Below are 72089 nucleotides of genomic sequence, written 5' to 3'. Positions count from 1 at the left end.
GCAGACATTTCATAGAAATGGGATATAATATGAAAGGATTTTCATGTTTGAATTTTCTAACATTGTTGTATTGTTGTATCGTCAGTTTGTCCACAATCTGTCGGCATATAGTTCATTATAAATAAGGTCTTTGATACATGTGATTTTCCTAACAATCTGAAGAAGAGAATTTTTTTTCTAGAAACATGTACTTGTGTTTGTACCTAAGTGTGTATATAAGTAAATGATAGTTTAAATAATAATACATTCTGAATAGTATTGACTGGGCCGAATCTGGACACAATTAACTGTTATTCTCCAAGTTGTTATGCCAAATGTTAGTGATATGTCTCGGAATTATACTGTTCTTTAGGGAACCGTTTTACACGATATCCATACACAGGCCAATTATCCCATATACATTCCAATAATAAAACAATAATGAAAACTCCACAGCCTGTTTACAGTCATTCGACCGGGTTAGGAATGTAATGAATGAAGCCCCCATCTAGCTGCGACGACAGAGATGAAATGAAATGATATTAGAGAGTGTTGATGGAATGAAATATGACAGGGTAAACCGGAGTACCCGGAGAAAAATCTGTCCCGCCTCCGCTTTGCCCAGCACAGATCTCACACGGAGTCACCGGGATTTGAACCACGGAACCCAGCTGTGAGAAGCCGGTGCGCTGCCGCTTGAGCCATGGAGGATGCTATACAGCATGAATATTAAAAATTAATACTGTTTTCTTTGAATGTGTTACTTACGCAGACACATATTAGAAACCGCTTTATATCATTGATATTGCTTTCATGCTGGTTTTCTGTCCATTGGCGGATCCTTTAAGACTTTGAGAACACCACAGAGGCAGTCTTTCTGAGGACGTAAAAAGGCAGGTTGAGAGTGACTGTCTGCCATTTTAATTAAAACTGCCAACTCGATTGTGACTGGCATTAGGCAAGGAGACCTGCCATCATAATTTAAACACCCCAACTCGATTGTGGCTGGCAGTAGGCAAGATGGTCTGCCATTATAATGAAAATTCCCTAACCCGGTCTTCACATGAGAAACGACATAAAAAGATAAAAAGAACTAACGGTAGTCTTGATGTTTTGATACAGAAGTAGGGAAAGGAACACCCTATAAATTATTACTAATATTAAACCTTTCATTCTGTACCACAGAGGAGCCCAGCCGTGAGCTCGTATCCAGGAGATAGTGAGTTCGAACCCCACTGTCGGCAGCCCTGAAGATTGCTTTCTGTGGTTTCCCATTTTCACACCTAGCAAATGCTGGGGCTGTATCTTATATTAAGGCCACAGCCGCTTCCTTCCCATTTATAGACCTTCTCTGTCCCATTGTCGCCGTAAGACCTATCTGTGTCGGTGAGACGTAAAGCAAAAAATAGCATTCTGTACCCTGATGGAGAAAGGTGGGCCACCTAGAAGGTTACGCACTTTCGCAGGCCAACGAGATTTGAAGCCGTGATTTGAGGTGCGGAGAAGGTGAGGGGTTGGCACCCGTGGCCAATGAAAAGGTACGTCCCGGCATTTACCTTAGTGAATGAGAATGTAAAAGCACGGAAAACAGTTCTCAGGACAACCAACGGATGGAACCAGACCGTCCGCCTCTCGAATGCAGAGTTGAAAGACTACTAAAACTAGCCGCTATTGAGCCAGAGGCCACTCTGCTCATTTAATATAGATTATATGAATGTTTGTCCAACCCTTGTACCTTTTTCTCTACAGCGTCGGATATGAGATGAGATGATTCTGTCGTGGCAGGTTTTTATGACCGGATGCCCTTCCTGACGTCAATCTCATCAGGGGAGTTAATGAGATGAAATGAATGACTTGATATATGACAGTAGGAAAGGAGAGGGTGAAACCCGATACCGGCACACAACCTACTCCTGTCGAATAGCACAAAGGGGTCTGCTCAAGGCTTAAGGTCCCCATCCGACGGACGAATCACCATCAACAGCGTCATATGCCCTCACTCCACATGAACACTGTGGAAAGGTTTGAAATTGAATCCAGGCTTTTGGCACGCAATCTAGTGATTAGAAATTCTATACCACTACCTCCCCTACCTGCCAGTCAACATTCAGATGGTGAAACTTTTTCGACCAACGGGACTCGAACCGGATAATCACAGTTTCAGACCGTTTAGACTTCAACGCCCTAAGGGGACCCGATAGGGTGAAATTCGGCAAAAAATGGAATTTTTACTTTTTCATTCCATAAAAATCTAGAGAATTTCTTCTTTCATTAGAGCTATCATTCATGGGCATACCTTAATTATAAGTGCTTTGTATTGCGTTTCAAAGACAACACTGCATGGGCGCGGAAACTTTATCTGCCGGGAGATCTCGTTGTTGACAAAGACAATACACGTTTCCTTGGCTCCGTCCTCATATTCCCGCCCAGTGGTGGTATATGTGTGTAGATGTAACATAATGGGTATTTCTCCTTGTGACATTTGCTAGCCTATTCATAAGACCAGTGTTTAGAGATTTAGCAGAGCCACAACTTCTTAAAAAGTGCCTTCATGAACGAACCCAGAACCCCAAGGAGAGTGTTAATAATTAGATTTGGACCCGAATTCCGAGTTTTTGTAGAGGTCAGTACCTTGAATTTTGGAGTGTACGATGCTGTGGCTACATATAATGAAGGTAACATCATAAAGTGTAAAACCTTAGAAAAATTGGGAATCTCTCCAGGGTATCACATGATAAAAAGTATGAAGAAAATCGATTGTGAACGGAAAAGGAAGGCTGAAAGTGCAGAAAAGGACTGTAAAAAAACTGTCAAGACAAACTAAGAGAGCTGTGAGAAGAAGACTAGAGGATGAGATGCAAGACAACCCACATGATCCATCATATGCGGAAGGATTACATTGAAAAACTTTGAAGGCTTGTTTCTGCAAGTTCACTTTTTTTCTGAACAAAAGGAACATTTTCTCAAAAAAAAATTAGTATACAATCTTGAAACTTTCAGATATTACATAAAGTCATAATATACACACTTTAACATAGCGTTTTTGTAGAGAAGTGTTTAGTACAGAAACAAGGGGCTAAAAAGTTAGCGATTTTTTCCAAAAAGTGTTGCACTGAATAGAAAAATTTAAAAAATGGACGAATATCTCTAATGAATAAACCCATGTGTTAAAACACGCAAGAAGGTATAAAGAAAGCATGAGAAAAAATGAAGCCTTTAGTATGAACCGTTTCTGAGATAAATGTACCTAAAAACAGTAAATTTAACATTATAGATAGAGGCCCTACCGGCTCCCCTTAACCATCATGGCCACCAGGCAGTCTCGATATAAATTATATAAATAAACTACTAAATTGCCAAGCGGATCGATACTAACTTACAGACAGAATAAGGTGAAAGATTGTTAAAGTTGTAATTAATGAAGGAAAAACGATAGCAGGATGCAGGTATAAGGGTTTTATAAGTCGTACAGCTATAGCACGCCAAAAGATACCACGAGAACTATTGTAGAACGGCAAACACATCACACATGTAGCACGAAATCTTACACTAATCTAATCTAATGCGCTGACAAAAGTCCATAAACCTGACATCTACCGGTAAGACTACAAACCTCAAGTGTCCCGCTATTCTGGCAGAAAATCACCCGTTCTTCCAGGCCTTGTATATTACGTAGGCAACGGACCGGGTGAATGAGAAGGCGTATTAGCACAGTCATAGCAGAGGGCGATGCATACACAGAGCTACGAGCACGCAGACAAGCCCACAGTTTAAATTCGTGCCGTTCGATGGCAGACATGTCCAGTACATGTTACATTACTCACAGGTAGCGGATATAAAATATACACGTTGCGTTCTGGGCGAGAACAATTCAAGTCTTTCCATCCCACAAACAACGCGGTGATATAAAGCGCATTTTTCGCCGTCGGTATATTAATAACGCTACAATAGTTAATATATATTACGTACCGGTACCTTTCACTTCTGCGGAAAGTTTGATAAATTCTCGTACATACCACTCAGAAGATCAATCAATCAATCAATCAATCAATACTGATCTGCATTTAGGGCAGTCGCCCAGGTGGCAGATTCCGTATCTGTTGTTTTCCTAGCCTTTTCCTAAATGATTTCAAAGAAATTGAATATTTGCCCCAGTTTGTCTTCTTGAATTCCAACTTTATCTTCATATTGTGATCTTTCCTACTTTTATTAACGCCACTCAGACTTATTCGTCTACTAATGTCATTCCACGCCATCTCTCCGCTGACAGCTCGGAACATACCACTTAGTCGAGCAGCTCTTCTTCTTTCTCTCAGTTCTTCCCAACCCAAACTTTGCAACATTTTTGTAATGCTACTCTTTTGTCGGAAATCGCCCAGAACAAACCGAGATAACTAGCACTACAGTATTTTACACCAAACTACACGCAATACGTACTGTTAGAGTATAAAACACCAGATATCTCAACTTAAAACTACGGTCTCAGCTTTATGCAATAGGTTTCCTGGACCCTATACACGCAGAGGGATGACATTACGCTAGCGCTTCTGTGGGAAATAGGTAAAACTACGAGGAACGTGCATAGGAAAACTGTGTTCCGAACATTGCGTGGGATAGGCAGAAGTAAGTGCAGAAATGTTCTGTCCTGCTTTGCTCTGACCTGCTTCTCAACGTGCGATGATACAATGAATTGCATGGATTACAAAAATGTCCTCTGCGCTCCGCTGCGTTAGCTGCTTCACCTACGTCCCAGTGCGTCTATGCGCCTCTCTAACGAGGTGTACAAAATAAACCCGGTATTTTTGGAAAAGTTTCGAGGTGAAAACCTTGGAACTTATAAAAAAAAAAAAAAAAAAGTGCGTCCGTCCTAACTTTTGCTATTTATGCAGAACCGACGACAGGCCTACCAATTGTAATTTCATTTTGTAAGGCCACAATGCAAGACCTGTTGCTATATAAATGGTACATTCATTACAATTCACAATCATTACCTTAATATAATGACATCACCCTAGACACTGATGCTCTCTTAATTTTTTAAATTTCAGTAGGCCTACGTTTACAAATTTTCGTTTTTTTCGTCTGGCCATTTGGAGTAGAGGGGGAAATCCACCAGTCGTCTTGAGAGATGATACAGAACTTTTTGTTTTGTTGTTCTCTCTTGTTCAGCTGTACGTTGAACATACTTGAGTAATAATTCGTAATACGAGGTATATAATAAGAGTTTTATTGCAGCCAATGACCATATAAGAAATAAATAAAATATCCTTCCACTTATTATCACTTTTAATTGTCATGTCCATTATTCATTAGCAAGCTGGGTGATCGTTTGTTGCCTACGCTTGCACTGTAAAGCACGATACTTCTCACAGTGTTGGTTACAGAGTCTGCACACGCAATCCGGGCCTGGTTCATGGTAATTCAAGGTCTGGCATACTTTATGATGAAACCCATGTATGGCAAACCTCGTAACTGTATGCCGTAAGTCATATCCTGTGCGTGTCCATTCACGGTTGATCATGGCGTCTGTCACGTAGAAATCCATCCCAATACGTACAAAATAATAATCTACTGTTTCCCTTTTCACACAGTAATTCTGCACCCAGTTAATTCTTAGAAACATGGCAGCGAGTTACACTTAATGTTGCCACCCACAGCGCTGTAACTTGGGCTTGACCGTGCTTGACCTTATCTATCTGTGAAGTTATATTTCGCTGACTCTGTGACATAGGACAGTCATACCGCGCGTAGATACTGGCGATGCAAGCGGTAACCATGGTACAAATGTTGCGTGAACACCACTGAACTTTTAATCTGTATTATAACATAGATTTCGGGGCAACGACTTGACTACCCTCATAACCTCACGATATTTAAGCACATGCGCAATATTCTGGGGTGTCATACATTTCTGCATTTCTTCTATGCTATCAACACCACGGATGAATAGGTTACGGACTTCAGTTCATATCGCATTTAGTATCACCTTTCCTAATTGTCATATTTATATTCATTGTTTTTCTATACTTACTTGTTTTGGCATAGCACCTTCTCCATTAGTTAAATTTTTTGTTAACCGCTTCACATATCTGCTTAAGACGCACAATATTTCAAGTAAAATGAATCTTACTCTAGCGTGGAATTCAACTTCACAGAACCAAATGCTAACGGTAATATTAAACAGATGAATACTTTTCCACACACTGCATAATAAGAATATGTAGTTACAAACTTATAATAAGTGACTTTAGACAGCTCAAGACTACAGGAGCTTAATCATCCCGTTCAGATATATAGCAACATGGATTGTAAAAAGTTATTACAACTTCGTAGGGATTCCAACGGAGGAAAGTGGAAGAATATTGATCACAAACGTGATAAGGTATTTCAAAAGACTTGCCATTTAATAGATTTAGTGATGCCACCAAGTGGAAAGCAATCATATTATGGGCGAAAAGGATCTTCCTGTGATTATTACTATTCTTTACAGCCTCAAAGTTTAGTGACGTCTTACTGTGATGATTACTTTTCTAAAAACTCTCCTTCTGTAGGCAAAACCTGCTGTGATAGTAATTATTATTCTATAGAACCTCCTCTTTTACGGAAAACAACATGTGATGACTGCTGTTCTCTACAATCCCCTTCTGCAGTGAAAACTTCCTACAATGATTTCTACAGTCAATACCCTCCTTGTTCATTGAACGATTCCTGTGATGATTTCTATGATCTAGAACCTCCTTGTGCGGTGAAAACTTCCTGTGATGATTGCTGTTCTCCAGAACCTCCCTGTTCAGTGGAAACGTTCTGTGATGATTCCTATTCTTTAGACTCGCCTTGCGTAGAAAAGTCAAAGAAACATTGCTGCTCAAAATCGTCATGTACTGAGGAGTCATTTGTTCCAAAGCACTGTTGCTGTAGGGACTGTAGAGATTACGAGGATGAATGCACATGTGGCTGCACATGTGATAATCTTGTTGTTGCACCTAATAAAAGAAAGCGTGATGAGACACGGCTGAAACAACCTTGTGATAAAGGCACCATGCCTTTAAAATCCTGTCTTAAAAATATAAACAAGACAATGGTAAGTTTCTCACCGGATTTTTCAGGTCCTCCGAAGGAAAACTATAAAGGAGATTGCTCACCGGATTGCCCTAATCTTCAGAAGAGACGATATAAAGAAGATTGCTCACCGGATTGTCCTAATCTTCAGAAGAGACAATATAAAGAAGATTGCTCACCGGATTGTCCTAATCTTCAGAAGAGACAATATAAAGAAGATTGCTCACCGGATTGCCCTAATCTTCAGAAGAGGCAATATAAAGAAGATTGCTCAACGGATTGTCCTAATCTTCAGAAGAGACGATATAAAGAAGATTGCTCACCGGATTGTCCTAATCTTCAGAAGAGACAATATAAAGAAGATTGCTCACCGGATTGCCCTAATCTTCAGAAGAGACAATATAAAGAAGATTGCTCACCGGATTGCCCTAATCTTCAGAAGAAACAATATCAAGAAGGTTGCTCACCGGACTGTCCTGGTCCTCAGAAGAAAAAATGTAAAGGAGATCGTATAGAAAGTTGCCCACCGGATTGTCCTGATCCTAAGAATAATATGACTGAACGGAGGAAAGGCAGTCCCAAACCACTAAAATCCTGTCTTAAAAAAAATAGAAAAGATAGTAAATCCTGTTCACCGAATTGCTCTGCTGCTGAGAAGAAAAGAACTAAACGGAAGAAATGCCGCCCGAATGTTTGTGAGTATGCTAAGCCCTGTAAATTAAGAACAGTGGCTACTATGAAAACAGATCCCGAAGAACAGCCAAAAATCATACGACCTAAGTGTCAGCCTTTCAAACCAGCGAAAGAATGTGGAAGTCGAGCTTCTATTTTAGATGAAATACAAAGAGAACGACCAGAAATTTTGACCATGGGATTGGAAGAGAGGGAAAAGTGTTGTTCAGAAAAATATCAAGAAAGGTGCGAAGAAGAGAACGAAGTAGAGGTCATAGAAGAATGTTGTGATCAACGTGCGAAACCTCTCTGTGTGGTCATACCAGTTAAACAGTGCCTTGGGTGTACGGGATATTTGATTGATGAAACGAAAGGGAAAAAGTGTAATTGCCCTGCTTGTTAGCCAATTACTCTTACATGTCACATATTTAGTCAATAGGAAAGGTAAAAGTATTCTGAATGAATAAAGCTACGTGTCAAATGTGATAACTGACGCGAGGTATAGAATATAATGTGTCACTTGAAGATACTACGCAGATTTCAGTTTTGACTTGCGATCAGAGAATTCTCTTGGTCTGTAAAAGATAAATTCCACTGAAATATGGTTTTATTGGTAAAATTTGTTGTGCCTCTGTTTAAATTCAGCAAGTCTGAGTGTTCATGAACCCTTACAGATCAATAACTATGATGAACGTTGATGACACAGCACAAATATAAAGCCCTGCAATTACATTGATAAATACGGAAATGTGCCCATGGTTGAAATTAGTGCGAGACAAATACTACAAACATATAAGCACTTTACCTCCTGCTCCATGTATGATATTTACTTCAGTTACTGTATGAAGGATCGTGTTCCATTGGATATCTGTTAACGGCGATTCAGTCTTGTCACAGAGATCTCTCTGCATTAAACTTAATCGTATACTGGAAATTGCTTTCTTAAACTGGGCAAAATGCATCCATACATCTTATTTATTTATTTATTTATTTATTTATTTATTTATTTATTTATTTATTTATTTATTTATTTATTTATTTATTTACAAGTCCAACCCTCGTCTACGTAAGAGATGGGCAACGGCTTAAAGATAAGGTAGGCGATTGCCTTTAGGGGCGAAATATAGTGGGGATTTTATGCCCTGTAAGCGTTACAGTAGTTGTGTAGGTCCTACAAGAACTCGGAAAAGTGACGGCAAAATGCCCACCCCCACCTAGTAGAATGGAATCGAATCGAAACGGACAGGATTCTCTGTCAAGAATATTTTTCGACTAGTGGAGTGGTATCGAACAGAATTATCATCATCCGTGCAACTTTGTAGACGATCGGAATCTTTTATATGGCCATTTGGCAGCAAATTTGAGAAGTTCGCTGTTTCCTGCATACGGTCTGGAACTTCCTGTTTCATGATAGTTTCTACTTTTTTTTTTACAATTTGTTTTTTACGTCACACCGACGCAGACAGGTCTTATGGCGATGACGGGACAGGAAAAAAAGGGTAGGAGCGGGAAGGAAGCGGCCGTGGCCTACTTTAAGGTACAACGCCAGTATTTGCCTGGTGTAAAAATGGGAAACCACAGGAAACCATCTTCAGTACTGCCAACAATGGGGTTTGAACCCACTATCTCCCGATAGTTTATTCACCTTACTAATAACGGACACGGGAAATCTTAGTGGTTTAGTTCAAAAATGTAATTTCCTCTACGACGACCCACATGTATCATTGTACCAACATAGTAAGAAATAATGCCTGGGAGAAAATAAGCAAGACAATGAAAATTCAAACTGGTTAGAATAATCAATTCCGTGGAGATTACTATAGCCCGTTTGCTAATTGTTGACTTCATCACAAAATCATTTGATAATATTGGAGGCTATATAGAGTATATCAGTACGATAACTGACACTTGGGATGTATCTTGAAGTTTTTATTACGTCTACAAGTGAAAAATTTCATAAGTGACATTCCCATCATTTAAGACTCTCGTGCATGTCTTCCTAACAAAAAGTACACTGCTCTGCTGTGAAAACTTCGCAGATTAAAAAAAATATATATTGAGGCTACGTCGATTAATGATTTCATCCTGCCACGGTACGCAATCTACTGCATTAAGGTAGTTTGAAATCGATCACGGATTCATCTGAAGTAGCATTTCCTCCTCTAAATTGTAAATGTTTTGTTACATTCAACTATCTGAAATAGTTGTTGAAATTTCAATTCACTAACTCTGAAGTACCGCCGAGACAGCTTCACCACGCAATAAACATTCAAATAAGCATCAGTACTCTCAGCTCTCTTGTTAAATCTCCCCCTGTGGGGGGGGGGGGAGAGAAGAAAAACACCCACGGCATACCCTGCCTGTCGTAAGAGGCGACTAACAAGGATCCCTGGGGCTCTGAGTTTGGGAGCGTGGGTTGGCTTCCACGGGACCCTTAGCTGAGTCCTGGCTTTGCTTACCACTTACTTGTGCCAGACTCCTCTACTTCATCTATCATATTCGACCTCCCTTGGTCAATTCTTGTTCTTTCCTGACCCCAACGATATTAGAGCACTCGAGGCTCAGGGAGTCTTTCATTTTCACGCCCTTCATGGCCCTTGTCTTTCTTTGTCCGAGATCTTCATTTTCTGAAGTATCGAATCCCTTCCATTTTTTCTTAGTTGCCTTAGTTGCACTTCCTCTTAAAACAATAATTACCACTACCACCTCCGTTCGTCAACTACTTTGGGATGACACATTTCCGTAAGCTTATCACGTTGTACAAAACGCACGGACTGGAAGAGCAGCATTGACTGGACCTAAAAACAAATTGTCGCCTACTGGCCACTAAAACGAAGTTCTTTCGCTCTGGTCTCCAAAGACATCCCCCTGTGATTGGGGGCGGTAGAATAACACTCACGGTATCTACTGCCTGCCGAATAGGTGGCTAAAAGGGGCTCCAGGGGCTATGAACTTGGGAGCGTGGGTTGGCGACCACAGGGCCCTTAGCTGCCCTGGAATTACTACCACTTACTTGTGCCAGGCTACTCACTTTCATTTATCCTATCCGCCCTCCCTTGGTCAACTCTTATTCTTTTCCGATCCCGACGATATTAGAGGTCTAGGGAGTCTTTCATTTTCATGCCCTTCGTGGCCCTTGCCTTTCGTTGGCCGGTACCTTCATTTTTGGAAGCGTCGGATCCCTTCCATTTTTCTCTCCGATTACTGTTATACAGAGGATGGTTGCCTAGTTGTACTTGCTCTTTAAACAATAATCACCACCACCACTTCTCTAAAGATCAGAAGGGACAAAATAAGGAACAAGAATATTCGGCAACAACTTGGATTGCACAAGAGTCTGTTGGAAACCTTGGAATTCAGCAGAGTACTACGTTTTGAACTACGGGAGGAATGGCTCCCAATAGTACCCAAGAGCATTCTATGAAATTAATATTGTTGGTAAGAAGGCCAGAAGGAGATCTCGTGATGGTTTGAAGCAGCAAATTTGCAATGATCTTGCGAAACGTGATGTAAATTGGCAGCAAAAAGTAGAACATCAGCTATGGATGGGCAGGACAAACAGGGAGAGGCTCGTAACACCCGCACCCGGCTTGATGAAGCAGATAATTGATGATGATGGTGATGATGATGCAGATGATGCTGATGATGAAGTCCGGCTCCTTGGCTGAATGGTCGGTCGGTGGAGCGATTCCCTCATGGGCCGGGAAGTTTAACCCTATCCGGTTAATTTCTCTATCTCAGGGCCACGGTGCTTTTTTGTTATCTTAATACACAACACATCACACAACCAACCACTACAGAAACACATAAACGTGATATGACAGCATTATAGGATTGACATCAGGAAAGGTATCCGGCCATAAAGCTGGCCAAAAATCTATACAAAGTTTTAATTCCAGGTAATCCGAAGGCAGTTCCCTTCACTTCTTCCTTCTGTGAGCTTTGTTTGGTCGTTTCCCTGGGATGCAGGTCTCTATGAATCTGCAAATAGCTGTAACCATTACCCTTGAACGTGACTTTGAACGTGTCCAACTCTATCTGGAGATTTGAAGGCTCACAAATTCGTCTCGCCCTCTTGGCGAGTGTCGTGAGAAAGCTTTGTTTTTGTGCTGGATGCTGGTTAGAATCTGCATGAAGATAGCGATTTGTGTGGGTAGGCTTACGATAGACAGTATGTCCTAAGGAGAAGTCCGGTTTCTTTCTTACCAGAGCATCCAAGAAAGGAAGGCATTCGTCCGACTCCATCCTCATAGTGAATTTAATTGAACGATGTTGCTGATTTATGTGGTTTAGAAATAGATGAAGTTTCTCAGGACCTTCTGTCCAGACCACAAATGCATCATCAAAATACCGCCACCATATCATAGGTTTGACGGGCGCCGAAGCAATAGCCTCCTCCTCAAAATGCCCCATAAAGAAATAAGCCACTACGGGCGAAAGTGGACATCCCATAGCCACTCCGTCCGTCTGTTCGTAAAAATTCCCACCCCACAAGAAATAGCTGAAAGTTATGCAGTGGTAAATTAGCTTAATAATGTCCTCAGGGAACAGGTGTTCAGTGAGAGACATGACCGAGTCAATCGCCACTTTAGTGAACAAGGATTCCACATCGAAACTCACCAAAAATGCATTAGGTTGAAGGGTTATGGTTGACAGCTTGTTGACGTATGATTCAGTACGTCTTATGTGTGGCTGAAGCAATTCTCTTAGGTATTTAGCCAGAGCATACGTAGAACGAATCGCACTAACGATACATCTTAGGGGACATTTCTTTATGGATCTTAGGCAGTCCATATAATCTAGAAGGCACTGCATCCCCCCGGGGAAAGATGTTTAGCCTCCTCTTTTGGAATTGAAGATTGCCTTAAGAGCTTCACGGTGGCGTTGGACACACGAGCGGTGGGATCACGTGAGCTCAGTCTGTAAACAGGCTCTGACAATATAGCCGAGATCTTGTTCTTATACTCGTCCTTTGTTTCACATTTATTTTTAACTACCACGAAAACAGCTTGTGATCACTAATACCATCTATTACTTCGGTTTCTCTAGAGAGCTCATCCAGTTTCATCAGCACCACATCCAGAATATTCTTCCCTCTAGTTGGTTCCAACACTTTGTGATACAGATGTCCTTCCCATATTAACCTATTTGCTATTTGTTGGTCATGCTTCCTGTCACTCACATTACCTTCCCAATTTACATATGGTAAATTGAGATCACTCGCTGCAATCACGTTCCTTTCCTAATCGTTTCCCACATTGCTGATTATCTTATCAAATAATTCTGAATCAGCGTCAGCGTTACCCTTTCCCGGTCTGTACACTCCAAAGATGTCCGACTCGTTGGCTGAATGGTCAGCGTACTGGCCTTCGGTTCAGAGGGTCCCGGGTTCGATTCCCGGCCGGGTCGGAGATTTTAACCTTAATTGGTTAATTCCAATGGCCCGGGGGCTGGGTGTTTGTGCTGTCCCCAACATTCCTGCAACTCACACACCACACTTAACACTATCCTCCACCACAATAACACGCAGTTACCTACACATGGCAGATGCCACCCACCCTCATCGGAGGGTCTGCCTTACAAGGGCTGCACTCGACTAGAAATAGCCACACGAAATTATTATTATTACTCCAAAGATATCAAGTTGCCCATTATCTTTACAGATGAGCCTTAAACCTAGAATTTCATGTTTGTCATCTTTAACTTTTTAGTAGCTTACAAATTCTTCTTTCGCCAGAATGAATACTTCCCGTCCCGCCATTCCTATCATATATCTACGATACACACTCCAGTTCCGTGAGAAAATTTCTCATCCATTATATCATTTCTCAGCCATGATTCAACTCCTATTACAATATCTGGTAAGTATATATCTATTAAATTACTCAATTCTATTCCTTTCTTTGCAATACTTCTACAGTTCAGCACTAACATTTTTATGTCATCCCTACTTTACTTTCAGTTACCTGTTCCCTTATCACCGCTCCCTAGGCCACCCCGTTTCCCTGAATATTATTATTATACCTGCTTGTCTTACATTGTTAGTACCATCGTGAAACACTACCACTTTCTCCTTTCCCTCTTCCTTCTACTTTCCTCAAAATTTACCTTAATCTAATTCCTGGATAACACTCTACCCTGGTTCCCTTTCCTCCACACACTTTTCCCACATGTCTAACAATGGAATCCCCATGACCAGAGCCTCCACCCTACCCAACTCATTTGATCCCCTCCCCTCCTGGTGAGTCCTATCTTTCCTGACAGCTGCAGAAGCTGCTTCCTCCTCCCTTTCCTCCATCCTATGAGCCTGTTCCACCTGTCTTTTCCCATCCACTACACCACATTTCCCTTTTCTACCTTTTCCCTTCCTCCTACTTGAGTACCTGCTTGGGTAGCAGCTGAGTATGAACATGTGTTTTTAATGGGATGCAAAGTGGCGTAGGTATATCTTTTAAATAAACTGTTGAAAACAGTACTCATTATTGTGGTCACCCCCGGAGAAATCATTACAAGCATCATTTAATACCGTGTAACTCCACCTCTGGACATGATAACCGTCTGGATTCGGTTACGAAGTGAGTCCACAAGGTAGTGCAGATACGTCGCATCCAAATTAAGCCACTCGCTGAGGATCTGATCATGCAATTCCACCTAATTGCGGGCAGCTGATGTCGGCGTTCCACCCGCTGTTCCAGCATGTCCCACAGATTTTCAATGGGGTTCAAGTCTGGTGATTTTGCATGCCAATCGAGATGTAATGGTATGGGGGAATGTTCATAAACCAGTCACATACGCGTTCAACCCAATGAACTTTGCTGTTGTCATCTTGAAAATTTGGGGTATCAATAGCATGCTCATCATGCAAATGTTGACTGAAAGACAACACCTGTTCGTCCAGATGGTTTAAATAAATATACTGTACTGGTTCCTGTTATCGGTCACCTCAGTGAGCGGGCCCATTCCATGACAAGAAAAAATACTCCCAAATCGTCAAAAACCCACCTCAGGCTTGAATCTGACCTGGCACACATCCAGCGTGGAAAGCTTCATTTTGCCTTCTGTGCACTCGACGACATGCGTTATTGGAATACAGGTAAAAACGTGATTCGTCACACGACATTACGTTCCGCCAGACAGCTACTGGCCACATTCGATCATTTCTAGTCCATTTAAGACTCTCACCTTTATGTGCTTGTTTGAGTGATGGCCTCTTGCGAGGTGACTGGCTCCAAATGTTCATTACATGATCCGTCGCAATATTCTCTTGCTAACAGGTTGCTAACAGGCTTAACTACACCAATTCCTGTCGGATTTAGAAGCAATTTTGGTTCACAAATCATAAAACGCGTCTCAGGTCCCTTTCAATCTGGATCTTTTTCCGACCACAATTCTGACGGCGTGTTTTGTGGCCACGTGTAGTACATCACTGCTTGTAGACACATTAAACAGTACGCTGCGAAACACCAACGAATGCAGCAACTTCACGGACTGTATGTCCATGGGCACGGCCAAACACGATAGTCCCTTTTCTCTACTCTGTCACATCCTCACATATACCCATATTGACGTACACTGTCCCCTTGAAACATCAATGTTTCATTGATCGCTATTGCCTTATGCCAACACCACCTAGATATAAGGCCTGTGCATGGTGTCGAGATTAAAAGGAAAATGGCGGACTGTTGAGGCAATGCCTTGTGAAAGTGATCCGTAATTTTGTCATACAAAATACAATAATGGTCTACAAATGTTGTGTGCCTAATTGTAGGGGAAACTACAGTGTCAATAGCAAAGTACAGATTTTTAGATTTCCGAAAGATGAAGATCTAAAAAAGAAATGGATATGTGCAATAAAGCGCGAGAATTTCGTTCCAAAGAAGTGTTCAGTGGTAAGTAACTAGATACTAGGTTATGCATTTTTTATTCGCAAATGTTTTGTTTCATAGTGTGTTCATATATTAATATAATCAAGAGATGGTAGTATAATATATCTGAAAAAATGGCTATTAGGTTAGACGCGATCTAACCTCTAACATGTATGGTGAAATTCGTTCAGGTTAGGTTAACTGATTGTCTGTAATTGCAGGTTTGTGAATTACATTTTAATCCGTCCGAAATAAGAAAACATACTGAGTTCCACTGTGAGGATGGACAGCTTATAACTCTACCACTGAAGGTTCCACGACTTATCCCCAGTGCTGTTCCTTCACTTTTGCCAAATTGCCCAGCGTATTTGAGTAGTTCAAAAACGTATCGAGAAGGTCCTGAAGAGAAGAGAAAAAGAAAAGAAAATGAAAATATCCAGGCAGCAATCGAGGAGAGTGAAGTAGAATATAATTTACACAAGAATAGAATAACATTTTCTAATTTCACTAACCTGAAAGACAAGTTAAATAATCTGAATGTAGGTGAATCATGGGACATACTTCACAAAGGTGTAAATATAGTAATAGTTAAAATTGTGTTGAACCCTGAACCTGAAATAATTAGTTCTATAGTTATCAATGAAACTTTGGAGTTAAGTGTATACTATAAGAACATAAAATTAGACAGTATTGGTAACTTTCATTTCCCACAGTCTGTAAAGGACTTGGATGAAATTTCAGTGCTTCTTGAAAAAGTTGACACGTTAAGTTCTGAGGTTCACAGTGCAAACAGCACTAATGACATTTTAGGTTTAGCAGGATACCTTTTGAAACAAGTCAGCATGTTAAAACCGAGACTAAAAGGACAACTTGAATTCATGATTGAACAGATTGCACTTTGGTCACACGAGAGGAGGAGTTATAGTCCGTCCTTTCTGATTTTATCTTCAATATTGCAGTCCATTTCACCCCATTGCTATACATACCTCAGACATCTCAGTTTATTGTATCTGCCTCATCCATGTACCATCAGGAGGCTTTCTTCTTCTTCTTTAAAAGTAGATCCTAGAATAGAACAGCATGATAACAATTTCCTGAAGTATATAAGGGATACATTTTCTGGCAATGATAGTGATAAGTTCATTGTGCTTATGATGGATGAAATTCATGTTAAACCATTAATGGACTATAAAGGTGGTAATGTTGTTGGCAAAGCATTCAATGATGAGCAGTTAGCAACAGGTGCTTATAGTTTTATGGTTTCAAGTTTGTTATCTGATTTTAAGGAAGTAGCTCACATATTACCTGTAAAATCAATTACTGGAGAATATTTGCATGGTGTACTAAGAAAAGTTATTGTAGGATTAGAGGAAATAGGGTTTAAAGTTGTTTGTGTTGTTAGTGATAATAGTTCTGTAAACAGAAAATGCATGCAAATATTTTCACCTGAAAATGAATTGAAATGTGTTTATCCGCATCCTGCTGATGAGAGCAGACCACTTTTCTTTGTGTTTGATAGTGTTCACTTGCTCAAATGTGTTCGCAATAACTGGTTAAATCGAAAGGATGAGAATATGTGCATGAAGTTCCCTGATTTTGAAGATAACAGTGCAGTGCAGTGTGCTTCTTTTCTTACAATTAAGAAATTGTATGATCTTGAGCATGAAAAGTTCATAAAATATGGTTATGGTCTGTCTCTCAAAGCATTAAGTCCTTCATCATTTGAAAGGCAGAATGTAAAATTATCTCTGCAAGTTTTCAATGACAATGTTATAGAAGGGCTGAAAGTGTTAGGTGAAAAGTGTAAGCTACCATATTATAAATAAACAGCCTCATATATCAAAATAATAATAGATTGGTGGGCTGTTGTCAATGTCAAAACACCAGGTAAAGGGGTAAGGCTCAACAACAGCTTAATGTGTCCAGTCTCTTCGAATTCAGGGGAAGGGCTTCAATATTTGAAGAAATTCCTACAATGGCTAGTAAAGTGGAGAGATCTAGGTGTAAAAGGTTCATTATCATCTGAAACAATGGCTGCTTTGATATTGACAACTGAAGGATTGTTGATGTTGATAGAATATTGTTTGTCAAAACTTAATTTTGCATATGTCCTATTAGGAAAATTTCAAACAGACATATTAGAAGACAGATTTGGGAAATATAGGCAGCTTGCAGAAGGGCAGTACAATATTTCTGTGAGGCAGTTGTTTGAAGTTGAAAAGAGGTTAAGGCTACTGTCATCACTGACTCTAAAGATAAGATCAAACGCATTTGGGGAGATTGAAGTAGATGAGTTCTCTGACCCGCCTCCTGAATCCTCTGCCTTTTTGGATTTTGATAATTCATTGTGTAAGAGCATAGATGTACATATAAGTTTACACGATATTGAAAACTGTAACAATGACATGCCAATTTTATTCTATTTAGCAGGTTATTGTTGCTATAGTGTCTCAAAATATTTGAAATGTGAACACTGTAAAGGAATTCTTGTTACTGAGGACTTCATTGATGCTGATGATGAGGCATATAATCTAATTAGAAATAAGAGTAGGGGTAGGCTTTTGTTCCCTGAAATGTTTGTTATCAATGTAATAATACATAATTATCTGGTAGTAACAAAATTATGTACAGATTTTGAAACAGAGTTTCTTTTAGTAAATGATCATAGGGAGGTTGCATGTGAGAGTACAATGAAAATTATTCATGATAAAGAACTTTTGTGGGAGCCAGATATGTGCAATAACAGACATACATCAGAATGTGTTTGTAGAAAACTGGTGTGGACTTCAACAAACATTATTTTGAATAATTATTGTAAGAAAAAAAGTTCCATGTCAAAGAATGTATTGACGAGGAAGAAACGTGTTATTTGTCAACAGGACTGAATTTAATGCAAATCTGCATTTATGTAAATAAGTGTGTTGTTGCTTTCAATTTTTTTTTTGTGGGACAAAATAAAACATTTATTATGAATTTCGGTATTCTGCCATTCCCTTAATTCTTGAACCTCACTTGAGTTTCAGCATTATTTAGAAACCTTGTGTATCAACTATCCCTATTTTTTTCAGAAATAGTTTCTTGAAGGTGTGACTTTTATCTGAAAGAATGAGGGTTTGGGGTAATTATTTTGAGGTTTAAGTAGCCAGATCAATTAAAACATATGGTAAGATGCCATAGTGACATTATGATGATTGCCTCTATTGTCAGCCATCTTGGTTTCATGCTCAGGCCTTATATCGAGGTGGTGTTGCTTATGCTCACGTAGCGACAGTGCGCGTCGGTTCAGCACGGGACTCATTCGCTGCTCCATCTGTACAGGCTTAACGATCCATCTGTGCGTGCGTACTAGGGTGACTGATATGTTTGTCCGGCATTACTTCAGAAATTGGTTCGTCAGTAACTTAACCGATATCTCAAACGTTTATGTGCCTAGTTGAGCTAAGTGATATTTCAGTAACATAAGCGCCCATATGACAGTTTGTGGGGGGGGGGACCTGGGGGTACGTAGTATTTTTAATATTTTGGAAGATGAATGGCGACTTGTATTCTGTGATAGAATAACCCACGGTGTTCCCTGCCTGTTGGTGGGGAACGGTACTATCGCTTCTACGTAATACTGACTTTTAAATCATTTTCTTGAAAGGAAAACACTTGACTAGACTAGATTTTTGCCTTTCACTGAGAGCTAGGGGGGGGGGGGGGGGAGGGGATGGCCCCACCTTGCCCCCAGGTATGGGCACTCTTGTTCAGTAATTCACCTCGAAACTGTCTGAATACCGTACTCAAGTTACAATTGAGGTGCCTAGAAGCAAATTCAGCAATCTCCATTTTTTCATAACTTACCTTATGGCAGTAATGGATTCTCCTTTATGTTTTCTAGCAGCTCCCAACGGTTATGAGATGCAAAGGTAGCTGTAAGTGGGTTAGTTTCCCTATTGAAAATTGGGGTTAGAAAGAAAGGCTGCAAACTCCATGATCATTTCATACAATATGAGAAGCAAAACCTGTAATATCCGCTTTGGCCAATCAAAGATCCCATTTGCCCATGTGACTGGCAGCCATCTCTTTTCTTTTTTTACACTACAATATGCCTTAGTGGTATGTTTTTTTGTTTATGGTGCTTCCACTGAGTAAATTTATGATAGTAGCTATTATAAAATGCCAAGCAAATGGTTCCGAAACTGATCCAAACACAGCAACAAAACCTTATCAATCCTAAGAAAATTGCTGATGTTAACCGACTGCTTGAAATTCACTTTAGTGAGAACTGGCGTCAGAATGAAAAAAATTGGATTTTTACATGCCTTTAATTGACAATATCAATCCATCCGATTTGCCTAATGAGGAAGACAATAATGACTGTGCATGTGAAATAATGCAAGAGTCTGCAGAATTGTGTGTGTAGACGATAACTTACGTTTTATCCTTTATGTAGTTCCAACAAAACAGACCCAAAAAGCTGGGAGTGTTGATTTTGCGAAACACTATTTCAGAGTATGCTTTATTGCGCATATACTGTAATAATCTGTTGTAATCCATAATTTAATTTCAAGACTTCAAATAAATTCAGAGCTCTGCTAGAAACCCGACTTTCTTCCCCATCTGAGGTCCAAAGTCAGCAAAATCCACATAAGAGAAGCAAAAACAGCAATCTCCTAAAAAAAACTTTACAATAAAAATATTATGTACAATTGCTTTTCTGATGTTAATTCACGCAACGAAATAGTTATTGATCGAATTTTCATTCCACGAACACCTCTAAACGTCTTTTGCTTCTACTGTAAAATTTTCCAAAGTGGAGATGTTGACTTTGCTTCTAGGCACTTCAATTATCAGTGAAATGAAATGTCGTATGGCTTTTAGTGCCGGGATATCCCAGGACGGGTTCGGCTCGCCAGGTGCAGATCTTTCTATTTGACACCCGTAGGTGACCTGCGCGTCGTGATGAGGATGAAATGATGATGAAGACAACACATACACCCAGCCCCCGTGCAGTAGGAATTAACCAATTAAGGTTAAAATCCCCGACCCGGCCGGGAATCAAACCGGGACCCTCTGAACCGAAGGCCAGTACGCTGACCATTCAGCCAACGAGCCGGACAATTATCAGTTAAAACCTTAAAGAAAGTCCGCCTCCGTAGCCTAACGATTAGCAATATTAGTTGCCGTCCTCGGAGGCTCGGGCTCGATTCCCTGTACTGTTAAAAATTTAAGAATGGAAAGAGGACTTTAATGTGGTGGAAATGGTACATGCAGCTCACCTCCAGTGGGGGTGTACTTGAACAAAGTTGTATTACTCGGGATATGGACACTAGTTTACTTAAACAAAGATATCAACTGGTTTAGTGTACATGCTACGCAATATATAGTAAGAAACATATTAAATCTCTGCAGGCTGCCGGCACTTCTCACAACAGTCAGTTAACTGGGCACCTTGGGCATTTTCCTAGTATGTTTCGCGGTCGTACAAGCTTTCATTCCTTCCTTACTTCTTTTATTCACAAATAGAACCGGCTACATAGTGAAAAATTAATTTTGGAACCAAGTCCTGAACATGTTCACAACAGAAACCTAGTCCATGAGAAACAGTATAGGTAAACTGTCCAGGTATTCTTGAAATATTTCTCCCCATAATGCTCCTAGGATGTCTCACAATTTCCAAACTATAAAACATCATGCACGTTTAATATTATATCCACAGATGTGATGAATTATATTCATTTTTGAATTGCTGAAAGAAGACATTGGTTCATCTTCCAAACTAGATAATGGTGTCTGATCAAAGGTAAGCTTGCTGCGAATTCCTTCCGAGCTGTAGCCTACTTATGATTTTTGCATTCTCTTTGACAGCAACTTTTGTCATGGCTCTAACCTTATTGAAAGGTTATGTTAAGGATACTTCAAGTTGAGACTGGCAATTACCTGCCTTAGATAGGCACATGACACTGATTACAACATGTTTAGTTGCAAAAACTTCATAGTAGAAGGGCATCACAGCTTATGGATCGTAGAATACCGAAGTGCCTTTCCAAGAAGTCTTGGATTAATTTGCTTTGAAGAATATAAGAGAAACCACAGCTCCACAAATACTGTAAAATTCTATCGTGCATTTTATGTGCCAAGCGCAATGATTCAAGAGTTCTCTCAGAGGCGAATGTATTATTTTGTGCTCCCTCATTTCACACAAACGAAAAAGTATTCTCACATTCAGGAAATAATGCTTTGTTAGGTTTTACCATTCGCTGGCATTCAGTTGATCAAAAACGTAATTTACGTCCATCGTTAACATTTCTGTGCCTTCACTTTCTTCAAAACTATTGGTGTATTTCTCTATGCTGGAATGTTGGATTTGCTGAATAAATGGAATGCCAAACGAAGTGTTATTTTCTGAGAACTGTTACGATTGATGTGCGATAAGGTTATTTTTGGACATACCCGCAAACATGCAGAATCATTGAGGGTATCATTTTCCTGTAGTATTTCAAGTTGATACCGTGGCCATGACAGGTAGCCTACAATTTTCTTTGGCACGAAAATATTATCTAATGCATTTCAAGTACGAACTGCATCTGAAGATATCCAAACCTTTCTGGTGAAGCTCACATGTTTTTGAATAGTTTACACCGACATTATTAAGTTTGGCATTAATATTAAGATTTTTCCAAATATTTCTAAACGTCTGACTCCCGTCGCACACATATCCAACATTGTGAATCCCAGGAATTTCTATCTGAATAATAACTTGGACTATTATGTTTGGCAGTATGTCACCAGGAGTGGAACTGCAATAAATTATATCCAGTGCTTTAAGAGAGGTACGAACATAAACACTAGGACATAATTTCCAATATTTTGCTACTGGTAATTGATATTTTGATGTGAAGTCATCAAAGTCCATATATCCCTTATATAGTACTTTTAAATTTGCCATTAAACTTAATTTCTCCTTTCAGTTTCACTTCGTCAAAAATTAATGTTCCAGACCTGTTGTTGTCATCATTGTCATAATTGTTAAAGGCCTAAGAAATGACATCGGTTGAATGATGATTGATACCGCATGAACATTTCACGCCTTTTCTGCAGACTTCGAAGCGCTGTGAAAATGTGATGGTGACGACAGTGGCAAGATCATGTTTGCACAACGTATGTAAGTTTTCGGGCACTTGATTTGCAATAGTAGTGCTTCCAGTAGACGTTCCTCATCATGACGCTTACCTTCTGAAATTTTAGTCAATTATTGTTCTTCTTTGATGTGGTATTAGTGATTATCTTCTGTTTCTACTTAATATTTCATTACTAATATTTACCTGTTTATTAGATTATTTCATTTTTTGAAGCTCCTTTTCTAGTTCAGCATCTTGTTGTGGAGAGCAGAGTCGAATCTCTTGGAGGTGAAAAGAAATGTAGTTTTTCATTCGACTGTGAATCGTAATCTGACTTGCAGCCCGGAGCATAGCCTCCCCTGTGGGTGGGGGTGGTAGAATAACACCCACGGTATCCCCTGCCTGTCGTAAGAGGCGACTAAAAGGGGTCTCAGGGGCTCTGAACATTGGAGCGTGGATTGGCGACCACGAGGCCCTCAGCTGATTCCTGGCATTGCTTCCACTTACTTGTGCCAGTCTCCTCACTTTCATCTATCCTTTCCGACCTCTCTTGGTCAACTCTTGTTCTTTTCCGACCCCGAGGCTATTAGGTTTGCGAGGGCTAGGGAGTATTTCATTTTCACGCCCTTCGTGGCCCTTGTCTTTCTTTGGCCGATATCTTCATTTTTCGAAGTGTCGGATCCCTTCCTTTCTTTTTCCTCTGATTAGTGTTATATATAGGATGGTTGCCTAGTTGTACTTCCTCTTAAAACAATAATCACCACCACCACAGGAAGGCATATTCACATGCGGTAGTAATTTCAAACATATGCCGAAGTATACGTCCTCCTTCTCAAAGTTGACACTAGATATTTCGTGCACTTGAAACTACCGATAGAGATAGGAAAATATTTCCACACTGTCACTTTAAGCTGACAAAACAAGCGCCTACTTGCCTTTTAAGTGCTTCAGATGGTGGAGAACATACACTGCTTTAACATGTGATTCAGAGAGAGAGCCGTCACACTACTAATATCTATTCGTCGTGTATCCTGCATTACGTTTGTTCTAGAATGCTGAGTCAGTTTCTTCTTACTCCTTTCTTGTCTTTTCTATTATTCAAATGCTTGTAGCACAGATCATTAGATGATAGGAACAATCTCAATACGAAGACAGAGCACTAATATGGCAACCATGGACTCTCGTGCTCTACGCTACTTATGTTATTTAGTTTTCTGTATTCTCCGATTTCCTTGTTTTGATTGAACTTCCAGTCTACGAGTTAAATTTTTTGTTGAACATACCATTTTCCTCCCAGGACTCCAGATGACCTTTATATGAAGCTTATTATAATTGTGTAGGTTTTTAAAATATTCTTGTGACAAACCCCGCCCCAATGCTGTCTATCAGAAGAAGGAAAAGAAGATCATCGAGGTTTCAGTACGTAAGTTTGAGTACGTAAGAAGTTTAGTTCGGATGAGTTAATGACTAAACTGAAAGAAATGGGGATTAATGTGTACACCATTAGCCTCCAACGTTTTACTAGCCGCAACATAAGTATAACATGCAGCATGAATAAGCCAATGCATCTTCATGGATGATACGTTGAGAAAGAGATAACAGCTAAGTCTTAAAGAAAATGTGATCCAGAATAAATGAAATTCCCCGTTAGTAAACAGAATTATTCCCTAAAGGTTAAACTGGTAATCTCGTCGTCAATAATCTTGTACAATAAATAAGAATCATGGCGCATTCAGTCGATGCATATAGGAAGTCAAAAATGTGCTCTCACTGCTTGGAAGCAATTGAAGAATTAAATAGAGGCCTTCGTGACTGTCGCTGTAACCATGCTCTTCCGAAAATTGAAACAAGGGTTCTCACGCCAGGAAAATGGAAAGGAACTGGTGAAGCAGAAGATTCTTATTCCTCTGATGAAGACAACAGAAGACGACGACGACGAGGAAGTCGAAAGAGGTCAAGTGACAGTTCCGAATCCAAGCAGTCAATTACATCTAATACGGAGGAAGGAGACTCTCCCAAGAAGAAGAGAGAATCTCGAAAAAGTAAAGATAGGAAGTCTAAGGATAAAGATAAGAGGAAGAAATCTACGCAAAAAGGCAAGAAAAGAGACAGCAAATCTCGTGGAGGCCGTAAATCAGACACGGATGATTATAGTTCTGATGATTCCGCACGACGGAAGAAGCGTCGTAAACAACGGACAGTGTCTACCATGAAGAATGAAAAAGATCCTCCACCAAGAATCATAATTCCAAAATACCAGGCTTATAATTTGGCAAGTGAGCCCGGAAAAAGGGAATCGGTTTCAGATGTCATCTTCAAGGAGCGGCCAGAGATATTGACCTGTGGGCTAGAAGAAAAGCATAAAATAATACAAGTTCGTAACAGAGTCGTCGAAAAAGTGGAAAACGTGCAACCTACAACATGTTCTTGTTGTAAGGGGTGTACTGCTTACAAGCGTGATGCAGAACAACTTCTTTGTGAGTGCGGTGCTATAATCGAACCAGAACCAGCAGTCGAAAAACCAAAACCAACAGGAAAAACTATAATAGTGAACGAATCCCCTGAGGCATTTGTTTTGTACGAACGGTGCATTGCGAGAAAATAGCAAATATAACATATATGACATAAGCCTATATAGTAATAAACGGTTATTTAAACAACAAACTTGTCAGGATGGAGTATAAGTTCTTAAGTGCCCTCTAGTGTGGTGGATGAGATCGCCTTATGCAGTAAGTAAGCCGTTAAGATGAAACGTAAATTTGTACATTGGAACTGCAATGCTGAGAGCATATACTATATTTGCACTGTACTTAAGGAGTAAACAAAACATCTATATCCACTAATGCATTGTATACGTATTCATCAGTTGAAAGTTGACGTGCTGAGGTCTCAGAATTCACATATTGGCTTTCTGATCAATTGCTTCAGGTTCGATTCCTGGCTATTGTCGTCATTGTTGACGAGTGGCAGTCTTGAGATTCACATATTAGCTTCTTGCCCAATTGGATCGGGTTCGAATAACAACTGTCATGGTGGTTGTTGTTGTTGATGCTCTCTCACATAGGCTGTTAGCTTCCTGCCCTATTGAATGGAATTCTCTTCTCTCCCAATCACTCACAAACAGGGAGAGAGTTTTCGTTTGATGTAATTATAGCTAATTCATGCAACTCGGTTTTTATTAATAATATAAAATACCAAACATGTACCAACTAAAATTTGCTGCAAGAAATGAAATATAATATTTGCTAATACATATCCCATAAATACTACTTCGACGTAGCATTAATAGTTAGACAAACATTAACTAAGTTATCGAGTCAAGTTTACCTCCTCATGTATATCCCTACCACTAGCTACATGCATAATCCTTGTTTTTTTCATTCTTTAGATTTCTTTTCCAATATTCCTTTGATAATAATACATAATTTTGCTATTATTCCTGCTTTCTTCCATTCTCTGCTTCTTAATTTAACAAAAATGTGAAGTTCAGGTTCATTTTCAATTTTACCTATCTCTTTCCCGTCTGTGTCTCTCTAATTTTTTTCCAGTGCTTTGGTAGGTGAACCACTTTCATACTAAGTTTATTGTTTAAAATGTATTGATTTCCCTAACTTTTTGTCTTATGGCCTTAACATATTCCCACCAACCATCAAAAGATCCCTCTCATTTCCTTTTATGTTAACTTGCCAGTCCTTATTGCCATATCTGTTAACTTGTTTTACGAAATTCTACCAGTGTCCCCTTGCTATTACATTCTTTCCTTATTGTTTGTCTTTCTATGTATCGTATTTCATTCTCTAGACCACCTTCTTACACAGTCTTCTGACCTTCCCTGATAAACTTCTTTCCCAGCAGTGCTCCATAAATATATCATCTAGTAGCTTCTTCCCCTCATCCACCTAGTAGCCCTCATTCTGTTATTTAGTTTCGTGCTGACATGCCATTCATGGAATTTCACCACCTGACCTGTTTATAATCTCAGACAGTACTTTACTATTTTAACAAATCTGCCCGCAAGGCAGTACCCAGAAATGTTTTTCGGTGGGGATTAGGATTTGCGGGTTGGGGTGGGGGTGAGGGGACTCCCGAAAACAAAACCTATGACCAGTACCTCGCCCAGGCGGCCTCACCTGCTATGCTTGGTGGGGGATGGGAAGATTGGAAAGGATAGACAAGGAAGAGGGCAGGAATCGGCCGTGGCCTTGAGTTAGGTACCATCTAGGCATTTGCCTGGAGGAGAAGTGGGAAACCACGGAAAACCACTTCCACGATGGCAGAGGTGGGAATCGAACCCACATTTTTAAAAAATCCGTTTATCTCACCAAAATTAACATTTCCATTTATGTTTACGGTAAATATGTTAACTATATTCATAGAAAGACATTTAAAGATGGCAAAAATTTTTGCAAATGCTTGTTTTTATAATATTTCTAATTTATCGCAGGCTATTTCAAAACCCTTATATGTTGTTTAAATTTTTCAAGTGGACTTTTATTTCCGAGGGGGTTTGAAACCCGCTAACCTACCCCCTGGGTACAGCCTTGTCTGTCCGTATACTCGTCCCTTCATACATTATTCTCATTCCATTGTTCGATCTTACCAACTGGCTCGAATTCGATTCCCAACTCTCATGGTTCTATTATTGTTTTTTGTTCTGGTTGACGCGCTGTGGTATATTAGCTTCTTGACCAACTGCCTCGGGTACGATTCATACCTCCCGTAAACCCCTATGGGTTGGGGTTAAAATACATCAAAACACATCCACAGTATCCCGTGCCTGTTATAAGAGACGATTAAAAGAGGCGACTCGAAGATGCTCTCAGCTTGAAGGCGTTATATGGCAACATCATACCCCTTAGTTGATCGAGCATGGCTTACCTTCACTTGAGCCAGCATCCTCGCTATTATCTTTCCAATCCGACTTCTGTTGGCCAACTTCTACCTTTTATTTTCAAACTCTTCCTTTCGACAATAATTTCATTCCCCTTGCATTTTGTTCTCTGATTAGAGTTAAGGGGAAGTGGTTGTATAACCAGGCGAGTTGACCGTGCAGTTAGGAGCGCGCAGCTGTGAGCTCGCATCCGGGAGATAGTGGGTTCGAACCCCACTGTCGGCAGCCCTGAAGATGGTTTTCTGTGGTTTTCCATTTTCACACCAGGCGAATGCTTGGGTTGTACCATAATTAAGACCACGGCCGCTTCCTTCCCATTCCTAGGCCTTTCCTGTTCCATCGTCACCATAAGACCTATCTGTGTCGGTGCGACGTAAAGCAAGTAACAAAACAGTGGTTATATATTGTTGTTCTTTCAATTATCAACTTTGGAACGTGGTTTGGCAACCACAGGGCCCTGACCTGAGTCCTGCCATTTAATCTACTTACTTGTGCCATGCTCCTCACTTCCATCTATCCTATCCGACCTCTCTTGGTCAACTCTTGTTCTTTTCCAACCCCGACGGTATTAGGTTACCGAGGCCTAGGGAGTCTTTCATTTTCACGCCCTTGGCGGCCCTTGTCTTTTTTTGGCCGATGTCTTCATTTCTCGAAGTGTTATATAGGATGGTTGCCTAGTTGTACATCCAAGGAAAGAAATATTCACTCTTCGATCGCTACAAGCCTGCGTGCCACCCGACTGTTTCACCAACCCTTTACGCTATATGTGAATGATCTCCCGATACAACAAGAAATAGAGATACAGCAGTGTGCAGATGACGAAGCTGTTTATACAGAAACAGAGATGCCATCTCCGCACTGCAGTTCTGTATTTCATTTTTCTGGAAGTGATGTATTTTTTTTTTAAATTAAAATAATTGCTTCAAAATCCTGATCGTTATTTTCACTAAATGATGACCTTGATGGGGTCATCTTACTATCGACAATAGTTAGCCCGCCTGGTAGCCATGATCGTTAAGGCGTCAAGTCAAATCTGTAATAGTCTGACACCGTGGTTAGCCGGTTCGAGTCCCGTTGGTCGAAAAATATTTCACCATCAGAATGTTGGCCGACAGGCTAGGGGAGATGATGATATACAATTTCTGATCACTAGATTGCGTGTCAAAAGCTTGGATTAAATCTCAAACCTCTCGACAGTGCTCATATGGAGTGAGGGCATATGACGCTGTTGATGGTAATTCGTCCGTCGGATGGGGACGTAAAGCCATGAGCAAACCCCTAGGTGCTATTCGACAGGAGTAGGCTATGTGCCGGCACCGGGTTTCACCCTCTCCCTACTATCATATATATATATATATATATATATATTTCATCTCATTAACTCCTCTGATGAGGTTGATGTCAGGAAGGGCATCCCGTCATAAAAACCCGCCACGAGAGATTCTTCTCACCTCATACCCGACCCCGTGGAGAAACGGGACAAGAGTTGGACAAACCTCTCCGCAGTGCTCATATGGAGTGATGGATGTAACGCTATTGATGCTGATTCGTCCGTCGGATGGAGATGTTAAGCCTTGAGCAAACCCCTTGGTGCTATTCGACAGAATCAGGCTGTGGTGTGCCGACATCGGGTTTCACCCCGTCCCTTCCTACCATCATGTATTAAGTCATTCAATTTATCTCATTAACTCCTCTGATAAGGTTGACGTCAGGAAGGGCATTCGGTCGTAAAATCTCGCTAAGAGATTCATCCTACTTCATACCCGACCCCGTAGAGAAACGGGACAAGGGTTGGACATACATACTATTGACAACACTCAAAACAATAACGAACACCACCACCCCGTTCCCTGGACAAACACAGCTGAATATCTCGGCTTATCTAGAGATGAAGTATAGACCAAGCAATGCAACAGGCATCAGCGAGAGTCTCCGACCCCTGCTATAGAATGGTTGCAAGGCCTGGTACTGTATTCTTTAGACACCACTAACACTACTAACAGTCGTTCAAAATAAAATTCTAAAACGCTTGACAAGAACACCATTAGACATGACACTGTATAGGCTTTTGGGCTTATGCCGTGTGAAGAAAATAAGATGAAATTCTTTACGTTTCGCAGAGAACTGTGCTCTGCGTCATAAGAAGAATATCTCGAATGTCAACGAGAAAGGCTTCTTAAACAAGAATTTTACGTAAAGAATTCCATCTTATTTCCTTGACACGGCATAAGCCCAAAAGTCTATACAGTATTACGTCTATAAGTACGGGCCGTGAAAGCATCAACTGCAACAGAAACACCATTGTTGCAATAGAATGTGAAGATACGTAGAGATCTCTACATTCCTGCGCAGAGGACCAATTCTTGCATCAACCGAAAACCTTCGATGTGTTAGTGTGATGTTAAACCACTAGCAAATGAAATGAGGTGACCAAGGTCGCCAAGATGGCCAAACACGCAATCCAACTCACTCAGGCTAATGATTTGGGCATCTCTATTTTGAAAGAGGTCCAAGAAGCTTAACACTCGATTTAAACGTAGGCTCTGCAACTTTACTTCCTCTACTGAAAGTTTAGTAAAACATAGGGTGTATAGCTCATTCCATGCTTAGCCTACAAGGAATACAAAGCCTGCCCAATAGCCACTCATAGCTGTCCGCCCTGTGGATGCTATATTTGCCGCTAGAGGCGCTGCAATTCAGCCTCACATGAACACGTCGGTTGGCGGTATTTCTACACACTGTATGCTTACTGGTGACGAAAGTTGAATGTTAATACCGATAGAAATAATGAAACTCAATAATGATTTCGTTTTGTCCGAATCCTTGGCTGAATGGTCAGCGTTGAGGCCTTCGGTTCAGAATGTCCCAGATTCGATTGCCGGCCGGATGGGTGATTATAATCACGTCTAATTAATTCTTCTGGCTCGGGGACTGGTGTTTGTGTTTGTTGATATAGTGATTACTAGACCTCAGATTTTTAGGTGCTAAAATGTTATTTTAACTGCCTAAAACAGACTCTCAAATAGGCTCTACAGTATTTTTAGGCAGCTGCAGTTTTACGTATCTTAATATGCATTATTTAAAACACCGTGTTGATTTTGTTAAAGTGATAATAATTCGTTATGGGGAAATATAAGACAAGTTTCACTCACCTCTTGCTGCAAACGTCGCAGAATATAATGTTACGGGTAAACTCTTGTAAATTGAGGATGAATTGGAACCTGACACCTTCTGCTTAATTCACACACTGGCCAAATGGGAAGAGGATATGGTTAAAATACGTCAATCATATTACGCTGGTGTGCTGCTGCGTTCCGTTTTGTAAACAAGGCTCTAGAAATAAAGTTCCTGGAACTAGTTTCCATGAATTCGCTTGCTAAGAGCCAACTAGGGAATTATGGATTAAAGCAATAAACAGGCCAGGTATGGTACAATAAATACGCAGACCACGAGGCGGCAAAAATTAGGTTACTTATTATTATTGCTCCTATTCTGCTGATAATAATTTCCTTATTCTGTTGTGTAGGTGGTACCAAGAATAAGTTATGGAACCTTAGTGACCGCTCCGTCGAGTGCTGCAATGGCATATATTGGAGGGTATTTGGTAAGAGATGTCGAAGACCACATGCCATGTCAAGAGTGTGTTGATAAAATGAGTAGTATCCAGAGTCCATCTCCACTAACGTCATTAAAAAATCAAAGACAGAGGTGGCCTCAGGTATCCAAAGCCAAGTTTTGTTTCACTGTTGATGAAACTGGGGCAAGTAAGGGACGAAATGTTATCGGTAACGCTGGGCAGTCCAAAAACAGCACAAGCATTAACCGAAATACTGTTGCCACGTGTTGCTAAAAATCATATTCTACAGAGTGAGAAAAGTGATCATCCTGAGAAACAAAGAATAATACTGCAGAAGTTTCTGCACCTCTCTGTCACTAACTATGCTAATGGCATGACAGATGAGTATCGCTGAGAATACTTCTCGATAAGAAAAACAATTTATGAGAAGAAAATATCAAGGAAAATAGTTAAAGTCGTTCCTTTTCACTGAAAATCTGTGGTGCGGTAGTAAAAATATCTAGTGCAGACCGTATATCCTTTTAAATGCCAGACATAAATTTCGACAGTTATATGTGTTATCTGAAATGAAAATCCACAGCTGAATTGAATTTCTAGGGGTAAAAGGTGAACATTAATTATTTTCTGCTTCATTCTGTTCAGTAATGTATATAATATACAGGAAGTATAGTATAGAGGTAAATTTGTGCTGGTTTTAACTCCCGTTACCAATGCTACTGAGTGCTGATGTGAGGTGGTATACTAGCGCTGCAGCGGTCAAGACGCGCACTGCCAGGCGGACACTGTTTCTGAAGAGAGCACTGCGAGTGAGCAGGCTTTGTATTCCTTTTAGGCTAAGTTCCGTGTTAAGAAAACAGTATAGCTGTTATGGACCTACAAGGAGTGAACACCCCCCCCCCCCCACCGAGACACTCATAATTTCTCACACATTCGCAGGGAGGAAGCACAATAGCGGGAGCAGCTATCGCTTTGTTGCCTTCCTTCATTTTCCTTCGGAGTTGCTCTGGTCAGCGCCTCCTAGAGAACAAGGCCTGGCAATACGATTCGTGACGTCACGCGATTGGGCTCAGCCATGACCACGACGGCTTAGCGCGAGTGGATAGTAGATGAAGCTAATTCCTTACGAAAATTGAAAAATACGCTGGTTAAAGTGCATTCTACGAATATTCTTTCTCGTAGACGCGCATATCTGAAGCGAAATGAGTAATATACCGTAATAATTAGGAGGATCAATTAAAAATGCAAAGAATAATTTTTTAAGAGTGTTAATACTGAACAACTTTAATAATATGTCTATATGACACTTTCTTACGTATATTTAAGAGTCAAAAATGATCAGTTCCTTTTACAAAACTCGCCATAAGACCTCTCTGTGTCGGTGCGACGCAAAAAAAGCAAGCTTTTACAAAACTGAACTTGCTGATGAAAGATAAAAGATAAAAAACAACATGTAAGTACAGAAAAAGCTATTAAATAAAAATAATAACGTATAAACTACCTTACTTACAGTATATTAGTAGCAGTCCAGGAACATACAAGCTGTAATTCTCAGTGTTGTCGGTCATGAAAACAGGTAAAAAAATGTTTACAATTGAAGCCTCACATAAATTAAGGGGGTGAAGAGCTCACACAATTTGGCTGTTATGCAAAGAGAATGATTACAGTACATGCTAACAATAGTTTGTTCATTAAGTCATCAAACTTATATTCGCATTCCCTAGTGGAAATAAATGTACTTACATGATTTTAGACCCTGATTCAAATAACCAGAACAGGGAAAAAATTGAAATTCTTGAATTTGAAAAGTAGCATGCCAATTCTTATAACATTTGAACTGACCTTCACCCAGACATTTTCTGAAATTGTTTTCAATTTAACTTCACCAGGTTGCTTAAAATTGAAATGGACATGAGGTGAACATGATATAAGAAAATGTAAAAGGAAATATCTAAGAACATTAATTGTTAAAATCCTAAGAAACCATATTAAGAACTTGCATCCCTGCCATTATATTAATAAAACAGTAGCAGAACTCACACTGAACTACTCATTTCATGCTTTATGAACCAGCTGCATTATATAAATATGACACACATGAGATCAATTAAGTAATTAATCCCCAATTTTTCACAGATGCATGTTAGATTCATTACATAACAAAAGCTGGAAGGAGTACTTTCTCCAAGAGGAAATTCATAACCACAGTGTGAATAGGCTATAATGCTGGAAGAGGAAATTCATAATTGAATTCACAGTTACTCAAACAGGAATGTTTACTACTGAAGGAACTTACAGTGATTAGCCCTGAATTCAGAATTTACACATTCCCTTTGAATGAAATTCATAGAGGTTAATCAACTCAGTAATGTAATGTACTAAAAAAAAGTGAGAAAGCCTCAGCTTACCACAGACAAAAGGAAAGGATGGTTAATGATTTTGTAGGATATGTGCCACCAAGGTAATGAACCGTATTTGTTAAATGACAAAATACCTGTTTAACATAAAAGGTGCCCTCTCAAAAGTAACATCACTCCCTGAAAACATAACACCTGGCAATAAATATGATAAAATAAAAGTGCTCTTGTGTTATTACTGTGTTCTCTTCTAAAGAAACTACTATGGAAAATAGAGCTACTAAATGTTTCCCTTTTCAGTGCAGTTCCAGTCTTGTTTTACAGATATTGAACTTAATTTTTTTTAAATTCCTGGAAGTTCTTGAAAGAAACAGTACTGACATGAGCTTCATAGGTCTCTAAACTTTGAGCAAGAGCCTTGGCCAAACTTTCATTGTCTACTCGACAACGCCTATCGTCTGGAGTTCTCGGTGGGCAGATGTGGTATCAGAGAAGTACTCTGGGCAGTTTGGAAACTGAGAAGGAACAGCTCCTAAATCGTTTAGACCAAGTTAGAATGCATTCGCCTAGATATAAATGCGCTCGTCTATTAATTCATGGCACCACTTACTTCACAGGACCATGTCATGTCTTAGATATATCTGGTTGATTTTAATATAAAATGAATATCACACAAGGAGACAGAGAAAATCATTGAACTTATAATAATTATACAGAACCTAACATAATTGCAATAAACACAATAACATTGCTGTCTAGCCTGAACTAAAAATATTAACCCACACTAAGTGGTATTTTCCCTCATGCGATATAATAAACAGAAGTGCCTCACTTGTAGTTAAGGGTCCAGCACAGAAGGAATACTTGAAAGCCAATACCTTACATACCTTCATAATTTAGGCCCTATAAGTTTTCCCAGAATATCACTATACCCACAACAGTCGTCCTATGAAATAATGTGAATACTCAGCACATCCCAAACTAAATGTAATAACTGGTCAATTCAATACAGCAAATCCTTAAATCAGTAAGATATATGTAATGTGAAAATGGGAACTAATATTTACTGGACATAACTGAATTATTACATCAAAGCATCTAAGTGTATTTATTTATTCATCTGTCATGTCGACTTGTGTATCCAGCCGTTATCTGTATTATCGGTCATTGTTGGAACTGTTTCCTAACTGTGGAAGTTACCAGACCAATTTAATTCAAGTTATCTATCCATTATTGTCAGGCATTTGACTGAACTCTGTAGTGCGCCGAATTATCATTTGTAACTTCTGCGCATTTTCGCGGTGCACGCATTGAATTATGGGACTGCCTCTCGGCTAGCTCGGTGTGAGCTCAGTAGTCGGCAGTAGTCAGCTTGCCGTTACTCTCCAAGATGGCTGTGTTGTATGGAGCTCCCAGGCAGACGGTTTGGCGAGAAGGGAAAGCTATTATAATGGAGCTTGACTCCGGCGGTTAAACATAATGTGAGGGCTAGGCCCTATTATTCCTTCAAAGTTATCCAGTGTGCTCCAACCCTTTTTTGTTCTTAATGTAACATGTAAACTTGGTGCAGTGAGTTATCCGTTATCGGAATTTAAAGTTTCAAGTGTTTTGTAAGTTTGGATACCTTAACTCAAGTAAGTACTGAAAATTATAATTTATTGAAGGGATCCCAGTCGTTCAGGCACTAGTGTGAGTAATTTCATCTTGGACATGAGCAACATTATAAACGACTATTTTGGTATTGGTTAACCTTGTAAGCAAAATCTGATATATATTTGAAGTGAATGCATTTGAAAAAGAAAATTTAATGTAATGTAGGGAGCTCGAGGATCGCTAGTTATGCATCTATGAGGTGATATTTTGTGTAAGTGATTTTATCTTACGTTTTTGTCGGGGTGCATTTTTGCCAACTGTGTTTCTTGATATTCATTATGATGGCGATTATTATTATTATTATTATTATTATTATTATTATTATTATTACTTTTATTTTTTGGTAATTCATTTCGGTGCGTGTTTTCTCCCTTAGTGTTGTCCTGTTTGGTTGATATTGCTGTCTAATTTTGTCCTATTGCCTTCGTGGCTGGTTTTCTGTACGTGATGATTATCGCGTTGTTACGGGCCTTAATTAATGACACCTCATATTCGCATCGTAGCGCATTCCACGGCCCCCCTCTGTTCTAAAGTATGTAAATCGCTGGTGATTGATTAAGTAAGGCTAATGTAAACTGGTTCTATCACCTCTTGGATAAATAATAATTATTATTATTAATATTATTATTTTAATAACTTACAATCTTAAAATTGAAATTTGCTGGTCGAAATTAAGTTTAATAATGGGAGTTTTCTTCCGTTGTCTTATTATCTTTTCTCCCATTGTTTGGGTTCCTTGCTTTTGTCTTTATTACGTCATGTCACCCCTTCTTATCTAATCTGATGATACGTTAATATTTTGGGTGGCTTTGATGATTATTATGGGATCTTGGCTTCGCGTCGGTAACGGGTAGCTCTTGTTGGGTGCTTCAGTGTTCCTTATTTTTTATGAGTGCACCGTTAATTGTAAATTTCCTTTAAAATACTTCATTTTGTTGGGATTGCTGTGCACTATTATTTTATTGTGTTTTCATCTAGCTCGTTTCTTTTGTGTAATGTTTATTCGCGGTTGGAGCCACTAAATTTTCTTCTTTTTCGTGTGTCCTTGTGTGCGTCTTGTAACTTAGAATTTTGTAGTGTAGCAAATTTCAGTTTTAAAGTGTTTTTATATCGCGGGCCCGCATATCGGTTGCAACCAATTTTTAAATAATTTTAATGTTTCTATATGTAAGGTAATGAGTTATTAATGAATTTTCAAACCTTAATTTTGGCGGAAGCCTATGTTAATGTGAGCTTCATTTCTCCTTAATTTCAACTTTATTTTAAAACTCTGTTTTTCTCATCTAGTTTGATTGCATTTTTAAATTTTAGAAAAAGAAATATATATATTTTTATTGTTCTTATTTTATACCATTTTCAAATTACATTTACTTAGTAAATTTTCTTCATTTCAAATTTATCTGGTGTGTCATTTAGTAGCTAGCAATGTTTACCTGGCAACCTGTCAAAGTTATGTAAGACCCTGGCCTTTTTAATTCTCGCTTTGCCTTCCACGCTTCATATTTTTTTGCTACTGCCTTTCGGTAAGTATTGTGCTTGTTTTCTTCTTGATGTTTGTGCTTTTCTTTTGAATGTTTGGTTTACTAATTGGTAAGGTTGCAATATAAGTCACCCTAAAAAATCTACTATTTCATTCATAAATAGCAAAGATATAAAGAGACCTATCCACAAGCCTTGGATGAAATAAAGGTGTAGCCAATAATTTCCCACATCTCTCATCATACATGCTGGTAAGTTAGTCCTTTCAACCTCATGAGTTTTGAAATGGAGCTTGCACACCTACAACACAGAGCTCCATTTCAAGGACCATTCCACAACTTAAGTGACTGAATGATTGAAATCATATATAATACACTAATAACTAAGACTTACCTTTGCATTTTTGGAAGGAACGAAATCATCTCGGCGAATAGCTCGTTCCCACTTAGCTCTCTCCGAGTCGTCAGTTGGAAACGAGAAAACACTCACTTTAGGGCCAGTGCGATAATTGCCCTTACAATTTGGAACACTGAATTTCTGAGGCATCGTTATTCATAACTTGAAAAACAGTGATCGCAATTCACAACACACCATTAAAAATAAACTCAGTTCTTGGTGGCCATGCCGGCACTTTAAACAGAATTTATCAATATTAACAATTTATAAGTACCGTCCTATCACCTTTAACTGAACTTACACTAATAGGAATATTAAGCGAGTGTTAACACACAAGACTCGATTAACATTAATATAATCGATGAAAAACACACATAATAGGGAAACGCGTCCTCATACACCAAGCAGCAACAAGCTGAGTTACGGGCATGGGCCTCCTTCAACATACGTCATCAGCTACTCTCATTCGTAATGCCAGGCCTTGTTCTCTAGGAGGCGCTGCTCTGGTACATGTAACGCGTAATCCGTTACGCTATGAATCGCAGGCAGATTATCACTGTTGAAGAGATATAATGTATTTATTTGCGTGTATGTTTTAATATTCTTGTCCTGTACAACAGTTGTGTGCAGCAATACATCACGGTATGACTTGCACTGCTGCAGAAATTAGCTATGATTGTTATCTGTGCTCGGTTTGTTTCTTAAGCGCGTTTTAATTTTGACTCATTTTTACCACTTTTTCACAAGCACATTTTTACCATACTTTTCGCGGGGCGGTATGATGGTACAGTAGAACCCAGCGTTGCCTGGGCAAATGTATTAAATGCAATTAACTGCATCCCCCACCCTGAGCCTATAAAAATTATATCTTGTCCATTTTCTCCCAGTTTGCCTTTTAAGTACTGAAGTTTTGTGTGTTTAGTAATTTACCCATGTTGCTATAGAAACATAAATAAGCCGTCTCCAACACCACTATCCCCTTTATAGCCCCTGTACCTTAGTTTCCTTTAAATTGCAGCTTACTTTTTTCTTCTTTTATTTTGAAGGTAAGTACTGAGTTTCACCAATGTATGTGCCACGGTTTTCCCGTGACGCTGCTGAGTAGAGCCGTTCGATATGGCAACCCTGTCGTCGTATCCCCCTGTGGGTGGGGGCGGTAGAATAACACCCACGGTATCCCCTGCCTGTCGTAAGAGGCGACTAAAAGGGGCCCCAGGGGCTCTGAACTTTGGAGCGTGGGTTGGCGACCACGGGGCCTTTAGCTGAGTCCTGGCATTACTTCCACTTACTTGTGCCAGGCTCCTCACTTTCATCTATCCTATCCGACCTCCCTTGGTCAACCCTTGTTCTTTTCCGACCCCGACGCTATTAGGTTTGCGAGGGCTAGGGAGTCTCATTTTCATGCCCTTCGTGGCTCTTGTCTTTCTTTGATCGATATCTTCATTTTTCGAAGTGTCAGATCCCTTCTATTTTTCCTCTGATTAGTGTTATGTAGAGGATGGTTGCCTAGTTGTACTTCCTCTTAAAACAATAATCACCACCTGTCGTCGTAAGAGCAATACTGTTTTTTTCTTTTGCTTTACGTCGCACCGAAACAGATAGGTCTTATGGCGACGATGGGACAGGAAAGTCCTAGGAATGGGAAGGAAGCGGCTGTGGCCTTGATTAAGGTCCAGCCCCAGCATTTTCCTGGTGTGAAAATGGTAAACCATGGAAAACCATCTTCAGAGCTGCCGATAGTGGGGTTCGAACCCACTATCTCCCGGATGCGAGAGCTCACAGCTGCTCGCTCCTAACCGCACAGCCAACTCGCCCGGTACTGTTTTCTTAATATGGAATGAGGTATAGTAGGATGTAAACAAGGTAGCATACTCTCAATAATGAAAAAAGAATATTACCATAAATAATTTCTAGCCGAGTGCTGCCCTTTTAAGGCAGACGATCCGATGAGGGTGGGCGGCATCTGCCATGTGTAGGTAAATGCGTGTTATTGTGGTGGAGGATAGTGTTATGTACGGTGTGTGAGTTGCAGGGATGTTGGGAACATCACAAATACCCAGTCCCCGAGTCAAGGGAATTAACCATTTAAGGTTAAAATTTCCGACCCGGGGCCCTCTGAACCGAAGAGCACTGCCCTGACCATTCATCCAAGAAGCCGGACAATATTACCATGGTTGCCATTTTATCGTCGCACACTACAGTTACTCAAAGAGGATTTTGGAAAGGGAAATCACAATCCAAGGAAAGGAAATTAAAACTCTGATATTTGCCGATGATATAGTCATTTTGTCTGAGTCGGCAGAAGTTCTGGAGAAATTGCTGAATGATATGGGCACAGAATCGGAGGAGGAGTCCAAAATAAAAACAAAAATCATGGATGTAATTAGCTAAAGTCAGGCGATTTGGGAAGTATTAGGGAATAAAGCCTTACAGGAGTTATATGAATATTGTTACTATGGTAGCAGAGTAACTGTCAATGGCAGAAATAAAGAGGGTGTAAAGAGCAGACCAGCACAAGGAAAGCCTTCTTTAAGAGAATAAATTTGCTCACATCAAACATCGATATGCATGTTAGAAATACGCCTTTGATAGACCTTTGTATGGAGCGTGGCACTGTTTTGAAGTGAAAGATGAGTTAGTGCAGAAAGAAAGAGAAAGGAAGCTTCTGAAATGAGGTGATAAGAAAAATGCTGAGATGAGATAGGTAAATCGGATCAGAAATTAAGAGATACCGGTACAGAATCGAGTTGGTGAGAGGAGAGTGTTTCGAAAAAATTGACTGGAAGAAGAGATAAATTGAAAGAACACATCTTTAGATACCCAGGACTTGTTCAGTTAGTTTATGATACACGGTAACAAGTCGCTTGCATTCAACAGTCAAGGAAACTAAATGTGTAATATCCTGACCGTCTGAGTAGCGCTCGCAGAATTGTGGAACTCTGAGAGAGCCTGTAGCTGCCAAGTAAATAAGCAAACAGCTCATCAACGCTCCCTGGAGAGAATAATAGCAGGGTAGAGAAGTTACTAGGTCTAGGATTACACGGGAAGCTGTGAAAATACGTAAAATCCTAGTAATTTAAACAGGGACACTGGCTATCAATTAAGTAATACCAGCCATTAAGGATTCACTTACGTACAGACGAAACCGTTTATAGCGACATCAAGTTTAACGACGTACTGGATATAACGGCGAAATCTAACGGACCTGTCTAAATTCTATATAAACACTACGTTTAAAAGTCACTTAGTACGACGTCTCTTATTACGACATATCATACAAAAGGACGTATTTTGATCACATTTTCGGATAAATGTATCGGCTATAACGTCCAGTGTTGATTTTTGTTCGTTACATATTTGGGGATTGCTGACGTCAATGTAAAGCGTATTATTGTAGATTTCAAATCAATCTGTTAAATAGTCAAGGCAGGCATCGCTGTGAGGGTGACGCAAAAGAAAAGGAAAGTGTTTTATAATGAAGCAAAGTCACGCATAATATGGCGATTGGAAAATGAGGATATAAATGTCAGCATCGCGAAGGAATTGAGTGTACCACACAGCGATTTCGACTATTTGGAAGGACAGAGAGAAAAGAAGTCTCTTTTCAAACAAGAATCTTAAAAAATCTAGCGAGCCAGATCATCTGAGCACGAAGACATTGAAGAATCTTAACTTGGATGGTTTAAGCAGCAAAGAACAAATAATGTGCCTATCAATGGACCTACTCTTCAACCAAAAGCCAATGAAATTCCTCGCAGTCCCACGTCACAAATACTCCGTGTTGTAAATACAGTGCGTATTTCAGTTACATTTTTGTAGTTTTACCTTAATTCTTTTAATTATCCATGTAAGTGTGAATCCTAAACTACTTACAGATATGACATTTTTGGGAAGGAAAAAAAGAACCGGTTTGTCCGACTATCGGCTATAACGAACTTCATCGGTGGTCCCTACGGCCTCGTTATAACTGATCTCAACTGTAGTTCCCTGTTCTTTCACTATTATTATTAGTTTCGGTGTTTTCCACTCTACGCTGTGTGCTGTGGGTCATACTTTCATAACCTGTGTACACCTGTTACTCTATTATTCTTACTTCTTTTCACTCTCGTGTCTTAAACTTCATTGTAGTACGTTCTTCCCTCCCCCTCCTCCCACCCAAATCACACTCATATTTTTTCTTTTTCTGCTACACACTTTTAACAAGTACACTATCTTTATATATAAAAGTAAGAGTTTTGTCTGTACATTGCTCAGAATTTGGAAAGAAATGCTATTTCTATGTCGGCCGTGTCCATAGTAACAAGGAAATGCACTTTTTACTTTTCTGTAATGTCTGTCTGTCTGTCTGTCTGTCTGTCTGTCTGTATGTATGTATGTATGTATGTATGTATGTATGTATGTATGTATGTATGTATGTGTGTATGTATGTATGTATGTATGTATGTATGTATGTATGTATGTATGTATGTATGTATTATGTATGTATGTATGTATGTATGTATGTATGTATGTATGTATGTATGTATGTATTGAAACCGTACAGTGTCCTGTACAGCTCATTGGAATCATAGGTGCCTTTCTACCTCATTAAAATCACTTCTAAAGGTCGCGTCATTGGTAGTAGTATGGGCGATGGGGATCGAGTGGCGTCCGGCCAGAACGGAACCCGCGAAAGAGCGCCTGGAAAACAAAGGGAAGACTGAACAGGAGCCAAGCCCCCGCGAAAAGACCCTCTCAACTCACAGATAGAGCTGGAGATATGACGCGATGCTAGCATAGTCAAACACGCCCAGAGGTGTGGTCTATGTTACCAGGAATCCAAACTAACAGAAGGAACTTGCGGTTTTTATGCACGGTTCACGGGTGCCAACGTCGAATTTTGGCGCATAAAGATAATAAGATATTTTGATCCAGGCATGTGAAAATTATGTGAGACACACCAATGAATAGAGCTGAATTTTCTGCGTATCCCAGACTAAAAATATGTAATACTTTATTCAGGGGAAGAAAGGAGGTCACCAGATGTCCAGATTTAACAGATTGCAAACACATGTGAATGAGAAAACGTCCCCCAAGCTAAGAGTCGCGCTCAAAATTGACTCCACCTCCCAGATGACGCTCATGGAATAATTAAAAGCGGGAAGCGAATTACGTGGAATCTGCCGATCGTCGGTAGAGCACGCCTGGTTCAAATAAGAGAGCAAAGAGATTGTTAAAATATGCATTATTTAAATGTTCTGAATTCCTGGGATGGAAGGAGCTGCTGTCCTTAATGAACCGTGAATCGTTTACGCCCATTGTCTTCCGGTGCGTATACCATAAAATCTGAGCTGACCCTCGCTGAAGTCAGTTCTTAGCGGGTCGTTGAGAGGGGACAGTGTGTCCCGTTGTGCTCTAGTTTTTACAGTCCGAACCCTACTGACCGCATACTAAGACAGTACTATTGTGTCCGTCGCGGCCGTGAAATACGAAGCCTTTGTGAAGTGTGGACGGGAAGCCAAGCGAGCCTAGGCGAATGTCTCTGTGTCGCGTGTCATTAAATAAGCTGCGAGCATAATTTATAAACGAGTAGCGGGTTTTGGCTATATACAATGCCGGCCTAAATGAGTCCGTGATATTAGTAAATTGGCATCACCCAAATTGCTACTCTAAGTCCGGGTGCTCAAGTGTTGTAAGCTACCCTATTTATGCTGTGAACGCGCTCGCTGTGATTAGCATGACCTGCTTGTTCGTGGTGTAAACTCTGTGTTCGCGTCACGGTAAACAGAATGCCGTGTGCCGAGTGGTGAAGTGTTACGCATGTGGATTACTCTGAGATTTCAGCTGTGAACGAGATCTCCAGGATGTCAGTGAAGGACAGCACGCCCGTTTCCAGCGCCGAGGCCATGCAGCAGTAAACACCGCCATGGGTCTCCCGTGGAACGAAAAACCACGGCCACCAAATAGATGATTGATGTCAATATTTATCTTAGCACGTTAATGTAGAACCGGTAGTAGGATGAGCTTTCCTCTGTAATACCTAAATGTTGTAAAAATAATGCATGTCCTAATATGGAAATGTTATTATTCTTGATCATGTTAACTTAAAATTCAAGGGAAGTTAACTCCCCGAACAACCCATTTGTTTCCTTCTTAATGGTTAGTTTATCGTGAGGGGTTACCCTGAGCAATATGTAGAATAACCTAGCAAGTGAGGGAGACAAGGATAGGAGAATATTTGAGTTCCCCTAGGGGTGGCTGGAACAATAATAAATGGGCAGGGAAAACCATGTCCAAAGGTTGCTAGTTAATGTCCAACATGGCTATCGTATTTGTTAGGGAAACTCATGGGCCAATCAGACGAATGTAGCAAAGGCTTTTCAGTCTGTCAAACACATAGCAAATACAATGTAAATTAAAACACTAAAAGCATATCTGTAAAACACACACTAACATACAAAGAATGACATGTTTCGTTCTACAAGAACATCCTCAGATTCTATCAAATCACTTAAAATAAGCTTATATATGTACAGTATTGTTTACGTAGCGTAAACTTGTCAAAGATAGAGAGATAAGTGATAACATGAAACAGTAATGACAAAAAATAAATTATATACAATTATAATATAGTGAAAAACTTACGTATTTATCTAGACTGCCGATGTTAAGTCTGTTGTCACCAAACACTATTTCAGGACTGTGGTCATGGAAAGTTTGTGGTGAGCCACGCTGTGCGTGGAGAGGGGAGGGCAGGACAGGGAGGGGCCTAGTAGAACGATGTGGATCTCTCCTATTGGATGATAAAATCGGGTAGACTATAGAGTGGAGAGGTGGGGGGAGAGATGTAGGGCGGAGCGGCTGGAGCGCTGTGGAACTTTCCATCAACATTGGAGGGGGGGGAGAGATGTTATTGACCTATTTCATGTTAATTGTACCTGTATGTAATATGGATGAATGTAATTATTATAATTTTTTATTTATAATAGGTGAATGAAGTACGGAACGGTATTATTATTATTATTATTATTATTATTATTATTATTATTATTATTATTATTATTATTATTATTATTATTATTATGAAAAAAGCAATTCACCTTCCATCAACATTGGAGAGGGGAGAGAAGTTATTGACCTTTTCCATGCGAATGTACCTTTATGTAATATGGATGAATGCAAATTAATAATTTTTAGTTGAATAAAGTAAGGGACGTTATTATTATTATTATTATTATTATTATTATTATTATTATTATTATTATTATTATTTACGATAGAAGCAATTTAAGGAGTAGGTGTTGTCAGATATTATGCGAATAGAGCAAATAGGGGGAATTAATTAAATGTGTATTATTATTATTATTACTATTACTATTATTATTATTTACGATAGAAGCAATTTAAGGAGTAGGTGTTGTTAGATATTATGTGAGTAGAGCGAATATGGGGGAATTATTTAAATGTGTATGCTCATTCAGGTTATTGGCATTAGTATTTTTTGCGACGTAAATTTCTATTGCTTCTTTTATATTCAAAGATTTACTTTTATTTTCGAAGTGTAAAATTTTTAGATCAGTGTTGATGTCTGTGAAATGGTGTGAACAGTCGTAGATGTGCTCCCCGAAGGCTGAATGCCGATTATATCTGATCGCGTTTTTGTGTTCTTTGTATCTTGTATGGAAATTACGTTTTGTTTGACCTATGTATGTGGCGTTGCAGTTAGGTTCTTGGCACTTGAGTTCATACACTCCTGACTTTGAGAAAGGGTCCTTTTTGTGTAAGTTGCACCTGCTGAAGTGTCTCTGTAGTGTGTTATTCGTTCGAAAAGCTACTTTTAAACCTTGTTTCTTGAAAATGTTAGCTACTTTGTATGTGTTATTGTTAACATAGTTGAGAACCACGTAGTTTTCTTTGTCGTGTGTGGTGCTTTCCCGGCGACTTTTCTTATGTTTATTTAAAAGTTTATCCACTGTGCCTGGAGGATGGTTGTTTTCTTTCGCGATTTGTTTAATTATTTGCATTTCTTCATTGAAATCTGTTGTGCTCATTGGTATGGAAATAGCTCTATGTATCATTGTATTCAGTCCTGCTATTTTGTGTGTGTATGGGTGGTTCGAGTTGTTGTCAATAGTGTGTGACGTCTGAGTGGGCTTTCTGTATACCTTGTAAGATAGGTTGTCATTATTCCTGTTGATTGTGATGTCTAAATAGTTTATTTTCTTGTTATTTTCTGGTTCCATTGTGAAGCTGATGGATTTGTGTAAAGAATTTAGAGTGTTTAATAACTGGTCTGCATTAGTGACGTCATTATCATATATGCATATGACGTCATCCACAAATCTGCTCCAATGTAAGATTCCTTTTGAAAGCTGGCCCATTAAGAACATGTTTTCGAAGTTATTGAGGAAAATGTTTGCTATTATACCTGATAACGGTGAGCCCATGGCTAGCCCTTCTGTTTGGCAATAGATTTTGTCGTTAAATGCAAAGCAATTTTGGTGTAGTGTTGTTCTAATAAGGTTAATAATTTCTTTGGTTTCTTGTAGAGAGGTGTTTTCCTTAAGAAGGTTTTCGATAATTTTAATGGATTCATCTATTGGTATGTTGGTGTACATGTTAGTGATGTCAAAGGATATCATACGTGTGCTCTCTGTTATTTTAAGTTTATTTAATTCTTTAATTAGTTCTAGGCTGTTTTTAATTGATCTGTCTCCTTTAAGTGAAATTTTCTCTTTTAGAATGACGTTCAGTTGTTTGCTTACATTGTAACTTGGCGCATCTTTAAAATTTACTATTGGTCTAATGGGACAAAGCTCTTTGTGTATTTTGGGCAGGGCTCTTAGTGTGGGGAGTTTAGGATTTTTGATTATGAGGCTTTCTTTTTCTTGTTTTGTGAAAATTAAGTCTGTTTCCTTGATAGCTTGCTTTATTTGGTTTTGAAATTTATTTGTAGGGTCGCGTTGCAATTCTTGAATACCGTTGTTGTTGATGAATTCTATTGTTTTTTCTATGTATTCGTCTTTCTTCATTATGACTGTTGTGTTACCTTTATCCGCTTTCGTGATGATAAGGTTGTCGTTTTTAATTTTGTTCTTAACTGTTTTCATTGCCGAGTATTGAGTGGCGTAATTCGGTTGCTTAGTGGAATTTTCATGTGCGATTATTTTTAGGGCTTCGTTGGTGGCTACGTTTTTTATTATTTCTCTTTGTGGAGAGGGTATTTTGTCGCAGGCAATTTCTACGTCAGTGATGAGCTGTTTTATGTTGTTTTCGTTATGACGTTCCTGGCAGTTGAATTTGAGACCTTTCTCTAGCAGATCTATTTCATTCTTTGAAAAGGTAGTGTCTGATCTGTTAATTAATCTAGGGTGAAAATTCGCGAGTTTGTTGTGCTTAGCGTTTTCTGGACTTTTCTGTTTAATCATTAGGTTACGTATTTTATTGTCAATAACCTTCTGTTTCCGGATTGCTTCCTTTTTAATGTAATCGTGTAAAAAGTTGGAATAGGATGTCCATTGTGTGCGGTGCCAGAAGTTGCTTAGGTTTAAGTGGATGCGTAGAATTTGTTTATTGATTTGCTGTTTCTTTATGTACGCGAATTTGATTTCGTTTCTGATCCATAGTAACTGTGATTGAGATGTTGATATTTTAGCCGAAGTTGTTGTGGGTTTAGCTTTTATGGGTATGTACTTAGGAACGAGCTCTAATTCTAGACATTTCTTATTAAATGTGATTGACTTGTCAATGTTCATGATTTTAATTTTAAGTGATTTGAGCTTTTTGGCTTCGTAATTTGCCTGACTGGCCGAATAATTTGTTAAAAATGAAGCCATGTTTTCCAGTGTTGACTTAGTTAAATGTAGCAAAGGCTTTTCAGTCTGTCAAACACATAGCAAATACAATGTAAATTAAAACACTAAAAGCATATCTGTAAAACACACACTAACATACAAAGAATGACATGTTTCGTTCTACAAGAACATCCTCATATTCTATCAAATCACTTAAAATAAGCTTATATATGTACAGTATTGTTTACGTAGCGTAAACTTGTCAAAGATAGAGAGATAAGTGATAACATGAAACAGTAATGACCAAAAATAAATTATATACAATTATAATTCGTATATACGGGGGATGAGTCACTACAATCTAGGCTATAAATCATTTTATTCGCTGAGTGAAATGGTAGTTTAGGGGAGGCCTAAAATTTAATTCTCAAATATTTATATTATTAGTGGTCCTATCGATACATTCTACATAACTAAAGGTATATAGAAATAAATTTCCGATCATTTACGTCATACATTGTTACCTTATCGGCTTTGATTTGTTAATACAGATAATCATGAATTTGTATTTTTGTTGCCAAGTCCATATCAACGCCGAGCCACGAGAAAATGGGTTAACAGAATTTAATGAAAGTCGGTATATGGAATCGGGGAACAAGAAACTACAGTCTATTTTATAAACAATGTTATTCGCCCTGTATGGAATTGTAGTTTAGGGGAAGGCGCCTAAAATGTAATTGTTAAATACCTATGTTATTTGTCCTATCGAAAAGTACTACATAATGAAAGTTATAGAGAATACAATTTCCGACCATTTATGTTTTATTCAATTTTACCGTACCGTACCGACTATGATAAGAGTGGTATTTCAGAGTCGGAAGAAAACTAAATGTGAAGGCCTACAAAATTGAAAGAGCATAACATTGATCAGCAACAACATTACATTGACCATTGTTTGTGGTGATGTTCTTTATCTCTTATGCTGCCGCTCAACTCTGCGTACTGAGTATAACAACCTGACTGAATATTGGCGGGAAATAGATGGGGAGTTAGAAAACTTTCTTCTTTAGTATGTCATTCCTCTGGTTCATGTATTTTCTGATACCGTACTGCTGGTACCTAACTCACTGGTTCGTCATAGTACTCCAGTTATTCGATCCCTACTCTGACGCGCTGTTTTCAACGAGCAGTGTGCACTCTTAAGGCAAAGGCTGACTGAGTAGTAGTAGTGGTAGTGGTGGTGGTAGTAGTAGTAGTAGTAGTAGTCGTAGAATGACCTGATCTAGAATTACAGTTTAGGCATATTCCAAATTATAGCACCACAATTCACTAAATAACTCAAAATTCTACCCTGGAAAGAGCCGTTTCTTAAAAAGAGCTTTTTCCTCTTCACTTTAAATTCTACATTCATTTTATTCAAGATTAGCAGTGGCATGGAGAAAAAAATTGCCTCCAAGTCAGATAGACTTTTCCGCCGCCAGTGTAGAGAATTGCGATTTTCCGTCTCATTGGGTACTCGTAGAAAACAGATTAGTAAAAGGGCATAGTTTTTGCCCTGGGACTCTCCACTATTCGACCCCCCCCCCGCTCCGAAAAAGGACTAAGAGTGTTCACAGATCACGGCTGTCTGTGGCCGGGTCATTCCAGCTCTGGAACTTTGGACTGTTAGATCGGCAGCGTAGTACTGTTCGTTAAAAGTGAGAAAATATGTGTTTTTTCATTTGATCGATTCTTTCATGTGAAATCATTGCTTTTACTCGCGCCCTTCCTACTGACGTCATTGTAATGACCTATGTTCATTTCAGTTGGGAAAATCACTAAGACAATCTTTCTGAGGATGTAAAAAGACAGGTGGAGGGTGAGTGTCTGCCATTGTAATGCAATTCCCCAACCTGATTGTGACTGATGGTAGGCAAGCGGGCCTACCATTACAATGAAAATTCTCTAACGCAGTCTTCATGTGAGAAAAGACGTTTGGTGAATTCTCCGTCGCATTTCCAGGGTAACGTTAATAGCTATGCAATTTAATACAGTCTTGCTCACAACGTGTACTCTGCCTAACCTACAATTTTATATACAATGTAGAATTCCGTAGCGAAGCACGGGTACATCAGCTAGTAGAGAACACGTGCCACTTCGCGAGATATCGCAAGACATTGATTGCCAGCGCACCTAGCGGGACGGCCTTGAAACTGAGTGTAGCAGTACACTATGCATTATGAATTATGCCCAAAGTGTCAGGTTCCAAACCGTCTTTAATTAAAAAGTGGTTACAGGAGTTTCCCCATTTCACATCGGATAGTAAAATATTCTGTGACGTTTGCATCAAAGAGGTGAGTGAAACTTGTTTTATATTTTCCCCTAAGGAGTTATTATCAATTTTTGGAATAAAAATGGTATTTTAATTGATGCCTATTAAAATACGTAAGATTGAAGCTGCATAAGAATACTTTATGATAGTCTATTTTAGGCAGCTAAAATAACATTTAAACAACTAAAAATCCGAGGTCTAGTAATCACTATTGCACGTTCCTCTGGTGGTTGGAAGTGTAGGGTGTTGTTTGAGTATGAAAAGACACGTGTTGCAACAAACACAAATATCCAGCCCCCGAGCCAGACGAATTAATTAGACGCGATTGAAATCACCGATCAGGCTGGAAATCGAATCCCGGATCATCTGAACCAAAGGACTGAACGCTGACCAATCAGCCAAGGATTCGGACAAAACGAAAAAATGATTGAGTTTCACTGTCTCTATCAGTATTAACATTCAGCTTTCGTAGTAGAACAGGGAAAAATTCATTATTTACTTTAATTATTTCAATTTTAACATGCAACTTTAGTAGTTTCAATCTACCGAGCTCGATAGCTGCAGTCGCTTAAGTGCGGCCAGTATCCAGTAATCGGGAGATCGTGGGTTCGAGCAACACTGTCGGCAGCCCTGAAGATGGTTTTCCGTGGTTTCCCATTTTCACACCAGGCAAATGCTGGGGCTGTACCTTAATTAAGGCCGCGGCCGCTTCCTTCCACTTCCTAGGCCTTTCCTATCCCATCGTCGCCATAAGACATATCTGTGTCGGTGCGACGTAAAGCAAGTAGCAAAAAAAAAAAAAAAAAAGTAGTTTCAATCTTGCCGCCTGACATTTAAGATCGGACCGTCAGGTACGTCACTATCAACAAGTCTGTCACTTTAGTACGGGAGAATACGGAAGTGTCCAGTATTGTCTATAGTGTATTTGATTTGATTTCCATCTTCAGCTCTATTTCTAGTTTCTATCTTTGTCAGTCCTTCGTTTTACTTTATTTTATTTTATTCTACCACATTCGTCTTTGATTCTTCTGATGACCTAACTGTTTATTTCGCTATGTATATGCGTACGATTGAGTAAGAAACATCTTAATTGGTGCTAAGATGGCGTCGTCACTTTCCACTCGGAAGACAAGCGCACTGGTGACGAACGAGAGTACCTCTTGCTACAGACCACGGCCGACTTGATGCGTCGCTCTAGCTAGCTCCTTACGCAGCGAGAGATCCAGCCGACCGTGCATAGACCACGGCCGACTGGATCCCTCGCTGCGCTCCTTGTAACGAGTTAGCTAGAGCGACGCATCAAGTCGGTTACGAATAGACTAACGGCAAATAATTCTTAAATTCAAAACGTGTCATTATTAAAGAAGTATTTCCCGAATAGACGAGATTTCTTCTGAACACGTGGAGCAAAGTTCTCTGCGAAACGTAAATAAATTCACCCTGTTCTCTTGACACGTATGCCGGCCTCGTGATGTAGGGGTAGCGTGCTTGCCTCTTACCCGGAGGCCCCGGGTTCGATTCCCGGCCAGGTCAAGGATTTTTACTGGACCTGAGGCCTGATTCGAGGTCCACTAAGCCTACGTGATTAGAATTGAGGAGTTACCTGACGGTGAGATAGCGGCCCCGGTCTAGAAAGCCAAGAATAACGGCCGAGAGGATTCGTCATGCTGATCACAAGACACCTCGTAATCTGCAGCCCTTCAGGTTAGGCAGCGGTCGCTTGGTAGGTCAAGGCCCTTCAAGGGCTTTAGTGCCATGGGGTTTGTTTATATTCTTGACACTGCAAAAGCCCCATAAGCTTATTATCATGTCTATTTCTGTCTGGCTTGAAAGATGGCAGTTAGTACTTGGGGATACTTCATTCCATTGAGACTCACCTTGTAAGAATCCATCAAGATACAGCAGATATTTTGAATTCAGAGTGTCAAATGGATTGTATTGCTATTATCCTACCCTGGGAAGATCATGGCAGATTGCTGACGAAAATGAGGGATTTTGGACAAAATAAAAAGTGGTTGAATGGGTGAATAAATTCCTATAAAATAGAACTCAGAGAATTATGAATAATAATTAAGAGGGGGGTTTCACCAGGCAGTATTACTGGACCTTTACGCTTTCCTTTGAATATAAAAAATACGAGCACAGAATTGGAATCAGGAGGCTTTTTTCCGGATGATGTTCTACTGGATAGAGAAATAAGTTAAGAGCACTGCCTTCGTGATGCAAAGGTAGTGGTTACAAGATAGTGTACGACTGCAAGAAAGACTTCGACAACGTGTTGAGGCAGACAGCCTGATGACAGGATGAACAGTGAGGTTGTAAGTTTCACCACGGGGAAAAGTTCCTTCAGTTATAATTACTGTATTGAATGTGTGAAAGTATACTACGAGGATCACTGTAAGTACCTACATGTTTATATAAGGAAATATCTTAATTGCGGTAGTAAAATTAACGAGATTGTAAGTGAAGGTTTCAGACCTCTACATACGATTATGAGGTACTTGGAGGGTTGTAATAAGGATGTAAAGAAAGGGCGTATTCGTCTCTGGTAAGATCCCTATTATAGTATGGGTCCAGTGTGTGGGATCCACACGAGGATTACTTGATTCCCGAGCTGAAAAAGTTTAAAAAGAAATCATCACGATTTGTTCTGGGTGATTTCCGACAAAAGAGTAGTGTCAAGAAAACACTCCAAACTTTGGGCTGGGAGGACGCTGACCTTAGAAGACAAGCCGCTCGACTAAGCGGTACGTTCCTAGCTGTCAGGGAAAGGATGGATTGGAAGGACATAAGAGTAGACGAATAAGATTGCGTATATATTTTAAAGGTAGGAAAGATTATAATTTGAAAATAAAGTTGGAATTGATGAATGAAGAAAGATACGTCGTTGATATTATGCACGCACTTTCTCAGAGATGATGTTAAGAGATGAACAGGGTTTGGTAGCCTTGGAACAAATGGTTTCATAGAATATACATGTTTCAAATGCATCACCCTTACCCGTAGACTGTTATGAAGTGGCAATAACAATAGCTATTTCAAAAGTTACAGCCGGAATAAAATGGCTGTGTGAAACAATGTCAAGTACTAGACAGGCCAGGAAATTTAACACCAAAATTCGAGCAATAAGTCTGCACGTTCTGTTATTTATTTTTCCGAAGCTTATAAGCACGACATATTGCAGGGCTAATATCGCACAGAAAGAAATCATTTTGCGGGGAGAGTGTAAGTAATAACAGCATTTATATGGGACTTCGAGGATCAATGGTCGTAAATAGAGGACTCTGCCGTAATAAACAGAACTTGGATGTGATTGGTCGATCGGCACTCATCTAAGACCGTGGTGAAATAAGTTGATGGGGGAGTAGCAGCAATAAGCTTAAAAATTTGATAGAGTGAAACCTTTTATCTTGTTTCTCATTTATAAGCACAAACAAACAGTACAATAAGCAAGTAATGTACATGAAATTTGGAAAAGAAATCAAAACCAAACGTCTGATAAAATTCATAGAAACCTCGTCGTATCCACGGCTGTTACAGCAAATAGGTTACAAATATACACCTCCGTCTCTATCCTCTTATACTGCCAATAGGTAAACGCAGGAAGGTGCAAATACCAATATTAATTGTCTTCAAGTCGCCGCAAGAGTGCAGTCGCAGACGCACAATCTTTGCGGTCAGTGTGAGTGTAATATTATGTTATTGATGTATGTATGTGTGTGAAAAGCTGAATAATATCGTACAGTGAGTAAAAATGCCAGTTCACTTCCGTTTGCACAAGTGATATTTTGTATAGAACTGAAATAAATTAATCATTTTATGCTAATATGTATTTTAAAAGTTCTTTTAAAGCGTACTTGTTTACTTCTGTTTGTGCAAGTTGTAGAACTGAAACTTAGGATTTCCCCCCCAAAATATTCAACTCTCGTGTACCATTTTACAACTCTCGCGAAGGTGGTTAGGAGTCACAAGAGATACGATTCCATGAAATACCATATAGAAAGGAATTACGAGAAAAGTGGTTATCGGTTATATCTAGGTGAAGTCCTTATAAAGGAAGTAGTTGAATATCCCCAGATTGCTCTCGCATCAGTAGCCTTTACACCTTTACACCTTATTTCAGAAAGTGAAAAAAGCAGTGGAAGATAGTGGATTCCTTGTAAAGGAATTGTGACGGGCAATCACAAAACATTATGGATAACCAAAAATATCCAAATGATCATGTCCCCATCAATCTAGAAACAGAAAATCAAATCCTAATTTTCGGGTACTTGGTTGGTGTTTTTGAAGAGAGGATGGAGTGTGACATTTGCGTCAGCATCTCACTGCCTACAGCTTCGACACCCCTAAATGGAACTGATCATGCATCAGGACAGAGGAGGACTTCGATACCCAAAATCTTGTTTTGTTGCTCAGATGGAGCATCTGCAGGAGTTTGTTGAAGCTGCTCTGCCCTACTGTCTGAAGTCCTCCAAACTTACGAGCGCAGTACGAGGACTTGCTACTTCCTCCCTTTCAGAATATGTTCTGTTACAGTCTGAGGTCAAGGAATATCGGCAAACTATTACTGATGTTATCCTAACCAAGTTCATAAGACGTCAATTACTATCCGCAAAACTCTTAGTGATGCTTCGTTGTACGGGGTGGAAGAGCAAGTAGGGAACTCAACTCTTCCAGTAGAACTGCCAAGTGAATGGAATTTAAATCTGAATTGAATCAACAGTGTGATCAGTATGAGTTTTCCAAACCTTTATTATCTAAAGCTCACAACTGCGTCACGCACGCACGCATGTACGGTATATAGTCTTGTGGTGACATTTTTCTTTATTATCCATATACTATCCAATATAACCTCTTTTTGCTAGGGGTGCGTAAAGAGGCAGGAAATGTTTTAATTCCCTTAATTGTGGAAACAGATTTTTCCTGTATATGCGGCAGATCATTCAATCGACTTACTGTGGGGGAAGAGCTACTGTTTATTTTCTTTTTTCTGTATCACGGCAGTCTTCCACGTCTGCTATTTTTTCTGCTTTCACTGTGTATAGAGTTCTATGGTATTCATGTGATGTAGTTAGATTTTCCTCAGCCATTGTAATAAGTTTCAAAAGTTCATTTTCACCTATATTTCTTTGATTTATTCCAAAAAATAACAGTAGTTTTCGAAATTTTGTGATTACACAACCAGATGTCGTACGGCGATGCATACTCAATTCACTTTTTGAGTCATAAGTTGCCCAAAACCAACTACAATAGCTCAGACCTTAACCCACTTATCGAAACTGCCCACAATGGCGGCACTAGGAGTGCTAGCATGTGTTTGTTTTGATTTGTGTATAGTAAGTCGTCTTGTTACCAAATATTTACGGAAATTTTAATATTATTAATTGAAAATTATACCTACTTATACAATTTAAAAGGCTATAGAGGCTGTTTCAGTATCGTAAAAAGGTGTTTGTTGTTAAAAAGCGTACGTATTCGAACAATTCAGGTGGTAATAAGGTAATTGTACTCATGTTCTTCTCAGAACCTGTTTTCTTTGTATTTTCACTTACCTTGCAGTATGTTTATAGTTTAAGCAGAGGGATCGTATGTGCCGTGTGCCTGGCTGAAAGTCCGTCCAATTATAGGCAGAGATTTTCATTTCCATCAAAATCTTCAGTGTTCAGATTTCCAAAAGACCTGGTATTAAGGTAAAATGGTTAGGTGCATTTATAGGGAAAACTTCGAACCAAGTGATACTAGTGTTGTGTGCATTAATCTTTTCGATATCAGGTAAAAAATTTACTGTTAGTGAAGATATTATAACCTTAACAGGTGGTGATCCAGTTCGGGTGCCACACAAACTTTTGGAAGTTACCTAATGATACCTATCCTAGCATTTTCTCCAATCAGCCAACGACCTAACTACAAAATTAAAACAGTCCCGAAAATATCCGAAAAATCTTGACTCAGAGCTTCGACTGAGGTATGAATTATTTTTAAACAGATACAAGAATGATTTAACCGAATCATTTTATATAAATTACAAGAGGATGATGTGCCACCAATTCCGACGAGTTTAAGGTGACATTCACATTTTGAGTTAATGAGTTGGATTTCATGACGCTCAACTTGTGAAGTTTTCTTTAGCTGACTTAGAATAAACATACGTATCTTCCACTTAACCTCTCATGTCGCCCACCGATGTCCACCATGTTTATTCTGGGTTACGGTCTGATGTAATTGTCGTTGGTCTTGGGTTGCAAATCCGTATCTCGAAGATAACCGAGATCTACCGATTCAGCACTAGTGAGCCGAAGTATCATTAAAAGTGTTCCGAGGTATCTGTAGAACAGCAGAGGTGAAAGAAGGTGCTGGGTGGAATAGGTCTCAACTTACGAAATTAAAATTAATTTAAAATTTAACAAAGGTTATATTTTCTTTTCAAGATCAAGAAATAACAAGTACAACAGGCACCCAGTAGCATATCAACAAATTAAGAAAGTACAATTACAGTTTGTTAGTGGATTTGGGCTTCGAGCCCCAGACTCACAATCCTTGAGCAATGAGCTCAACTTTACCTATGTACAAAGTTCAACAAAGGGGCAGAAAACCCCAATCATGCCAAGGAGCACTTGCTCCCAATTACCCAGTAAAGCCTCCTCGAGGCATACAGAAAATCCACTTTTAAGAAAGAGCAAACCCGCTCTCAAAGTTCAAGCCTATTCAAAGGCCACACCAAACTCCACCTTCAATCTGCCCTCAGGCACACAAGAACGGGGGTAATAATACCCAACCTACTGAGGCCTATTCAGTAAAGAAACAGGTCAATTACATGGCCCAAAATTCTGAGTTGAATGGAGGCGTAACTTGCACTCCTAATACACTATTAAAACCTATTTGGCACTAGGCCACTTATGCAAGGGCTAATCCCATACTACGGAGGTGACACGATAAGAAAACTTATTTACATTACGAAGGGAGGAAAAATGGAAATGTAAACGTAGTCACCTCAGAACAATATGAGTGGGAGCTCGAGAGGGTTAGGCACTCTCTATCCCAATTTATAGTTAAAAAGCCAAAATTTACCAAATGTCTATTACATTTTAAAGATAGGTTACATTAGAAAAGTTTCGAACCTGCCCCGCGGGTTAAACTGCTGAGCTAGCAAGAAATGAAGTTATTAAAAGGCCATTACCTTATGGATGAACTGCTACCCGAAGAAAGAGGCGCTTCCCGCCCCCTGCTACATAATCACACTAGGAGGGATGTTACTGAAGAGGCGAGGAGACCAGAAAATCAGCAGTTTATATACCCTCGCGGAAAATTCGAGACGTTTCATGAACGATAGGACACACCCACAGCAGTTTATTGGTTACAGAACACAGTTACAGAGCAGGTTGGGGAAGAAAGCCCCGATTGGCCGAAAATTAATTTAAGAAATTCGGGATTGGCTACTTTCAAAACTGGCGGAAAGAAAGGATTAAAATTGCCAACTCTCAAACCACAGAACAAAATTTAGCAAAGACAAAACTTATTAAAGTTAAATTTCTTCAGGACAGTTCATTTCTTTACACCAGAGTGCGATATTAGTTTTTGTAGAGACATCTATTAGAGAACGTTCAAATTTCTTGATCCAGAGGAAACAAACACAAGTCGAAATACACACCGTTCAGACACTTCAAAATTACCAAAATTTACTGTGGTGACATCTTTCGAGAAACCATAGAATTATTACAGTTTGTTCAAGTTCAGGCGTTCTCCTGTAGAGGAGTTTCAACCGGCGCAATATTTGAATTTGCGTCGTGGAGGTGTACCGCCCGGTACAAAAAGTTTCGCGGATAGTAACTGATATATCGTTGGCAAGAACACAGAAAGTTAGCCACCCGGTGTATCACTACAAGACTTCGTACAGGAAAACCTTTTAATTGTGACATGAAGAGACCATCTACGACTTCATGCAGGTAATATTGCCGATATTTACTATTACTGAAGTAATTTACGAGCTTCAGTTAACATAATGACTATACTGCATAGTGTTTTGTAGATTGACGTCATAATAATGCGTTAAGAAAATTGTGCGTCTATACCTGCCATCTAGCGGAGAAATTTTGTCTCAGCCCATTCGCAAGAAAACCTCACATATAGCAGGCAGTATAGGGCGATCGAGAAGATCGAGACAGCGGTGCAAATCAAGACAGACTACAATATATCCAAGACCGACTACAATACCTCATCGAAACTGTCCATAATTGCGGCAGCTGGAGTGCTAGCATGCGTTTGTTTTGATTTGTGTAAGTCGTGTTGTTACCAAATATTTACGAAAATTTCAATATTATTAATCGTACATTATATTTATAGTTTGAAAAAGAGTATAGATTCTCTTTTAGTGCCGTAAGAAGCTGTTTGTTCCCAAATAGATTGTTTATTCCAACAATATCGGTGGTGATTAGGTTTATGTTGATTCTCGTGTTCTTCTCTGGAAGTATTTTCTTTATATTTAGTTACGCATGCAATATGTTTAACTTATAGTTTAATGTGCTGTGTGCCTGGATGTAAGTAAGAGGTAGGGTACAAGCTTCAGTGTTACCATTTCCAAAAGACCTAGTATTAAGGCAAAATTGGGTAAGGAGCATTCGTAAGGAAAACTTCGAACCGAATAATAAGCCTAAATGTTGCGTGCATTAATTATTTATGGAATCATATATATGTTATGGAAGATATTATAATATACCCATAGAAGGTGATGATTTAGTTCGAGTGGCACGCAAACTTCCGAAGTTAAAACCAATGATGCCTATCCTAGCATGTGTCCTATCAGCCAAAGTACCTTAACACAAAGAAAATTAAATCAGTCCCGCAAAGATCCGGAAAATCTTGACCAAGATTTATGATTTAGAGACTAAATTAATCTTAAACGGTGGTGCAGGTACACCGTGTCAATCAACATGTGATTCAGACACTGTCAATTTCTATTCGTCCTGGTAAGACGTAGAAAAATTAATATTAAAATTAAAATTAAAATTAAAATTAATAGTAAGTCATGTATAGTGTTCGTCAGAGCTTCTTATATGGGCAGCCACAATTTATTACTCATATCCAGGAGCCTATCAGTCCATTTGTAAAACTAACCTTATGACTCTACCTCATCATGTATATATTCGCCAATTATTAGGTATAAGCCCAAAAGGCTGTGGTATTGTATCTTATCAAAAATGTTTCCTAATGAAGAAGTCTAAGCTTTTGAATGATGAGGATAAAGTTGTTACAGTCATGATGGATTAAATTTATGCTAATACCAAGCTGACATATAAATCAAGAAAGATAATAGGGATTGCTGAAAATGGGTCTGAGTCTGAGGCAGGCACCACTATGCAGGTTTTTATGTGTTAATCCTTACATTCGAAGTACAAGGATGGCATAGGTCTCTTCCCAGTAAAAAAGAATGCTGAGACACTACTGAAACTAACAGCAAATGCTCTCAAAGTCATGAATGAACATAACTTTGATGTAGTGTGCTAAGTCTTTGATAATCATCGAACAGATAGGAAAATGTTTAAACTATTAAGCAACGGGATCCTAAAAACGCGTGTCCCTAATCCAGCTGATCCTTCCAAGGCTCTGTTTCTTCTCTTTGACAACGTACACTTATTGAAGTATATTCGGGATAATTGATTAAACAGGTCCAGCGAAGCATTTGTTATCCCAGATGTTAAACAGACATTCACTGTCATTGAGAACATGTTGAACATTCCTGAGGGTAAGACGACATGCCAATTCACAACCATTTAGACTAATTTTTCAGACCTGAGAGACCTATTTCATTCTGAAAAGAGGATGTTATTAAAGATAGCTCGAAATCTGGCTAGGAAGGCTTTATATCCCACGGCTATTGAGAGGCAGAGCTTTGCTCCAGCTATGAGTATTTTTGGCCCTAAAAATATTGTGGCCTTAGAGATGCTACGAAATGAGGGTATGGTTATCTTTGAGTGTACCATAGAATTTTTAAAGTTAATCTCTAAATGGTGGAACATTGTTAATGTTCAGCATGTTATGAAAGGAACATATACCTTAAATGAGGATGCAAATGCAATTTATGGGGCCAATGACATCAAACTCCTCTTTTGCAAACTTTGAAAAGTTAATTGATATCTGGCACATGTCGCAGACCGAAGGGAAACTAACGACACATACACAGCTCTAACTCATACACTCCTCGCAATTGTTCATCTATGTAAATACGTTTTTGATAAGTACAATTATGACTATATACTCACATCCAAGTTACAGACAGATAGTTTGGAGGGAAACTTCGCAGCTTATAGGAGACTGAGTGGCTGCACGTATAACATATCTGTTGAAACAAGACTATCTACAATAGTATCCGACCTTAACACAAAATTAACATGGCCGATCGGTTGAATGTAAACAATATAAACATAATCAATCAATCAATCAATCAATCAATCAATCAATCAATCAATCAATCAATCAATCAATCAATCAATCAATACTGATCTGCATTTAGGGCAGTCGCCCAGGTGGCAGATTCCCTATCTGTTGCTTTCCTAGCCTTTTCCGAAATGATTTCCAAGAAATTGGAAATTTATTGAACATCTCTCTTGGTAAGTTAATCCATTCCCTAACTCCCCTTCCTATAAATGAATATTTGCCCCAGTTTGTCCTCTTGAATTCCAACTTTATCTTCATATTGTGATCTTTCCTACTTTTATAGACGCCATTCAAACCTATTCGTCTACTAATGTCATTCCACGCCATCTCTCCGCTGACAGCTCGGAACATACCACTTAGTCGAGCAGCTCTTCTTCTTTCTCTCAATTCTTCCCAACCCAAACATTGCAACATTTTTGTAACGCTACTCTTTTGTCGGAAATCACCCAGAATAAATCGAGCTGCTTTTCTTTGGATTTTTTCCAGTTCTTGAATCAGGTAATCCTGGTGAGGGTCCCATACACTGGAACCATACTCCAGTTGGGGTCTTACCAGAGACTTATATGCACTCTCCTTTACATCCTTACTACAACCCCTAAACACCCTCATAACCATGTGCAGAGATCGGTACCCTTTATTTACAATCCCATTTATGTGATTACCCCAGTGAAGATCTTTCCTTATATTAACACCTAGATACTTACAATGATCCCCAAAAGGACTTTTCCTATTTGTGAAACTCACAACCTGACTTTTATCCCCGTTTATCAACATACCATTGCCTGCTGTCCATCTCACAATATTTTCGAGGTCACGTTGCAGTTGCTCACAATCTTGTAACTTATTTATCACTCTATAGAGAATAACATCATCCGCAAAAAGCCTTACCTCCGATTCCACTCCTTTACTCATATCATTTATATATATATAAGAAAACATAAAGGTCCGATAACACTGCCCTGAGAAACTCCCCTCTCAGCTATTACAGGGTCACACAAAGCTTCACCTACTCTAACTCTCTGAGATCTATTTTCTAGAAATATAGCAACCCATTCAGTCACTCTTTTGTCTAGTCCAATTGCACTCATTTTTGCCAGTAGTCTCCCATGATCCACCCTATCAAATGCTTTAGACAGGTCAATCGCGATACAGTCCATTTGACCTCTAGAATCCAAGATATCTGCTATATCTTGCTGGAATCCTACAAGTTGAGCTTCAGTGGAATAACCTTTCCTAAAACCGAATTGCCTTCTATCGAACCAGTTATTAATTTCACAAACATGTCTAATATAATCAGAAAGAATGCCTTCCCAAAGCTTACATACAATGCATGTCAAACTTACTGGCCTGTAATTTTCAGCTTTATGTCTATCACCCTTTCCTTTATACACAGGGGCTACTATAGCAACTCTCCATTCATCTGGTATAGCTCCTTCGGCCAAACAATAATCAAATAAGTACTTCAGATATGGTACTATATCCCAACCCATTGTCTTTAGTATATCCCCAGAAATCTGATCAATTCCAGCCGCTTTTCTAGTTTTCAACTTTTGTATCTTATTGTAAATGTCATTGTTATCATACGTAAATGTTATTACTTCTTTGGCCTTAGTCTCTTCCTCTATCTCGACATTATCCTTGTAACCAACAATCTTTACATACTGCTGACTGAATACTTCTGCCTTTTGAAGATCCTCACATACACACTCCCCTTGTTCATTAATTATTTCTGGAATGTCCTTCTTGGAACCTGTTTTTGCCTTAAAATACCTGTACATACCCTTCCATTTTTCACTAAAATTTGTATGACTGCCAATTATCCTTGCCATCATGTTATCCTTAGCTGCTTTCTTTGCTAGATTCAATTTTCTAGTAACCTCCTGATTATTATATTGAATTGCTAAGTTGTCAATAATAACAGAATACTTGACTTCGTGTAATAGAACCAATACTACGTAAAATATCCTATAGGCATATTTAGATAAGCAATATGTGGATATTTCAAAATATAAGTCTTTTCTATGAACTAGTATGGTTAAGGAAATAGGTAATATAGGATTGCATTCTGAAATAACAGTCCTGGGGGAATATCTGATGCATTTCAAAGAATGGCAGTTTCAATCCAATCAACCAATCAATCAATCAATCAATCAATCAATCAATCAATCAATCAATCAATCAATCAATCATACAATCAATAAATCCACCAATCAATCAATCAGTGAATCACTCTTGATCTCAATTTAGCGCTGACGTCCAAGTGGCAGATTACGTATCAATTGTTTACGTAGTCTTTCCTTAAACGATTTCAAAGAAGTTGGAAATTTATCAAATTGGTGTATATAATAGGCACCTTTGGTAAATTATTCCAGACGGTAATTCTTCTTCGTATAAATCAATACGTATTTTAAAAATAGATTAATTTGAATGACCTTTCTATTACAAATCGTTTTTAAATATAATAGCCTACCTCATTCAAGAAATTCATTAGAAACTTAACCTCGTCATGATTCTGATAATGATTCACCTTACTACATCGTTTCACTTCAGATAATTTTGTTTCTCAATAGGAGAATCGATTCGAAGTTCGGTGGCATGTGCATAAACACTCAAAGGGTTGGCAACGTAAATACATACTGTAAAAGTTAAGGGCCCCATACACGCGCAGACTTCTGGAATACTTACCTGCACAGACTTGCCTCCGGGAGGTAAGTCGGAAATATGCAGTTGCTCACACACGCTCAGACTAAATGATTATTTACCGAGGAAGTTGAATACGACGCGCTCAGCTGTTTTCTGTTTAAGATTTCGCGCTTCGGATGGTTGAAATATATATATGCGGATTGAAATTAATTAGATAGTCGGTATAGAATATGAGTTGTTATTTGGACATAATGTAGCGCTCTGCACGAAAAATACGCGCAATAAATATTTCAGTTTTCATATTTGTAGGTTACCACGTTTACATTTATTGCCGCAACTCTGAGATAGCGCTTTCGTCGCAAAGTCTCCGGCTGAATTCAAGCAGCGCCAGAATGTCAGAGACTTGCCTGCAGACTTTTTGTCGGCAGACTTATCGGCCATACACACAGAGACATGTCTGAAGAGACTGGTTTGCGCAGACTTACCTCCGACTAAGTCTGCGCGTGTATGAGGCCCTTTAGAATATCAGTCCATACTTTGTCTTCTAATTTAACAAAGAGAATATAATATTCATTCACAGATAAAATAAATAGCTTTATCACTTTTTATAACCTCACTTTTAAAAACCTCAAAAGGTATAGTAATTGAGAAATATACTAGGATAGATACCAACACAGAGTTTTGGCCTTATCCGAAAAATTAGCTGATCAAGTACACGGAAAACAACCTCTCTATTGAAAAAGTTATCCTCGAATGTTTTAATGCACCCTAATAAATAATTTGTAACTACGAAATCATCACGATGCATTAAGTACTTTTGACCCAAGTGTGAGTGCATCTGCTGTAATGTGAATTACATCCAGGCACACAATACGTTTGAAACATCCTAATATATCGAAATAGTTTTAAAACCAAATTTCGATAAATACATCGCTACACTAACGTTTCCTAATCAGACCAACAGAAGGAACGAAACTGATGCTTCACACATGCTCATACGTACATTTGAACAAACCGATCGCGGCGCCATTATAGCCAATATCGATAGCTGCATTAAGGTCTGATATATTGTAGTTGCTCTTGTTTGAAGAGATACTTGAATCTTATCGAAGACTCAAAGTCCTACGTTTGCTCAAGGTAAAGTCTGCCAAGTTTGTAGAGTTTAACTTGAAGGACTTAGTTGTAATATTCACCCAGAGGAAAGTGAATGAAAACTTGGATGTTATGGAACCTGCTATTGATGAGTCTCGCTGTTCAACTGTTCCTGTAAAAACTAAGAGAATTTTAGTATGTATTGCTAGTTATACAAGCATGACCGTCCTGAAGAAACTAAGGAAAGGGAGAAGTGTTTGGAATGACAAGTTATGCTACAGTCTGATGAAGAGCTAGTTCTTGATTGCGATAATAAGGAACTTTATTCATACTTAACTCAGCTAAACAGAGGTGGATTGAAAAATCCTTCAGCTCTCCTTCTATCCCTTACTTTTGATTTATATTGCCTTTTCCAAACCCTTATCCGTGTTGAATATGAACCACATTTTTTGAAATTAGACAATCAGAGAGATGCTGTAGTGAAATCAGGTCTCCAAATGGGTGAAAATAACTTAAGTAATGCTGACCATGTTTCCAAGTGTCGCATGCCATTAATAAAATTTTGAAGGAGTACATTCAAGTCCTGGCCAACATTTGTGTCAAAAACTACTAGATCTTCTGCATGACAAGAAGGTCTCCAAGAATATTGCTAAAACTGACGAAGAGGAGCAATACTGAGGACTTACGAGCGAAGTAGAAGATCCGCAAGTGTCTTAAGCTCAAGAGCATGTAAACACCAGGTAAACTGCTATTTACATAACAGTACTTTTTCTATTTTCTACCTGTTCATGTCATGTTACTATATATTTAGGCAAAGTTGTTCATCAGAAAGAAGTCTATTGCGTGTGGTATTCATTTACTTGCATATTTCTGTATGTCGGTGTTGTGTTATTCGTAATGTACCTGATGATAAAGGAATTGATTTGACATTACTACATGTATGTGTGTATTTATCTTCAGTATCCTCTTAGGTACTTGTTCTTTAATGTACATCATCTACCTGTTCATGTCATGTTACTATATATTTAGGCAAAGTTGTTCATCAGAAAGAAGTCTATTGCGTGTGGTATTCATTTACTTGCATATTTCTGTATGTCGGTGTTGTGTTATTCGTAATGTACCTGATGATAAAGGAATTGATTTGACATTACTACATGTATGTGTGTATTTATCTTCAGTATCCTCTTAGGTACTTGTTCTTTAATGTACATCATTTCAATTATTTTCTTCTAAGTAAGTACGTTTAAACATTAATCTTTAATAAAGGTGTTCAAATACGTCAGTCTCGTATCGGTAGTTTTACAGGCACGTAACAGAACTCCTGCGGGACAAAATTCTGGCGTCTCCGAAAACGTGAACAGTAGTTAGTGTGACGTAAAAGAACATTATTATTATTATTATTATTATTATTATTATTATTATTATTATTATTATTATTATTATTATTATTATTATTATTGTTAATATGTATATGCTGCGGTTTAGAGTTGAAATGAGTTATTACGTGCTACCTAACCTTCATCAGTCGGCACCTGCTGCACCCACGACGTCCACCATTTTGCTTTCGATATTACAGTCTGGTATGTCGTAGTCGGTCTTGTGCAAACATAATAGCGGAAAGTAGGCTTCGAAACTTGCGAAGGCGGCTGTAACTCATTCTGCTGGCTCGTAGTGCGCACTAAAAACCGAGCATCAATAGCTATGAAGTATATCAATGTCAAATGTTCCTAATATTTTATTATTTTAAGGAAAAAATCGCTGGAAGAACCAGTATTTGCGCTGACAGGTAATTGCGTCAAAATCTTTCTACAGATTTCTGAGAAATAAAAGAAATTTAAGTATTGTACCTTATCTCCTGTCCTAAGTGTTATCTAACTCAGCCGGTAAAGAACGTGGTGCGCCGAAAAGCATGTTATGAAAATACCTATGTAAAATTACCATAAATTATCAATAGAACAGGATCTCGGATACACCTTCGTGGATGAAAAATCGTCGAATAAGGGGTAGAATAGATTTATTGATTTAGGAAAGCATACGGTTCTGCAATAACGAAACATATTCCCAGTGAAACAACACACACACACAAATTACATGAAAATACTACAAAGTTGTCATCCAGTGACTGAGAGACACGAACCCGGTTAATGAAAGTTAATGAAAAAGTTCTGTTCCTGGAATACGAATGAAATTACAGCTTTACGACAGAGCAGGGTCCGATAAGTCAAACAGATGTTGGCCAGAGGCCTCGATCCTAATCGTTCAATTACACGAGATTGCAGTAAGTCGAGTCGCACACAATGGCCAAGATAAATGATTCCGGACAAGTCGGGACACAAGAAATAACACAAATCAACCCTTTTGGACTGACCCTAAATTTTCCCCAAAAGAGCACTGCTTCTACTTATGGGATCCACACACATATCCAAATGAGCAGAGGGTAGAACCTCACATTCTAAAACAAGCCATTGGCCCAATGTCCCTTTAAACAATCACAATGATACGACAACATCAATACGAGACAGAAAAGCAGCAACAAAGATATACATGAAAAATATTACCTGAAAATGAAAGATGAATATATTCACACTTGATACAGTAGGGCGAGCAGGCATTGCTCCCACGATCTGCGAGGTTCGTGTAGTCACCTGACTGCGTCGTAACACACAGGCATACTCGCAGTTACATTTTCCAAAACATGTAGTCAGCTGAGTGCAGAAGGAAAGAATACCATTCTGTTTCGTGGTCAGGCTACCGCATTCCGTACTTTTTTCTGGGATAACATTATCGTGCGTACTACACTTATTCATCCATGGGCACCCCCTCGGTTCACTAATACCCAACTACCTGGCAGTGTTGTCTCCAGCGGACAACTTTCCAAGAGATGGTCTAGATGCACACTCGCAGACCATATAAATTGCATTTAATTCAGCCACCAGGCGACATTTAAATCTCGGGCCACACACAAATATTCATGGCACACCTCGGCCTATTTATAATAATTCTGGCTCATCACGGCAGTACCCTGTATTCATGGCTCATCACGGCCTCCTAATCTATACTTCCAGGTTTGAATCCTACGCAAGGTTGAGGGTGAGCCTACCACTCTCTTTAGATGACCCTAACTACATTCAACGGTGAAAGATACCTGTCTGCACTTGCCGCCAGCTGAAATACATGCACTAACGCTATTCATGCACATCCTAGCTATAGGCTTGCTCTAATCCTATTTACTATGTTTCCCATTCGAGACTCTTGAGACACTCCGATCTCCAATTAACATCGAAGAAACTCACGACACGAATTCCAGTATGTCTGCATGACACGAATGACCCTTCTCTGCATGAAATCAACAACACTATAATATCTCGTTACCCTCATATCCAAATATAAAACAAAGCTAAAAATATCGGCTCAAGCATGCTTTCAGCCCCAAGCATATTTACAGAAAAATAAAATGATTATGCCCCTCGGGCATTAAGTTACAATTAAAATGATACAAAAAGGCCCTGGTTCGAAACTACAATTGACAACTCATGCACATAATTTCAACTTACCTGGAATACTCTGTCTGCCTTAGTGCCCGTTTTAGGCCACTATTGATGGGTTTACCATATCATTGTGCTATAGGCTACCTGGGTTGAAGTCTCCTAGTGCGGTCCTCCAAACTTCACTGTCCGATGCCTACAGCTCCTGGTCTACTGGCCGCCTCATGCAACTCGTGACAGATAATTACGTCGGTCTTCTTCACCACTACTACTCTGTACTCGTGTACTACGTACCGTGACCTAGGCTAGGATACCAATTGACCATACCCACTATCTCGACAACTCGTCCGGCTAAAGACACGCAGTCACGTGCAAGTCCTTCTTAGAGGCCTCCCGACACTTCCCGCATTTTAAATAATTTCACTGCGAGACCCTGTCCATCAGGATAATTACTGACACTGTGACTTGCTCAGGTGCGCTTATCTAAGCACTTACTAAATAGCAATTTCATAGATTTGCCTTTGTCTCTAATACCACTTCTGAACATACGCACTGGTTGCTCGAGAGCGGCTCCTGACGCACTTTCTTTTTTATAGTCTTTTGGTACCCACACCACCTGAGGTTCTTCCCCACGATACAACAGCTCTTCCTTTGTGGACGGCAAGCGACCCCGTAACGGACATTCAAATATATTGAAAATTCACAGAACAGGCACGGTTATAGTGTTTAGAGGGCTCATAACACTATAAATATGATTTTACATAGCTTCAGACATGCGGGAATTAGTTCAGGAGGAAATACAGGCTCGTATGATTCCAGGCCTGTCTTTCTCATATTTCTCTTCGCACTGGTAGTAGTATGTGATTCCCCAGACAAAATCTGATAGCTTTGTCTCACTTCCACAAACGTCTTTCTCCGACTTTCCCTTAGCGTACCTCAGCTTCTACGGAATCTCACACAAGTAATAGGAAAACACCCTGCGCTTTACGGAGTTGACATGCCTATGAACACGGGCATCTGGCACTCCTACATTCAAACCTCGGCGTTAGCTTTCAATATAGGATCAGCGTTAAATGATATTAATTGGACCGTGATATGATACGGTTCAGTATGTGTGTCAAATTGTTTTAATATGAAGTTATTGAAGTCCATAATGAGTGAATACAGTACGATAGTGTAAATGGATATGTAACAATTGTTATTTCTTGTTGGCCCATAAATACTTTGAAGTCCTCAATATAGTCTTCTTGTGATTCCTATACATTTCAGCAGAAAAAAATATGCCAAATTACATAAACTAACACACAAGTTATTTCACTTAATGTACATGTGGATCTATATGATATACTCTTTATATAATTATCGTTATCACTGTTCATACATAATTTCTAATTACAAGAAAAGATAATGTATGCCTAAGTGAATTAATATAAACATGGTTGCACATTGTAAATTGTGAGCTAGAATTCGAGAGGAAGCTAACCCACAAATTGTTAAAAATGGAATTATTGACATATTTGGATATTACTATTATATACTTATTATCCCACAATATTTGAATAATTATTATCCACTTTCACTCTCCCACTGTACAAAATAAATATTTTGTAATATCTGAATAGCAAACTTGCAGCGCGAGAGGAGCTAAGCCACACGGTAACATTAGAGCCTACGTCAGCTAGTGGTAGCCAATAGCACACGCACTTTCTGTCACATATTTTAGTGTTGACATCATGGCTGACGGTGACGGATGGTTGCTTAGAGTCTATATGACTTAAATGCCAGATATTATTATTAAACCTTAAATGTAGCAATACATTGATGGTGAAGTCAGTCTGAACCTAACTGCGTTTTAAAACAAGTAACTGATAAAAATTTGACTGTTGTAAAATTAGACGATTTTTTAAATTTCAATGTTCAGATTTGGCGATTTGGAGCTGAAATTTTTCTGATAAATAATGGATTTTAGAAGACGATTTTAGTTTTCTTATATGTTTTGGACCATGTTTATGAACCAAAAATGTGATTTAATGTACTCAATTTCATGCTATAAAGACTAACGCAAAACTCAAAATATCTCATTTTCATGTCTGGGTGTTTTATCTCCCTCTCACATTCTAGCACTCAATTGTTACAGTAATTTTTCATGCCTAAAAATTAATTTGCAGAAAATAACGTATGCACATTTATTTATTTTTGAATATCATTTTTGATGCCTTATCTGAAAATTGTAGACAGCATCACATGTAAGTGGAAGTGGTCTTGGTCTAGTTGTAGGCCTAAAATGGATGTCAACTGTTCATGCCTTATCTCGTGACACAGTGGATGGGAGGGACACGAGGAGGTTCACTGCATCTCTGTCGATGATTCTAATCGGAGAGCCGACATCATAGCCATCACCATTCGCTTTGAAAGAGACTCGAATCAGTCTCGGAATCTGAACCCAGCAAAGCAAGCTATTTATGTACAGTACTTGCGTTATCTGTCAGCAAAGTACAAAATACCTATCGATTGGTGGATTGTCAGAAGCTTGCTATTCGACCTTATTGCAAAATTTGAAAGCTCCGTTCTATGAATTAGAAAAAATAGTAATACAGATTCTGAGGGACTCTCCACAAAACATTCATTTCCATCTACAGTATACTGAGAACGTGATTAACGTTCCCCGCCACTCCCACGCCCGGAAAAAACAAGACATTAACAACATTAACAATTATAAATGTCCACTTTTCAATGTTTTAAAATTCTATTGAATTTGTAACCTTGACTGTATTCCGGATCTGAATGGTCACCCTCATTGGAGGACGGACGATTTGTTATTTCTTTAATAAATCACTCTCTGTGCTATAATTCCTTTAAAACTTCAAAGCAATGCGTTTTCGTTGAGATTTCTAGTTCTCGTATTATTTTTATAGCAGCCAATAGAAGCAGACCACACCTGTAACCACGGCCACTGTAACTCACCGCCGTCTCGATCCTCCTATACTGCCTGCTCTATGCGAGGCTCTTTGAGAACAGGCTGCGAGAACTGCTAGAAGGCAGGCATAGACACACAAAGATCTTAACGTCTACAAAGCACTATGCAGTATAGTCATATGTCCACTGAAGCTCGAAAACTACATCAGTAATATTAAAATCGGTAATATTACCTGCATGAAATCGTAGTTGAACTCTTCGCGTCACAAATTAAAATTTTTCCTGGACGAAGGTTTGGAGCGATACAGCTGGCGGCTAACATTTTGTGTTCTTGCCAACGCAATATCAATTCATAGAGGTCTTACGAACTTGGTTAGGATAATATCACTAACAGTTTGCTTATATTCTTTGACCTCACACTGTAACAGAACACATTCTGAAAGGAAAGAAGTAGCAAGTCCTTATATTGCGCTCGTAAGTTTGAAGAACTTCCGATAGTAGGGCGCAGCAGCTTCAACAAATTTCTGCAGATGATTCATCAGAGCAACAAAACAAGGTTTTTGGTATCGAAGTCCTCCTCTGTCCTGATGCATAACCAGTTCCATTTAGTGGTGTCGAAGCTCTAGGCATTGAGAAGTAGCTGACGCAAATTTCACACTCCATCCTCTCTTCAACAACACGAACCAATTACCTCCAAATTAGGATTTGATTTTCTGTTTCTAGATTGAACATTTGGATATTTGAGGTTGTCCAAAATGTCTAAGCATGAAGACGTTCTATGGTTCTCTGTCACAATTCTTATCACAAGAAATCCACTTGCCTCCATGGCTTTTATCACCTTCTGAAACAAGGTGTAAAGGCTCCAGATGCGAAAGTAATCTGAGAATCGTATCTTTTCTGGCTGCGAACCACCTTGCCGAGATTTTCAAAATGGCACACAACAATTGAATATTTTGGGGAGGGGGGATTTGAAGTTTGTTTTACAAAACAAATATAACTTGCACAAGCGGAAGAAAAGAAGTAAATTTTAAAATATCTATAAGCATAACACGATTTATTCATTTCACGGTTCTATACATAATATTAATTAAACGGAAGTAAACAGGCATGTTTACTCATTGTACGAAATCTATATACATAAAATAACTTGTCCTGACTGACTGACTGACTGACTGACTGACTGACTGACTGACTGACTCATCATCGCGAGCCATACTACTGGACATAAAGAAATGAAATTTTGGGGATATATTCATATTAAGATGTAGGTGCTCGCTAAGAGAGGGTGTTTGGATATTCCGTCGCTAAAGGGGAGAAAAGGGGGGTGAAATTTTAAAATGAGTGTATCTATATCTCAAAACTTTAAAAGTTTACAGATGTAAAAATTGGTATTTAGAATCTTCTTTAAAAATAAGGAAACACGTATCTTTTGTTTTCAGAAAATCCCAATAGGAGGGTTGAAAAAGGAGTTGAATGCCTTCAATCAGGATATCGGTACTTATATCTCAGAAGCTGGAGATATTACAGACCTGAAAATTGGTACTCTTGATCTCTTTTAAAAATAAAGAAACGCGTATTTTTTTGGGAAAATCCAATTAATGGGAGGGTGAAAAGGGGACTGAATTTTTAAAATGAGTGCATCTATATCTCAAAACTTTTAAAGTTTACAGATGTGAAAATTGGTATTTAGAATATTTACTAAATATAAAGAAAAAAGTATTTTTGTTCGGAAAATCCCAATAGGAAGGGTGGAAAAGGGTGAAAAAAAGGTTGAATGCCTTTAATGAGGCTACTTATATTTCAGAACCTGAAGATATTAGAGACCTGAAATGTTTGAAATCTCCTTTAAAAATAAAGAAACACGAAATTTTTGTTTTTGGAAAACCCAATTAATGGGGGAGGGTGAAAAGGGGGAGATTTTTTAAAATGAGTGTATCTATATCTCAAAACTTATATAGTTTATAGATGTAAAAATTGGTATTTAGTATCTCCTTTAAAAATAAACACGTATTTTTTGTTTTCGGAAAATCCCAATAGGAAGGATAGAAAAGGATGAAAAAGGGATTGAATGCCTTTAATGAGGCTACTTACATTTCAGAACCTGAGTATATTACAGGCCTGAAAATTAGTATTTGGGATCCACTTTAAAAATAAAGAACCAGTTATTTTTCGTTTTTGGAAAATCCAAATAATGTGGGGTGAAAAGGGGGGTGAATGTTTTAAAATGAGTGTATCTATATCTCAAAACTTCCAAAATTTATGGATGTAAAAATTGGTATTTAGAATCTCCTTTAAAAATAAAGAAACACGTATTTTTTGTTTTCGGAAAATTCCAATAGGAATGGTGGAAAAGGGTGAAAAATGGGTTGAATGCCTTTAATGAGGCTACTTATATTTCAGTACCTTAAGA

The sequence above is a fragment of the Anabrus simplex genome, chromosome 3 (assembly GCF_040414725.1).
Source record: "Anabrus simplex isolate iqAnaSimp1 chromosome 3, ASM4041472v1, whole genome shotgun sequence".
In the NCBI taxonomy this organism is placed as follows: Eukaryota; Metazoa; Arthropoda; class Insecta; order Orthoptera; family Tettigoniidae; genus Anabrus; species Anabrus simplex.
Note: the sequence above shows the minus strand (reverse complement) of the source record.